Source organism: Hibiscus syriacus, unplaced genomic scaffold, assembly GCF_006381635.1.
Source record: "Hibiscus syriacus cultivar Baekdansim isolate YM2019G1 unplaced genomic scaffold, ASM638163v2 tig00110865_pilon, whole genome shotgun sequence".
NCBI lineage: Eukaryota > Viridiplantae > Streptophyta > Magnoliopsida > Malvales > Malvaceae > Hibiscus > Hibiscus syriacus.
Window position 1 is genome coordinate 2,606,197 of NW_024062894.1, and position 72,089 is coordinate 2,678,285.

The 72,089-nt window shown below is 35.2% G+C and overlaps 3 protein-coding genes and 2 long non-coding RNA genes across 5 annotated transcripts; 2 read left to right on the plus strand and 3 right to left on the minus strand.

The window, feature by feature from the left end:
• Nucleotides 1-27,943: 27,943 nt before the first annotated feature.
• On the minus strand, nucleotides 27,944-38,867 carry LOC120143989. Its single transcript, XR_005517996.1, has 3 exons — nucleotides 38,857-38,867; nucleotides 31,165-31,172; nucleotides 27,944-28,027 (listed from the first exon to the last, which is right to left on the minus strand). It is a non-coding gene; the product is annotated as an uncharacterized LOC120143989 (long non-coding RNA).
• On the minus strand, nucleotides 28,297-29,575 carry LOC120143988 (early nodulin-like protein 3). The gene is made up of 2 exons (XM_039158169.1): nucleotides 29,380-29,575; nucleotides 28,297-28,756 (listed from the first exon to the last, which is right to left on the minus strand). The coding sequence occupies exons 1-2, from the start codon at nucleotides 29,570-29,572 to the stop codon at nucleotides 28,323-28,325; spliced, it is 627 nt and encodes a 208-aa protein (XP_039014100.1). The 5' UTR covers nucleotides 29,573-29,575; the 3' UTR covers nucleotides 28,297-28,322.
• A 14,424-nt stretch (nucleotides 38,868-53,291) lies between the features above and the next one.
• LOC120143945 (2S albumin-like) lies at nucleotides 53,292-53,681 on the plus strand. Its single transcript, XM_039158132.1, has one exon. The coding sequence runs from the start codon at nucleotides 53,292-53,294 to the stop codon at nucleotides 53,679-53,681; it is 390 nt and encodes a 129-aa protein (XP_039014063.1).
• A 4,407-nt stretch (nucleotides 53,682-58,088) lies between these two features.
• On the plus strand, nucleotides 58,089-60,417 carry LOC120143993 ((+)-delta-cadinene synthase isozyme XC14-like). Its single transcript, XM_039158175.1, has 7 exons — nucleotides 58,089-58,285; nucleotides 58,387-58,648; nucleotides 58,735-59,107; nucleotides 59,195-59,413; nucleotides 59,500-59,638; nucleotides 59,711-59,959; nucleotides 60,043-60,417. Exons 1-7 carry the CDS (start codon nucleotides 58,151-58,153, stop codon nucleotides 60,334-60,336), a joined length of 1,671 nt encoding a protein of 556 aa, XP_039014106.1. The 5' UTR covers nucleotides 58,089-58,150; the 3' UTR covers nucleotides 60,337-60,417.
• Nucleotides 59,560-71,358, minus strand: LOC120143994. Its single transcript, XR_005517997.1, has 4 exons — nucleotides 71,345-71,358; nucleotides 69,969-69,971; nucleotides 63,704-63,718; nucleotides 59,560-59,683 (listed from the first exon to the last, which is right to left on the minus strand). It is a non-coding gene; the product is annotated as an uncharacterized LOC120143994 (long non-coding RNA).
• Nucleotides 71,359-72,089: the final 731 nt, after the last annotated feature.

The window sequence follows — 72,089 nt, forward strand, 5'->3', positions numbered from 1 at the left end:
AATGCTCAAGTAAATTGTGAAGTAGCCAAAGAAGGATATCTGGAGGAAGCCTTTAAAATAATGAAGGGATATGCACATAAAAATCATGTTAGACTGGTACCAAAAGCTTTTTATGGTAAGAGCATCCATAAAGGCAGTCACAAGGGAAAGAATTTTTATGAAGCTCGAGCCCATTTTTGGAAAGACGAAAACATGAAATTAAGCACAGAGGTCGAAGCCATGCTTGATGATTTTTGAAAAATCAGTCAAACCTTCAATGATGTTGGATTAGGAAATACTCCTGAAGAATGGATAACGGAAATCATTAAACTGAAGAGTGATGTTGAGTATTGGAAAAAACGACATGAGGATCAAACAAAGAAATTCTCCTAAGACTTTCAAATTGCTGAAGAAATATACAATGCAGCCATCATAAAATTTGGAAAAATTTCAAGCTGAAAACCATATATTGAAGAAGGATATATCCAACATGGAAACTTCATACTTGATTCATCAATGTGAGATTAATGCTGAATTAAAATCCATTAGAGCTCAGAACCACACATTAATGAAAATGGTGGATGATTATGGAGATCTGGTACAAGAACTTCTTGAACATAAAGGTTCTTTGATAAAGGAAAATGGAGAATATTGTCTGCAACATCAGGAAATGGAAGGTAAAGTTCAAGAAAAAGAAGATGACTTGAAGAAAGCTGCTGTTCAAGCAAGCAAGGTAGCCCACAAACTGGTGAACTTAGCTGGTTTTACAAGGGAACTGAAGCAAGATGATGATCTGATTCTGGAGCATAAATGGAAATTAACTTGGCTTTTTAAGGAAATAGAGAAATTAGGAGGGAAAGTTATCCCTTATATATAATGATCTTTTGGATATATTGAAAAGCCCTTTTTGTGTTCAATGGAAACTATTTTTTTAAGATAATTACTCTTGAATTACATCTTTTCATACATGCATTTTACATTTACAATCATGTTCTTCATAGCATGATAACATGTATCAATCATGAAAACATGAGAGTAATCAGTAAAAGATTTGAAATCAGGAGTTCTAAAAATCAAGGGCAGGTCTTAAAAAAGATTGAAAGTAATGAATGTAATATTAGCTCGAGTCGAAAGGGTTGAGAGAATCCAAGAACAAATTGTGGAAGTCCAACAAGAAATGCTTGAAGAAACAAGAAGATTCCAAGTTGAGTCTAGGGAACAAATGTCTAAGATAAGGAGTATGATGGTTACTTTGCTATATGGGGAGAAAATGTCAGAAGACCCTATTAAGCATGAAAAGATGAAAGCCTCAGGAAAAAGTCTGGACTTAAATGATATGATGACAAATGACCAAGAACCTGTTGTTGAATATAGAAATCCAACCCATTTTCATGAATCAGGAAATATGACAGATAGCATGGACATTGAAGTTGGGACAAAAAACAGAAATATGGAACAAGTCCCATTGAAAATGGATAAAAAAGGCAAAAAGGAAAAAATATGACACATTTCTTTCCAATTCTAATTTCGTATTCAGAGTTGTTACCCTTTCTCTTTGAAAGCAGTCTTGTAACACCTATCCCTCCTAGTACTTATTTGCATCCAAATTGGAAAAATATCGAAAATCAATGCAATTATCATTATGGATATTTTGGTCATTCTACTGAAAGTTGCATAATGTTGAAATTAAAAGTCCAAGACCTTATAGAAAAAGGGTTGTTATGTTTCAAAAATGGGAAACCTAAGCTCTTTAGAAAATCAAATCTGGTTGAAAAAGAAAAATTATCAAGTCATCGTCTCTCTCAAGATGATGGTCGAAAGTCAGACATTCAAAGCAAACATTTTCAGGAAATCAAAAGCAAAGGAACGATCATATCAAAGGAATCTCTACCCTATTTTCCTTCAATCTCATGTAGCAAGTTATATGACAAATTACATGAAGCCCAACTTATTGCCCCATATCTGGCTAAACCTTTGGTATCGCCTTACCCAAGATGGTATAATAAAAGGGTCTTTTGTGAGTATCCTGCTGGAATTCGAGGATACTCCATCAAAAACTGTGGCAACTTCAAACGACGAGTTCAAGATCTTCTGACTCATGGAATTATAGAAGTAAATGTCAATAGTCAATCCATTTTGATCAAACATATGGAAGTCAACTGCCGAAATAAAGTTGATAATGTTAAAACAAATGAAGGACAAGGCAAAGACAAGGGAGATGAAGTATGTATAGAAGATTTAATTCTCGATACTTCTATTAAACTAAAAGAAGATATAAAAATGAGAAATGAAAAAGCAAAAGGAAAGGTGATTCGAGACTGGCCTACAGGTTTAAAAAGAAGCATGGTTGATACAACCTTGGAAACACCCATATCAGATATTTTGAAGTCAAAAGAAGTGGGGGTAATTTAGTGAATACTACTCCAAGTACAACTGCAAGAAACATCCAGAACCAGGATGTAACTATTGCCACTAAAGAGATTTGTTCTGAAATTCAAACTAAGCCCAATTGCTAGTCAGGAAAGATGATGATGGGGTTTGATCAAGAGATAGCTCAGAAAAAAGCAAAAGTTTGTGTATCTAAAAGCTCATTCAAAGAAGCTACCCAAGAAATATGGGGTAAGTATTGACAGAGATCCTGGTTTGATAATACATCCAATATCCAAAGAATAATGGGGCAGTGGAAGCTGTTATCTACCACTACTGTACCTTTCATTTTGTAGCATCTTGTTTGAACATGTTTTTGTTCCTTTCTTTGTTACTTTTTTTAAATAAAAATGTGTTGCTTTTAAGATTATGAGCATTGAATCAATATTTCAATCTTGAAGTTCTTTGAATATCATTAGATTAAAAAATCTTTACAATTAAGAGTTATACATCTTTGACAAAAAGTATCAAGATTGAATACTAGAAAAAAGGACCCTAACCTTACCTAAGAGGAAATACATCCCCAAATACCACCCTTTCCACAAAAAATGAGAGAGCCTTCTCCAATGCAAGGAATTAGACAAAATACTTGATATTTATATTTAGAAGCATACAACGTGGGGCATCTTTTGTAACATTGCAAAACTGACTAGAGTGATTTTCTATTAAAGAGATTCGACGATGAAACTTTGATAAATCTGGTCTAAATTATTTCTCGGGACTTGAAATTTGGTAATGAGATTTTCTGAATTTCACCAAACACATAGACTAAACAGTTTCTCATAAAAAGTAAAAGTCATAAATGTAATTAGCCCAATGATGGCTAATGTCAATAAAGCTGAATTCAGCTAGCCAAAATGGAAAAAGAAAAAATTGTTGAAACAATGCCAATTATAGTCCATTTCACATATGCACAAAGAAATCTCATTATTAGACCGGTATTTTCACATTGCTTTGGGTAGAATCAAAGATTTAAGAGAATTAAAATAGAAGTATTTTAGAAGGTATAGTAACTGTTATACTAGATTGTGTCATTTTGTACGCATCCGGTTAAAGATACCAAGTCGAGAGAGTAAGGCATGTGACAATGTTCACAAAAGAGCGAGAGAAGAGTGACATCTTCACTAAGATGTAACTATAGAAAATAGAGAAGCCAGCCTGAAACTAACTTCTCAATCTTGATACTTGTCAAAGAACTATAACTCTGAAATAGTAAAAGTTGTTGATTCTTTTGATATTCTTTAAATTCGCACTTATATTTTGATTCTATTATAAACTTGTAAGGGACAATATTTTGCAAAACTCTTTAATTCTTTGATAAGAAAGGAGGAAGAACATTTTCAAATAGGATGGTCTCAAATGAAAAAGGCTCCTAAAGCAAGTTGATGAGTAAGGCCAGAATAATGAAATATTTCATATTCTTAAAAGCAAATGGCCTGAGAAACTAAAGTCTGGGGAATTGAACTTATAATATTCCTTTGTGACAACCTGTCAAGATAAATATGATCGCCTCATTTGAAAGAAATGTACATGTCTCAGAGCCTAACAAAAGGGCAAGAATGCAACCAGTCAAGAAGAAAGTGATCACCTCATTCATAAGAGGCACATACCTCAAACATTTCTATCATAAAGATTAATCTCTTCTTAAGCTATGACAACATGAAAAGAACCCCTCAAGTTACTTAAACAACTTTGCTATTTAGTAACATTAGAATGAGAGCATTCAAGATCAAGAGATTTGGCAAGAATAGAGCAACGAGTACCCATGAGGGGAGATTATCAAAGTTGGATCACAAATGGACATTAAGAGTGAAATTTATAACTTAGAACGTTGGGAAATCTTGAAGGCTCATATCAGCATGAAATAATGTTGGGACATTTTAATGTTGGGGCATGTTAAAGGCCCATTTTCGTAAAAAAAATAATCCGTGTGGGGTATGATGAAAGCCCATTTCTGACAAAATTGATCTAACCGGGTATTCTGAATGATTACATCAGTAGAATTTGTATTAGCAAAATACTGGGGCATGTTGGACCCTTATCATTCTAAAGAAAAATTATTCCCTTGAAATAAAAAGGTTTAAAGAATGAAAATGGTGAAACCATGAAAGTAGAGTTGGCCGTACATCATTGTTCTATCCACCATTTGATTACATTATCCCCACAGGATTCACAAGAAAGGATGAATGTGTTGTCAAATGTTTCCTGACGTAATGCTAACAAGTTAAATCATTCCATTTGTATTTTTACTAAAGTATCATTGTGATGTCATGCAAAAAGCACCGAACATCATTCCATGGTGGAGAGATCCCTGCAGAAGCCACATGAAAGGATGAATGTGTTGTCAAATGTTTTACGAACCAGTAATTATGGTGTTAAACCAATGTTGCGATCATGGGGCATTCTATCTGTTGATACAAGATGAATTTTTTTCTTCAAATTTCAAGAATCAGAAATGATGAAGATTTCTTTCCACAAAAGATGTTGGAACTCTAACAACAAGAAACTAGTGGAGCCAACTACGATTGAACGATGAGTTATGGTTTGAAAAACCTTGTTCGAGATTTGATTAGATGTAGAGACATGAAATGAATTAGGATAAATCCTTTTTTTGATATGTTTCAAGAGTCAAATAAGAACAGACGTGGATGATATCTTGATTAATCTCTGTTGAGTTTAGCATATTCATATCTATATTTTGTAAAGATAATATATTCTCTTTTCAAAGACGAAATCTTTATCAGATTTCTACACAAGTTTAGATAAGGACAACTAGTGTTATCAAGAGAAGTGGCGCAACAAGGTCATAATTCTGAGTATGGCAAGAGTCCCATAAATGAAACAGTTCTTCTAAAGGAAAAAGAAGATACAAAGATACAAGTTGATCAGATGCTATTCATTAATTCAAGCTTGATAGCGTAAATTACTATACTATTTAAAGATAGCCTTGAAAAAGAAGATGATCAAACTTTAGATACAGATAAAGATTGATGCATTCATTCATAAGAACATTATTTGCATTCATCATGCATTATATTGATACATTTGATTGCATTTGCATAAAGGCATTTCTCACATGAAAGTGCAGGGAAAAAATACCTTACGAGTATAAGGTAGAATTCAGATCCCAAGTATAGGAAACATGTTTGGAGAGGCAAACATATGAAGAATAGATGAACACAATCCATACAGAAGAAGCATTAATTTTGGGGTATGCCCAATCAATAAGTTGTTCGAAGAATAAGAAAACAAATTTCAAAGTCTCTCATTCAATGAAATATTTGAAAATATTTCAATCAAGATGATTCTTTCAACTCAAACCGAACTTCACGAAAGAGTAGTGAAGCAAAAGCAAGAACAAAAACAAAATCTGAACTCCACGGAAGAGTAGTGGAAGCAAATCTAACTTTAAATCTGATATTCACGAAAGAGTAGTGAAATTAGATTTTTGTCAAGTCAATCATTTTCAAACTTCACGGAAGAGTAGTGAAGCAAAAGGAGAGCAATATCAAAATTCACCCTCCACAAAAGAGTAGTGGAATGGATTTTTTAGCAAAGTATGAGAACTTCACGGAAAAGTAGTGAAGTAATCCAAGTTTCAATCTGAACTCCACAAAAGAGTAGTGGAACGGATTTTTCAGCAAAGTATGAAAACATCATGGAAGAGTAGTGGAGTAATCTAAGTTTGAGTATGAACTTCATGGAAGAGTAGTGGAACAGATTCTATTCAAGTCATTTCAAATGAAACTTTCATGAAAGAGTAATGAAGTCATGCAAATTTAGCCTTCACGGAAGAGTAGTGAATCAAATCATTTGCAAGTCATTCTCAGCCTTCACAAAAGATTAGTGAAGCATGAGAAAAATTAGATCAAAATTAGATCTCCACGAAAGAGTAGTGGAACGAATTCCTCAGCAAAACAAGAAGTTCACTCGACGAAAACTTGTCTTATTATCTTTGCTTTATTCTTGTTTACACAAAAATAAGAAAAGAGGGGCAGCTGTCGACGATCGTTTTCATATGAGTGATGACAATTTTATATACGTTATTATATATAATAATAATATATTATAATTATTATTATTTATATAGCTCTAAGGCTCATTTATAAGTTTGGAGGCCCAATTGATAACTTGGGAGCCCGATTACAAGTTTAACCCAAGCCAAACCCAAGCCTGATCCAAATTCAAACCCAAACCCATCCAGACCCAGATCCAACAGGCCCACGAGAAGACCCAAACCAGCAGTTAAGGTTTCTATCCACTGTTACAGCATTGCACAGCTCTCCACCGTCCGATCAAGATGAAGATCGACACTCCAGATTGCTCCAGATGATTCCAGAAACTCTAGGGTATCATTGCAACCCTAGGTTCTATTATGGCCACCGCCTCTGATGCTCTAACCGAAGACTGTCACGATGGCCGCCGCCTTTCCAGAGCCATCTTTAAGGTTCCATAAGGTAAACGAGGACCGCACAACACATTAAGGTAGGGTGAGTCACCACCGTAGGTCCAGTGACTCATCGGATCTCACCATCATTACATCGATCTTTAGAGGCTTTATAAACCCCAGCCCTATAAGCAAGAACACACAATAGCAGCAAGCAAGAGAGGTAGATACAAACAACAACAATAACGAGAAAAAGAAAGCACTACGAGCAACAGAGAGCAAATACCCACACAACAGCCAAGCAAGTAACGAAAGGAAAAGAGAAAAGAGTGAGAAACTTACCCAATCGTCGAAGAACCAACGTGAAATTGAAGGTAAAACCTTCGATTTTTTTAGATCTAGGACGATCTGAGGGTTTTTAGGTAAAAAGGAAGTCAGATTTGAATAGAGGGGGTTAGATATACGTTTAGGGAAAGTTTGGTGTATTCCGACCACCGTGGGTGGTGAACGACGATGGTAGAATACGGCGAAATAGGCTGGTCGGCCGGTGGTAGCCATTCCTCAGGCGAGGGAATTTAGAGAGAAGAGAGAGCTTCTCTCTCATTTGAGAGGGAAATAAAACGAGGAAATGAGATAGAGATATCTCTTTGGGCCGATTTTAGGGCTTAAATACCCTCTCTCGAACGATATCGTTTTAGGGGAGGGTATCTTTGTAATTTTTGCATGGTTAAACTACACGCGTGGTCCCCTTGATTTGTAAGCCTTTCAATTTGGTCACGAAAATAGGTTCATTCACATTTTAATTTGGGATTTTAATTTTATTTATTTATGGTTTAGTCCTTATTATATTAATACATATATTTTAGGTAAAATTATATATTTAGTCCTTAAATATTAATAAATTATATTTTAATCCCGTATTAATTTAGGTTAAATTATATAATTAGTACATAATTATAGTATTATTTCGAATTGGGTAAATTAATTTTAATATTTCATATATTAATCATTAATTATTAGTATAATTAATTAATATTAGTATTTTTACTCTAGGATTATTATTATAACATTAACGTAATTTATCTAGTTTTAATATTAAATATTATAATAATATTAATAATATTAATATTAAATATTTAGTATTTATATTAAATTAAAATAAAAAACAAATTTATGAATTACTGCAAAGATATTTAATTAATAAATACTGGTACCAATTTTGGGCGTTGTGGGAATGCTAATTCTTTCCCATACGTAACAAACTTCGAACTGATTTTTCTGGTAAAGCAGACCCGAATTGTATTATTTTAATATTATTCTTAGTAATTGTTATTAAAATAATATGACATTTTGGTGACCAATCTCACCATATAAAAAGATAGTGGCGACTCTACAATTTGGTGTTTTATTTGATTCATGGAGGATAAACACTTACATTTTCGAGACCTTGTTACACTGTCTGGGGTGTACTATTTTCACTTTTCGTCACCAGGGCAAAGAAACGTCTCGACACATCGTATTCATTGATGTCATTGTTCGATTCAATATCCTTAGTAGAAGGTGGACTAGAAGAAGAAGTGGAAGTAGATGAATTACCTTGGGTATCTTCTATTACAATGCTTATAGTATCGTATTCATCGATGTCATTGTCTGATTCAGTATCCGTGGTAGAAGGTAGAGTAGAAGAAGAAGTAGAAGTAGATGAATTACCTTGGTAAATATATAAAGTACCTTGTTAACTAGATGAAGTACCTTGGTAAATAGGTGAAATACCTTGCTAAATGTCTCTGAAACGATATTTCCTTTGAAGTTATCATTTGATTGTCATTGCTTTCTTCAGTGTATCTTTAAGGCTTTCATAACCATGTAAGTTAAGAAGATTAAAGATGTTTGGATGTAATTCGGTGACAAATCTATTCATCGTATATCCTTCTGCTTAATGTATGTCTGGACGATTCATTAAGGATGTCATCTCCTTGTAGCAGTATTCCACGAAACTCTTTCCTAGTCGAAGTCGATGGAGTCTTTGCTTTACTTCTATTGTGTAGTGTGTCTGTAAGAAGCAGTTTCTCATGACATTCTTCAGTTCGACCCATGATGTAATATCTTGGATCCAATTATCATGTATTGCTTTTCTAGTATGTATCCACTGAGTGTGTGCATAGCCCACAAATTCCATAGTGACAAGGGGTACATGCTCTGTGATTGGACAATCATGGTAGGAAAACATGAGATAAATATTTCATTCCCAATCGATGTAACTGTCTAGATTGTAGTCTCCTTTGAATGGTGGAATTGTGAACTTTTGTTTAGTGAATAGTTTCAGCATTTGAAACAGGGGTTGTGTACGCTTGGGAACCATGAACTTGTTTAGTTTGTTGTCTTGTCTCGGGTTGTCAGCCTGTGGCAGTTGAACCTGTTGTTATCGTATGGACATGTTTAGGTTATCCATTCATTGTTGAATTCCCTGTAGTAAGTTGGACTATTGATTTGCAACATTCAACAGCGTTGCTAAAATATTGTTCAAAGCTTCTTCTCCCATCCTGAAATCACAACACTCAAAAGAAATATTTTAAAGTGAAAGAAAAAAGAAAACAAGAAACCTCACAATTCACTCCAAGGAAGTAACACAATGAGAGGCAAGAAAGCATATTTTGTATTCTTTAAAACTTTCATCTCCAAAAAGCTTTACAATGTTCGTATCGAAGTTCAATCACTAGCAAAGGAAGAAAACATTACTTAAAGGTTCTTAGAGGCCAAAGAAAGTTAAAACTCCAAGAGAACGATAATGCAATGAAGAACAAGTATGCAAACTATTGAATCCTACTAACACAAGGAAGATAATGTGTTAGATGATGTAGAGGAACAATAAAAGGTAAAACAAAAGAACATAAAACAATAAGAGTCAGAGAAAAGTTGGAAAAATTAAACCCGAAAAAAACCCTAATTAGTTGGATCAACTTTAGTAATGTCGTTAAGGAGGTTTGTAATCTCAAAAAATTCTGAAACTTTTTTTGGATGTATTAAAATGAATTTAGTTGCAATTTGGAAATTTGCATCACCAAAATGTTTCAACAAAATTCTGAAAAAATTCGTCAATGACAAGTCCCCAAATCTACCGATCAATAGGATCAATTTATGCAATGCTTATGAAGGGGTTTTTCGATTTTAAAAATTCTGAAATTTTTTGTGAGCGTCCTCCAATGAATATAATTTCAAAATAGAAAATTTTAGTACCAAATTCCTTCTAGAATATTATACAAAAATTCGTCAAGGACGAGTGCTCAAATATGTCGAACAATCTTGAATGATAGATCAGAGGGGTCTAATGATGTCCGATTGACTTGGATTTTGGACTGGATTTTTGTTTTAAGATGAGGCATGCATTTGTAAAAAATCAGTCCCAAGTTCCTTCATTTTTTTCTATATATATATTTAATTTTTTTTTGGATTTTTTGTGCCTTTTTCTCTTTTTTTATTTTATTTTTGATGTAAAACAATAAACTAACGAGAATGAAATGAAACTAAATTGAAATAACTTGAAAAGAACCTAAAAACGATGAACTTGTCTCAACTAGCTTCTTTGGGGTATTTTGATGATACATGCATCACAAGGCTCACATCAAAGAAAGATGGACTAACGGTTCTAACTGATCCACACGACCAAGCATTAGAAAAGAAGAACAACAGAGTAATAGAATTACGACTACATTTTGAATGAGATCTTAATGTTATTTGGTTAACATGTCTTCTAGAGTTACGTCCAACTGTCTCTTAGCGTTTCAAATGTTCTTGAACCACTTTAATTCGATATCGCGAACTCAAGATATGTTCTTTTTAGTGAAGATAATGCATGAAGAAAATCCTATATGGGTGTAATACATGATTTTATAAATATTACAAATTCTCAATATTTTTATTGATTATTTGTAATATAATTTAATATAGGATGATACATTATCTTTTAGGATTAGATTTATCATTTTATTAAGAATTAAGATAAATTAAAACAATTATATTTAGTTTATTTCTATTAGGATACCTTTATTTATTACATAGTCAGGTTACAACAAGGATTCCTCCTCACCTATATAAAGGAGGCTCCTCCCACCATTGTAAACATCACCATATTTTCTTTGAATAATAATAAAATGTTAGAACATTTTTGCAAGAGCTGATTGCCTTGTGCATTTGAATAATCTTTTCCTTTAAGTTCTTCCAAGTTTTTGAGAGAGAGATATTCACACTATGGTTTGTCTTCTTATTTCGATTAGGAGGGCTGGTTAGAGCCGTACTGCCGAGTTTTCCTTTTAATTGTGACTAAGAGGGTTCAGTAAGACATATCCATCTATTTTCTATCTCCATAAACCATCATCTGCTTTCTCCATATTCTCTCAAACTGTCATCTCAAAAACCCCAGGGTTTGCTTTATCCTCATACCTACCGAGGGTAAGATTTCAATTCACTTTTTATGAAGAACCAACAGTTAGAATTCTAATCCATCTTCTTCGTTGTAATAAATTTTCCATTATCTTTCTAACAAGCATATACTCATCCAAATCCAATCACAAATCATCCTTGTTGCCACTTATAAGGGAGATACACTTTAATTCTTCATTGCAATTCTATATCATTTAATTATCCTTGTTTTTACTTGTGTTATTCTTTTATTATCTTAACCTTTTATTTTCGTATTAATTCCAGTAGCCCTAAATCTATCAAAAACCTAATTTTTTGCCACCCATATCTCCCTCACATCCTCTCATTCTTGGATCGAGTCTAGAGCTTTCTAAGTTTGATTCTTCAACGAAGAGCAATGATCATCCTTTGTTGCTGCTTATTTATCAATTGGTATCTGATATGGGATGATTCTTGGAGATAATGAGGCATTTTTTATTGTTCTTGAAAGCATACAACACAAAGGTACCCCAACAGAGCTAGTTGAGACAAGTTTATCGTTTCAGGTTCTTTTTCAAATTGTTTCAGTTTTGTTTCAATTCCTTCTTGTTAGTTTTTCAGTTTTTAATCAAAAATAAAAGAAAAAAAGAAAAAATAAAATAAAATAAGAAGGCACAAAAAATTGAAAAAGCTAAAAAAATTAAAAAAAATTCAGATAACGCAAACGAAGGAATTTGAGACTAATTCTTTTTACACGTACTTAAATCATCCTAAGAGAAATATCCAATTCAAATTTAGACCAATAGGACTTTATTTGATCCCTCTGATCCATCATTCAAATCTATGCAATAGACTTGAGTACTGGTTCTTGTTGAATTTTTCTACAATTTTCTAGAAAGAATTTAGTGTGTTTCCATATTCAATCTACATTCATTGGAAATACATCAATTTTTTTTAGAATTTTTAGAAATCAAATACCCCATAAAAACCGGTAATTAAATGGATCATGAGTTTGATTGGCAAATTTGAGTAGAGTTCATTGACAAATTTTCCGAGAGTTTTCCAGAAGGAATTTGGTTCTGAAAATTTCCATATTTGAACTAAATTCACTAAGGGATATACAAAAACAATCAGCAATTTTGGAGATCGGTAAACCCCCAAAACTATTGCTCAAGTTGATCTAGAGAATTAGGTTTTTTCGGGTTTAGTTTCCAACTTTTTCTTTAACTCTTATTGATTTAGGTTTTTTTGTTTGACCTTTTTTTGTTCCTATACATCATCTAACATATTATCTTCCTTTTGTTAGTAGGATTAAAGAGTTTGCATATTCTTCTTTCTTCCATTCTCGTTCTTTTGGAGTCTTAACTTTCTCTAGCCTCTTAGAACCGTAAGTAACGTTTTCTTCCTTTGCTAGTGATTGAACTCCGACACGAACATTGGAAATATTTTTGGAGAATAAAATTTTAAAGAGTACAAAATCGAATTTCTTACCTCTCATTGTGTTACTTCCTTAGAGTGACTTGTGAGGTTTCTTTTTTTCTTTTTTTCTTTTCACTTTAATTTTTTCTTTTCACTTTAATTTTTTTTCTTTTGAATGTTGTGATTTCAGGATGGGAGAAAAAGCTTCTTTGAACAACACCTTAGCAATACTGTTGAATATTGCAAATCAATAGTCCACCTTACTGTAGGGAATTCAACAATGATTTGATGAATTTCCGACTAATCTCTCCACAAGAAGATAACAAAACGCCAATGATCAATTGAGATTTCACAAGCCGGATCTTTTTGCTAAACCAAAGTTCACAATTCAAAGGAGATTACGATCCAAACGGCTACATAGATTGGGAGAGCAAAGTTGACAGCATGTTCTCTCACTACAATTGTCCCAGAGAAAAACAAGTACCATTGATCACCTCATAATTCCAAGGCTATGCTCTCACTTGGTGGAAGCAAACACAAAATGCGATACAAGGTTTTCGAATTCCAAAATCATGTCTTGGATATATCTTAAACGAGTATTGATGATGAGTGTTTAAAATCGTTAATCTTTACTTGTTAATTCTTTGATTTTATGGAATTATTGCTGCTGAATTGGTTATGTTATACTTGTTTTTGTACAGGTCCTTACTTTTCAGAATTAGTGATAAAACGGGCAAATTCTGCATTTTTTTATTATTTGGTCAGGGCTAGAGACATGGGCACGACTCTGGGCATGACACTGTTTGACGTGGCAGTTTCTAGAAGGTCCAGTCAGCGGCGGTTTCTAGAAGACTTCATCCGCACGCCTTCTGGAAGGTTGACGAGTAGAGTTGCATTAGGAGACTAGTTTAAGTTTGAATTTAAATTTAAAAACAATTATCTTTTGTATTATTTTATTATTTTCTTTGCTTATCCTTTAGACTTTAAGAGGATATAAATACCCACTTGGGGTAAGCCTAAAATCATCACTCAAATTACATTTTTCCTTTCTCTCTAGTTTTATTTAAGTTTTCTCTTTTTACTTTTCAAGTTTTTCCCTTTTTTCTTTTATTTTCAAGCTTTGTTTTCAAAATGCTATGTATGACTTTTGTCATGCTTAGCTAAACTTTTCAAAAGCCGAGAGATGTCTCGATGATTCAATTCCAATGGGAGAATTGAAACGGTCCCTTAATATCTTCGGAATATCTCTCTCAATCTCTGCGCTTATTTTTCAAAATCAAAACAGTTTTCAAAATCAAGGATTGACTTTGGTCAAGAGGTTGTTGCGATTAAATGTGTGGGAGGAAGATTCGGCTTATAGAAAGTAATTCGACTTCCTGGGAACACATTTGGCGAGATAGTTTTGCCAAGTAGGAATTGAGATCAGAATTGACGGTTATAGAAGCAACAATCCGAGTCGGACGCTACGAACTTAAACGGTAATTGATCTACGACTATTGATGTCGTTAGAATCAATTATCGAAGCTGGAATCAAAGATTGCCTTGGGTGTTCGGTATAGAAGATAGAGTCACAGGGATATCCCTTGTAGACAAAGTAACCGACGTGAATCCCGAAGAGAAAATCTTATTCGACGATCATAAGGAAATTGAGTCAAAGCGAAGCTTGAGGCTACTTTTACCGAATTTATTCACAATCTTCATCTTCTTATTTTTACTTGAATTACTTTTATTTATTTAATCTCTTTTAATATTTTAATATCTTTTTATGAAAATTCCCCCCATTTTTACTGTTTCACGCCTGACATAAATAAATCAGACAGAAATTTATAATTTTCTAAGTCCCTTTGGAATCAACCCTTACTTCTCTTTAATACGTATTTCCTTTATTTATTGATTGAGAATAAGTAATTTATTTTGACACCGAAACGACAGTTGTCAAATTGGCGCCGTTGCCGGGGACTTCGCCAAAGTTACTAATTTTTGTTTGCTTTTGATTTATGACCAGGACTAATCCGGTCACATTAGTGGAGTACGACCCAGAGATCGAAGCTAAAGCTAGGAGACTCCACGCACAGAAACTTCGGGAAAGAATGAGACAACAATCAAATCTAGAAGAAGAATCAAATTCAGGTAATACAAATCCGATGGCTGAACTTACTATTCGGGAGTTAGCCGCGGCACCTACTGAACAAGTGCCTTTGAGCATTGATTTTCCCCAAGGCGACATACCAGTTGAAAATCGGCCCTATTCATCTCCTCCCTACATTCCGCGGATTGCCAAACGAGGATCCACACAAACATCTCAAGGAATTCCACATGGTCTGCTCCAGCATGACTCCACAGGGAGTAACCGATGACCAAATAAAACTTAGAGTTTTTCCTTTTTCTTTAGCCGATTTAGCTAAAGAGTGGTTATTTTATCTTCCTCCTAATTCTATCACTACATGGGCTAATATGACTCATCTATTTCTTGACAGGTTTTTCACTGCGACAAAAGTAAGTGAACTATGAAGAAGAATACTTGGAATCAAGCAGCTTGATAGAGAGTCACTTTACAACTACTGGGAGCGGTTTAAGAAGTTATGTTCTAGTTGCCCACAACATGGGTTAACTGAACAAACACTCCTTCAACACTTTTATGAAGGATTATCTCCCCTGGAAATGAGGATGATCGACGCTGCCAGCGGTGGAGCCTTAGTGAATATGACTCCCACCGAGGCAAGACACTTAATATCGACGATGGCTGTAAACTCCCAACAGTTTTGTGCAAATAATGAACCTTCTCGAAGGGTTTATGAGATAAGTTCATCTTCCTTAGAAAATAAAATAGACAAGTTAACTGAAGTCGTAAACTCTCTTGTTGCAGGAAAGATAGGAAAAAACCAATCATGTGGAATATGTGCATTACCTGATCATCCGACAGACGGTTGTCCACTGATTCAAGATGACGCAGCATCTCAAGTCAATGCAATCGGGGATTTTTCGGGACCTCCCCAAAGAGCTTATAATCCCTGCGACAATACATACAACCTAGGATGGATGGATCATCCGAATTTCAACTATGTTCAGAACTCAAGACCAAATCAAGGCTGTCAAGCGAGACCACCTCCACCACAACAACAACCGCAAAAGAAATCACTAGAGTCGATTGTCGAGAGATTAGCACTATCCCAGGAAAAATTCTAGAATCATACTGAAGCCCACTTACTACAAGAGATAGACAAGCAGATGAGCCAACTGGCTCAAACCATAGGTCGCTTGGAATCACGATGTAAACTTTCATCTCAAACTGAAGTAAACCAGATGGGGAACGTCAGCGCCATCACTCTTTAGAGCGGTACAGTAGTGGCACAACCTGTTCCATCAAACGAAGTAACCCAAAAGGAGAAAAAGACTGATGATTCAGAGTCCCAGAAAGAGAATAACGAAGAACAAATAGAAAACCCGACGCCATCCCCCTACGACATGCCACCGTCTTTTCCATCAAGGTTAGTTAAAAAGGATAAAAAAGCTGAGGAAAAGGAAATATTAGACGTACTTCGGAAAGTGGAAGTTAACATACCTCTCTTTGAGGTTATTCGGAAGGTTCCAAGGTATGCCCGGTTTTTAAAGGATCTCTGCACGACCAAAAGAAAGCTTATCGGAGTCGAGAAAGTGAACTTAGGAGTGAACGTCTCAGCCGTTTCCCAACGAAAGTTACCACATAAATTAAAGGACCAAGGTATGTTCGCAATCCCATGTAAAATTGGTAAGGTTGAGATAAAATGAGAAATGTGTGATCTTGGTGCATCAATTAATGTAATACCTCTATCTGTTTATAAAATGGTTACTAATGATCCTTTGAAGGATACAAAGATTTCGATACAACTTGCTGACAGGTCGGTGATTTATCCAGAAGGACTTTTAGAGAATGTATTGGTGGAGGTAAGCGACTTGATATTTCCCGCCGATTTTTATATAATCGACATGGAGAATGATCTTACGAGCACATCATCTGATATCCTTTTGGGGCGCCCTTTCCTAAGCACTGTAAATACAAAAATTAACGTGAGAAGTGGAATTTTAACTATGAAATTTGACAGTGAGGTTGTTAAATTTGACATATATAAGGCAATGCGATATCCTGATAAAGTGGAAAGTTTAAATTCTGTCAATTTAATTGATCCTTTGGCTGATGAATTTTTAAGGACTAATTTTTCCTTTGATATATGCAGGGAGCTGGAGGATCATGATGAAAACATGAGTTCCGATCATACCGAGTTGAATTTAATTTCTTCTAAGCCTAAAGTCTTGCCTTCTGTTTTGCAGGCACCCAAATTTGAACTAAAACCATTGCCTGATCATTTGAAATACGCCTTCCTCGGAGAAAATAACACTCTACCAGTAATCATTTCATAAAAGTTATCCGATGAGGAGGAAAAGGACTTAATCACTGTTTTGCACCAATACAAGGAGGCCATAGGATGAACCATCGCTGATATAAAAGGGTGTAGTCTATCCACTTGCATGCATAAAATTAAAACCGAAGAAGGCACAAAAGCAACACGTGAAGGTCAACGCCGACTAAATCCACCAATGATGGAAGTGGTAAAAAAGGAGATACAAAAACTCCTAGATGCAGATATTATTTATCCAATTTCAGATAGCAAATGGGTAAGTCCGATACATGTAGTTCCTAAAAAAACAGGAGTTACTGTGGTCGAAAATTCTGACGGAGATCTTGTACCAACACGAGTTCAGAATGGATGGAGAGTCTGTATCAATTACAGGAAGTTGAATTCTTTAACTCGAAAAGATCATTTTCTCTTCCATTCATAGATCAGATGATAGAACGATTAGCCGATAAATCTCACTATTGTTGTCTTGATCGATTTTCAGGTTTCTTCCAGATTCCAGTAGCACTAGAAGATCAAGAAAAGACGACGTTTACATGTCCCTTCGGCACCTTCGCTTACCGACGCATGCCTTTCGGACTCTGCAATGCACCTGTCATATTCCAAAGGTGTATGATTAGTATTGTTTCTAATTTTATTGAGAAAGGTATTGAAGTCTTCATGCAGACTTCACTATTTACGGTAATTCATTTGATGAGTGTCTATTAAACTTGAAAATGTGTTGCGTCGATGTCTAGAATTTAACCTTGTTTTGAATTATGAAAAGTGTCACTTTATGGTTGATAAAGGTTTAATTCTATGACATATTATTTAATCTAAAGGAATTGCGGTAGACAAGGTAAAAACCGATATAATATGTTCACTTCCTTACCCCACTACGGTGAGGGAATTTCGTTCTTTCCTTGGTCATGCATATTTTTACCGTAGATTCATTAAGGACTTCTCTAAGGTGGCGCAACCATTGTGCGAGCTCTTACAGAAGGATAAAATCTTCAATTTCGACCAACAATGCCAAGAATCATTCGACATATTAAAGGAAATGTTGGTTTCGGCACCCATAGTCCAACCACCAAATTGGGACTTTCCCTTCAAAGTTATGTGTGATGCTTCGGATGGAAGTGTTGGAGCTGTGCTCGGGCAAAAGATCGGGAAAGAGCCTCACATTATTCCTTATGCGTCTGGTACCTTAGATTCCGCACAACGGAATTATTCGACTACCGAAAAAGAATTATTCGCTATTATTTTTGCATTAGATAAATTTAGATCATATCTTCTTGGCACTAAATTTGTTATTTTCTCTGATCTTGCAGCCTTGAAGTACTTGCTCAGTAAAAAAGAGGCGAAACCACGACTAATCCGTTGGATCTTACTCCTCCAAGAATTCGATTTGGAAATCAAGGATAAGAAAGGATGTGAGAACTTAGTGGCTGGTCACTTAAGCCGGCTTCCAATCACTACAGTTGATCTTCCCATTCGTGAAGAATTCCCGGAGGAAATCTTGATGAAGGCCCAGAAGTTAATACATTGGTTTGCAGATATAGTTAATTACTTAGCTACAAGTAAATTGCCATCTGATTTAACGAGAGTCGAAGTAAACCGCATCAAGAGAGAATCTCGCTTCTTCTTTTGGGATGACCCGTATCTCTGGAAGAATTGTTCAGACCAGGTAATTCGACAGTGTGTTCCCGAAAGTGAGGTAAGCTCAATTTTGAATTTTTGTCATTCATATTCGTGTGGTGGACACTTTGGACAGAAGTTAACCGCTCATAAAATTTTGGAATGCGGATTCTTTTGGCCTCATATTTTCTGTGATGGTTACTTGTTTTGCAAATCTTGTGATAATTGTCAACGTGTAGGTAATTTGAGTCGAAGAAATGAAATGCCCCTTATACATATATGCGAAATATTTGATGTTTGGGGACTTGATTATATGGGTCCATTTGTTTCTTTTTTGGCAACTGTTATATAATCCTTGCGGTTAATTATGTTTCGAAGTGGGTAGAAGCTAAAGCCACTCGAAACAACGATGCTAAAACTACTGTTCAATTTCTAAAGAATTGTATTTTTTCCAGGTTTGGCACACCGAGAGCGATAATAAGCGACCGCGGCACACACACTTCATCAACCGGGTGATTGATGTGCTTATGAAAAAGCATGGAGTGAATCATAGAATTGCCACAGCTTATCATCCGCAAACGAACGGACAAGTGGAAGTTTCAAACCGAGAAATAAAGATGATTCTTGAGAAAATAGTTAAGCCAAATCGCAAGGATTGGAGCTTGAAATTAATTGACGCTTTGTGGGCTTATCGGACCGCATATAAAGGACCTATGGGCATGTCACCATATCGCCTTGTGTTCGGTAAGCCGTGCCATTTACCTGTCGAGCTAGAACACAAGGCATATTGGGCCGTAAAATAGTGCAATATGGAATTAGAAGCGGTTGGCGAAACACGAAAGCTACATATACAAGAGCTTGAGGAAATCCGGAGAGATGCTTACGACAACGCCAAGATATATAAGGACAAAACTAAAGAATTTCATGATCGAAAGATTGTTTCTAAATCTTTTTCTATCGGACAAAAAGTTATTCTTTTTAACTCAAAATTGAAACTTTTTGCAGGTAAACTTCGATTAAAATGGAACGGACCTTATACGGTAACTGGAATATTTCCTCATAGTGCAGTTAAAATTAAAGACAATTCGGGCACTCGGTTTAAAGTAAATGGACACAGGATTAAACCGTATTATGCGAATAGCGAAGTTTGCTTGGTTGAAGATCTCAACTTAGAAGAACCTGTAGTCTGAACCAGGTCGTCGAGCTAAAGACGTTAAAGAAAAGCACTTCATGGGAGGCAACCCATTGTTTTTAATTCCATTACATTTTTTTTCTTTTCGATCGAGCATGTTTTATTATATTTTATTTTTATTTGCAGGAATCGAATTTTTTTATTCAAACTTGAACGATGAAGATTTACGAAATTATGATTCGAACAGTGCTAATTTTGGAGACTACTGAGCAGTGAACAGTCGAACAAAGCAGAAAAAAATAATGCCCTAGCCATGCGCACCGTTTAATTAAACGGCTCACGTTAGCAAAACCGACATGAAATCCGGGGAGTACTCTATTCCTTCTCTTGCACTTTAGTTTTCGTTTTGAGGCAAAAAGCTTTAAGTGAGGGGGAGTAGAGTGTAGGATTGAATTTCACCTTGCTTATCTTTATGTTTAGATGCTAGTATGTGTTGATTGGATTTGTCAAAAATTTCATTGAATTTTTTTGTCTTGTTGAATATTTTTTGGAATGCTATGCTTGTTTAGGAACACATAATTGTTTAGGTTAGGATGTTCTTGATAGTGAATAGTATGAATTGTGATAAGTTGGTGTTTTTGTGATATTCCATGCTTTTATTGGTTGAAATGTGATTAGCTCAATGCATGAAATAATTTGGTGAGATTTGAGCTTTTACGAGCATATCATTTTCGCTCTCATTTTGTTGGATTGAGTGTATCGAATTTGACATTTGTATTCTAGAACCTACATGTTAAATACTGTCGAGATTACACATGAACATGATGCTTAAAGATGATTTGGGCACCTTAGGATTAACCATCCCGTTTCCCCACTAAATTGCCTACCCATATATTTTCCCCTTAGTTAACCACTTTTGAGCCTATTCCCATTTCTTTGTTTTCACCATATTCATAAACCCGAGCCTTTTTATTTTATCCCTCTTTTCTACCTTTTTCAGGGCAAGTGAATAATTTTACCGTTGTACTCTCCATCGAAAAAAATGTTGAATGAAAGAAAGAAGAAAAAAAAAGTAGTTCAAAAAAAGAAAAAAGAAAAAAAAAAGCTGTTCGAAAGAAAAAGAGAGAAAAAAAAAAGACATGAAAGAAAAAAATGGAAAACAAAACAACAAAAGTGTGAAAAAAATGCATTTCGACAAGAAATTTGTTGTTTGATATGTCGTCTTTTTATCTTGTTGTGCTTAATGTTTTGATGGAGTTGAGATTATTATTTATTAGTTCCTTGCCTTGAAATTTTAGCCATATTTTTAGCCTTTTCCCCACCTTTACCTAAGCCCCATTACAACCAAATAAAAGACCCTTTGATTTATGCATTTTGTTCTTATTAGTAGTGGAGATTTGATTTACTTGTAGGCTTATGGTAATACCATGTCAATTCTGACATTGAGAGTTTCTTTACCCCAAACATATCGAGTGATTTGAGTGAATCCCGATAAGGTGTTGAGTTATGAGCATTGAGATTAATGAATAAATGATATTACAATTGCACTTTACTTGCTCCAATTGATGATGTTCAATTGATTGATTTCTTGACTTGAATAGTTATTGTGGTCTCTACCTTGCTTCCCTGAATTTGAAACTTAACAAAAGAACGTTTAATGAATTTTTTGACTGATTTGGTTATATCATACTTGAGGACAAGCATGAGATAAGTGAGGGGGAATTTGATGAGTGTTTAAAATCGTTAATCTTTCCTTGTTAATTTTTCGATTTTGTGGAATTATTGTTGCTGAATTGGTCATGTTATACTTATTTTTGTACATGTCCTTACATTCCAGAATTAGTGATAAAACGGGTGAATTCTGCATTTTTTTTATTATTTGGTCATGGCTGGAGACATGGGCACGACTCTGGGCATGACGCGATCTGATGTGGCAGTTTCTAAAAGGTCCAGTCAGCGACGGTTTCTAGAAGACTTCATCCGCACGCCTTCTAGAAGATTGACGAGTAGAGTTTCATTAGGAGACTAGTTTAAGTTTGAATTTAAATTTAAAAACAATTATCTTTTGTATTATTTTATTATTTTCTTTGCTTATCCTTTAGGCTTTAAGAGTCTATAAATACCCACTTGGGGTAAGCCTAAAATCATCACTCAAATTACATTCTTCTTTTCTCTCTAGTTTTATTTAAGTTTTCTCTTTTTACTTTTCAAGTTTTTCCCTTTTTTTCTTTTATTTTCAAGCTTTGTTTTCAAAATGCTATGTATGACTTTTGTCATACTTAGCTAAACTTTTCAAAAGCCGAGAGCTGTCGCGATGATTCAATTCCAACGGAAGAATTGAAACGGTTCCTTAATATCTTCAGAATATCTCTCTCAATCTCTGCGCTTATTTTTCAAAATCAAAACATTTTTCAAAATCAAAGATTGACTTTGGTCAAGAGGTTGTTGCGATTAAATGTGTGGGAGGAAGATTCGGCTTATAGAAAGCAATTCGACTTCTTGGGAACACACTTGGCGAGATAGTTTCGCCAAGAGGGAATTGAGATCGGAATTGACGGTTATAGAAGCAACAATCCGAGTCGAACGCTACGAACTTAAACGGTAACTGATCTACGACAATTGATTTCATTAGAATCAATTATCGAAGCCGGAATCAAAGATTGCCTTGGGTGTTCGGTATACAAGATAGAGTCACGGGGATATCCCTTGTAGATAAAGTAATCGACGTGAATCCCGAAGAGAAAATCTTATTCGATAATCATAAGGAAATTGAATCAAAGCGAAGCTTGAGGCTACTTTTACCGAATTTATTCACAATATTCATCTTCTTATTTTTACTTTAATTACTTTTATTTATTTAATCGCTTTTATTATTTTAATATATTTTTACCAAAATTCCCCCTATTTTTACTGTTTCACGCCTGGCATAAATAAATCAGACAGAAATTTATAATTTTCTAAGTCCCTGTGGAATTGACCATTACTTCTCTTTACTGCATATTTCCTTTATTTATTTATTGAGAATAAGGAATTTATTTTGACAACGAAACGACAGTTGTCAATTGAGAAAACATTTTATCCCGACAGACTACATTCGTGAAGTTAAGTAACGACTTCACCAACTTCAAAAGATAGAAGATCAGTAGAATACTACTACAAGGAGATGATATCCTGAATGAGTTGTGCATACATGCATGAAGCAGAAGAATATACGGTGAATAGATTTGTCACCGGCCTGCATCCAAACATCAATAATCTACAAGGAGACTACTACAAGGAGATGATATCCTAAATGAGTTGTGCATACATGCATGAAGCAGAAGAATAGCCTTGAAGATACACTAAAGAAAACAATGACAATCGAATCACAACTTCAGAGGAAGTATCGTTTCAGAGACACTTACCAAGGCACTTCACCTATTTACCAAGGTACTTCACCTACTTACCAAGGTACTTCATCTACTTACCAAGGTAATTCATCTACTTCCACTTCTTCTTCTACTCCACCTTTTACCACGTATACTGAATCAGATAATGACATCGATAAATATGATGCTAGTTGCATTGTAATAGAAGATACCGAAGGTAATTAATCTACTTCCACTTTTTCTTTTACTCCACCTTCTACCAAAGATACTAAATTGGATGATGACATCGATGAATATAATGCTAGTAGCATTGTAATAGAAGATATCAATATTCCGTCACTTAGCCTTACACCATTGGAATCAGATAATATACTTGAAAGTCATGTGATGAAATTTTGTGAGGAGGGTAGGAAAAGACAAATAGAGAAAGACACTAAAAAAGAGGAAAAAACAAAAGAGGCCACAACCTATAAAAGCCAAGAAAATGACCAATAGGAGGTGAGTGAACCTAATTGTAAGAAGAAAAGAGTGACTAAAAAAATCCATGTGTGAGCACAAAAGAATTACAAGAGAACATTCTTCACAAAAAACCTTGCATCCTTGTTCTCTTTAGGGAATCAATTGTTTCGATTTTTAACTTAACAAGGATTTTGCTAGTGTGTTTATTTCTCTCTCACAGGATTTTTGAGAAGTGTCAGGAGATTTATATGACGGAGTACCACTGGAAAGAGGGAAACAACACTATATTGATCTAATTCAAGGTTCTATCATACCACATCAAACAATTAATCTCGGAGGAACCAAAGATCTAGATTTACTACAAAAAGCCTACATCTAGGAAAGCCTTAATCATTGTTACATCTCACTGAAAAAAAAAGAGTTAAACCACACCAAAGGTAAATATGTTGTTTATTTTGATGATATTCTTATCTATTCACCTTCTCTTGATTTTCATCTCTCTCACTTATGTTATGTTCTTGGTGATCTCCGACGAGAATACTTTTATGTTAACATGGACAAGTACTTGTTTTGCAAGCTTATCTTTGTAGGCTTTATAATAAGTGCATAGAGAATCCATATCGATGTTGAAAAGGTAAAGGAAATTTAATAATTGCCCAATTAATATTCCATACCCGAGGTAAGATCTTTTCATGGTTTAACAAGTTTCTACCATCGCTTTGTTAATGATTTCTCTACTTTTGCCATACCTTTGACGGAAATCACCAAAAGGTCGGTTGAATTCAAATGGAGACCGCAACAACAAGAAGTATTCAAACTTTTTACAGATATAGACATAGGTGCAGTTCTAATACAGGAAAAACAACCTATCACTTACTTTAGCGAGAAGTTAAAAGTGAAACAACTAAATTACTCCATCTATGAGAAGGAACTTCTCACATTAGTTCGAGCACTCGAAGTGTGGCAACACTACCTTTTTTCTAAAGAGTTTTCATACACACAGACCATTACTCCATAAAGTGGTTAAAAGGCAAGGCAAGTTAAACAACCTACATACTCAATGGGTTAAATTCATTGAATCTTTTCCTTACCTCATTAAGTATAAACAAGGGAAAGATAAAATTTTAACTGATGCATTAAGGTGTATTCTTGCATCTCAAATGCATACAACTATTCCGAGAATGGAACATATCAAAGATGCAAATCATGATGACTTAGATATTTCTGATATATATACATTCTTTTAAAAGTGCTTTTAATGAGTTTTATCTTGTAGATGAGTTTCCGTTTCAACCAAATAGGTTATGCAGTCCATATAGCTCCTTACAAGAATTCTAAACTTATGAACCACACTTAGGATACTTCATGGATTACTTTCATGAACCGCTTGACACACTCTTTCTCGCCATACAAGAGTAAAACCATGGAAATGACATATGAGGCAATCACAAAGAAAACCAATAGTGGTCGATGCCATGTTCAATTTCAACTGAAACACCAAATTTCAAGATTTGTGTTCGAAAGAGGATTTCAAGATAATAAGAATTTGATTCCAATTATGAAGAAACCTCTACTAAAGCGCATAACAATACATCAAATTGGTACGGGTAAGTATTTCACAAGTTGTCATTCCCACATATCTAATTCTATTTCTCTTGAATTTTCAGATTTGTGGATAAATCCTTTTAAGGAGAGGGGGAATGATATAAGTACCAAAGTCCATAATGATTACACATGCTTCTTTGGACAATTGTTTCTACTTGAACCTATTAGAAGAACAAAGTCTAGAAGATTCAAAGCAAATATACTCGGAAAGAATAATGTGAATGAATTTTTAGAAGTCTCTAATATTTCTCCCTTTGATGTTTCAGATTTGAGGTCAAATCCTTTTGAATAGAGGGAGGATGATACATGTAGCAGACTTACGACTGCTTTTTGAATGGAATCCTGATGTTATTTGGTAAACATGTCTTCTGAAGTTACAATCGTATTTCTTTTATCTTTCCAAAGGTTCTTAAATAATCTCAATCCGATATCGAGAACTCAAGATATGTCTTTTTTTTAGTGAAGATAGCATGTGCAGAAAATCTTATACAGGATCAATACGGGATTTCATAAATATTACGAATTTTAATATTTTTTATTAATTATTTGTAATATAATTTAATATAGGATGATACATTATATTTTAGGATTAAATTTTTATAATTTTATTAGGAATTAAGATAAAAGTTAAAACAATTACCTTTAGTTTATTGCTATTAGGACACCTTTATTTATTACATAGTTAGGTTACAACAAGGATTCCTCCTCATCTATATAAAGGAGGCTCCTCCCACAATTGTAAACATCATCATCTTTTCTTTGAATAATAATACAATGTGAGAAATTTTTTGCAGGAGCTAATTGCCTTGTGTCTTCGAAGCATATTTTCCTTTAAGTTATTCCAAGTTCTTGAGAGAGAGATCTTCACACTCTGGTTTGCCTTCTCATTGCGATTAGGAGGACTGGTTAGAGTCATATTGTCGAGTTTTCCTTTTCATTTTGACTAGGAGGGTTCGGTAGGACATATCCATATATTTTTCATCTCCACAAACCATCATCTTCTTCCTCCATCTTCACGTCAATTTCCATCTCAAAACTCTAGGGTTTGTGTTATCCTTATACCTACCAGGCATAAAATTTCAATTCACTTTTTACAAAGATCCGACCGTCAGAATTCTGATTCCTCTTCTTTGTTGCAATCCTTATTCCATTATCTTTTCAATGAGCATCTACTCATCCAAATCCAATCAAAAATCATCCTTGCCACCACCTATAAGGGAGATAAGCTTTAATTCTCCATTACTATTCTTTATCTTTTAATTATCCTTGTTTTTACTTGTCTTATTCTTTTATTGTCTTAACCTTCTCTTTTTTTTCACAATTCCAACAACCCTAAATCTATCCAAAACCTAATTTGTTGCCACCCACATCTCACTCTCTTCCTCTCATTTTTTGATCGAGTCTAGAGCTTTCTAGGTTTGATTATGTTCCACAGGAGAACTAGAGGCCGGCTTTAGAGGATAAATCCAATCTGACTAAACTACCAGAACCATTGACTGGAGGATGCAGAATTGAAGGATACGTGCGTGTAAAGAAGTTAGCACGTACGATATTTAGACTGACCTTCAGATTTATTTACTAGTAATTAATTTGTTCAATCATTTATGTTTATCGTTGAGATAAATGAGTCGTAGAAATGTAGTTATATCCTATGTTATTCAGACTCTGGTGTGAGTGTTGGATATGGTATGTGTTTGACATGGGTATCGTTAGATTTTTCTAACCTTTTTCATGTATTTGGAGGATCTTTGGAGATTAACCCCATATCCTTTTGACAAAATTAAGAGTTGGAGCAACATAGGTTATATGATACCTTTGATCTTAAAGTTTGCCAATTAAGAACTGTTATTCTTCATATACCTTACCGTATCGACTTGCACTTTGCAGGTTCCCGGCAACCTTATCATCTCTGCTCGTTCACGCGTCCATTCTTTTGATTCTTCTAAAATGAACATGTCTCATGTCATAAGCCATCTTTCGTTTGGTAAAACAATTTCGCCTTGGTTACTGAGTGATGCAAAGCGATTAATACCTCATCTTGGTAGAAGCCATGACAGGTTGAATGGTCAGTCATTTATTAATAACCGGGATTTAGATGCAAATTTTACTGTAAGTTCTTTTATGCGATCCTTTCTGTTCAATTTCTCGTTTCATCCCTTACGTGGATTTTGTTGTCCATGGACATTTATATGCATCTTTTCAAAGTAATCGAGTAAGATATGTGTCGATCATAGTCGAGAATAAAGAATATTCTGTTCTAAGAAATGATTGTAACTAATTCCCGATAATTTGTGATGCGAGTACCGTCTATGCTAATTACCTTGCATTTTCCAGATAGAGCATTACCTTCAAATAGTCAAAACGGAGGTGGTCACAAGAAAATCTTCTCGGCAACATACGCTAATGCAGGAATATGAGTACACCGCACACAGTAGTCTAGCACAGAGCATATACATACCTGTTGTGAAATTTTATTTCTAAGTTATCTCCAATGCAGGTTATTCTCTGCTTAATTATTTTTCATAAGTTTTTACATTCTCCTTGTTTTTCATTAGTTCAATGGATTTTCGTTTTGTACTCGGGTTTTGATAACGGTAGACCCGAAATCGTTTTCTCACTTCCTCACGAATGTGTGTGCTATAATAGGAGGTGTTTTCACAGTTAGTATCATACTGCCTTGTCTTTGTTTTTCTTTTTCCTTTCAAAATCAGGCATTGATAAAACCGTATAATTGTTGTTGTTTCAACTGCTGCAGGTAGCTGGGATTATGGATTCAATATTCCACAATACAATTAGGCTGATGAAAAAGGTAGAATTAGGCAAAAATGTTTGATAGAGAAAACTAGGAAATGTTAATTCTATGAAGAACTCTAATTAGTGAGGGCTTATATAACCCTTTTTACATGTAAAAACGAAAGCCGATAAATTTATTTCTCAACCCACACAATATAAATTATAATAATCCACTTATTTATGTGTTAACAAACAAGCACACCAGATATTATACAATTTATTCCTTTTGGTTTCTAACAATAAATTATCAAGAAAACAAACACCAGCCAAGGAAAATCAAACAAATTCAAGAAAAAAAGTAATAACAAAGGAAGCATTCCACTTCATGAATGGATTTCTCCCTCTTACAACCCTAAAGCAAGAGTTGAAGCCACAAACATAGCCCCCATAGTGGAACCAGTAACACTCATCAACCACAAAGATGTTGCATCATTTTTTGTTGGATTAGAGTCTTCACCCGGTGCCGGTGTCGGGTTATTCTCGGCACTTCCAACTGGAGGAGACTCACTAGAAGGCGGCGGAGATGGCGGCTCGGTTGAACCTGATGGAGGAGGAGACGAACGGTTGATTCGATCGGCCATGACAACCACAATCAACTTCTCGTTCTTTACACAGTTGTCTTTGTTTCCGCTGATGAAATAGTGAGGACCTGAATGATCCAATGAGAAAACAGTGTGGCCATCGGTATATTTGGCGGTTGGTGATTCTGTATTGCAGTTTTCGTAGGCCTCCGTCGTCACATTTAGCACGGAATCATCGTTTGGTGCGTAGCTAAACACTGTCATACACGTCCATAACATCAAAAACAAAGTTATATATACATACATTTATATGAATTAATATTGAAAACACTGCTGATAAAAATAAAATCTATAAATAGTATTCAAACAACGTAAAATATGTTTTTAAGCATTTTTAAAAAAAATTAAAAGTAAATAATAATACACTTAGTATCATCTAAACATTATTTATGAAATGAACCTTAGTGGTAAATTAATGTGAAATGACAATATTTTTTAAAACAAATCCTATTTTATAATCATCCCATACTACTAAAAAATCACTATTTATGAAATTAATTTTTCACTTATAATGTATTAAATTATAATCCTATGTACATATACATATGTTTCTATAATAATTAAATTATAATAATATATTTGTATGTTTCTATGATAATGGATAGTGATGGGGTAGGATTACACTCTGAAAAGATCGAATTGTTTAATTTGGAACTGAGAGTAAGTTTAATATAATTAACGTTTAAAGTGAGGACTTAAATGCTATTAAACCAAAAGCTTTTCTAGATTTTTCTAATTTTATTTTACTCGCGTTTAAATATGTTTTAGGTACTACTACTTTTGGAAACCATGATGAATCCAGGTAGTATATTAAACTTACCAAGTGAATCTCCAATCTGAAATCTGTTCTTTTCAGCCCATTGATTGTAGTTTTCAGCATTGGAGCCATTGTGAAGACCCCAATTCACTTGGAATTCTCTTGCATAACCCTTTTTAATCATCATCTGCATGAAACAAAAGAGCCCCAATCCTAAAAACACTTCGCTTTGATATCTGAAAATGGAGTTAGCCATTGAAAACCAGGATTCCCAAAATAACTGAAAAAGTTGAACTGAAACTTTGAATTGCAACAGTTAATGCCAGGACCAGGGTTCTTGTAGGCCACTTGCATGGAGGAGTTTAGGGTTAATTGCACTAGGTGTCCTCGATTTATGACTCATTTTAAATTATTCTTCAAATTTCAAAACATTTTAATCAGACCCTAAAAGTATTTGTATCATATTAATCAAGTCCTTTCGTTCAGGGATAGAACGGAAAGCGGGGCTGAGGGCAATCGTCTCGCTGAAAATTTCATAGTATCATATATTTTAGATATTGTCTTTGTATTTTGTATTGATAATCTGTTTTCACAACTCTAAAATTTTATAAGTTCTCTCCCCTCTAAAATCTTAAAAATCCACGAACCCTAATATAGAATCATGTGTTTTTCCTTGCTTCTGTTAACCTAATTGTGAGATTGGACGTTAAAAGCTAGCTCAAATATAAATGGATTATATTTCAAATACTAGTTTGAGGATGTCTAGTAAAATTAACCCAAAACGGTGGCATATAAGCTTTCGTTTCTTTCCAATATTCTATCTTCTTTTTGTTTTTTTGGATTTCTTGGTTTATGGTGCAAAGTATAAATCTTCAACTTCTTAAAGTTTATTTGAATTTATGCTTTGCTTGATCATAAACTAGAATATTCATGTCTTTCCTTTGGGTTAAAATTCTGTATACAATTATTTTACATTCACATATAAAAAAAAGCGATTGCGAATATACTTATTGCTATTGTAATTATCTACGGTAGATATGAACAATCGACTAGACAAAAGTCAAAAACAGAATATAACAGTATATGATTTTGTACGAGACTATCAACACTTTAATCAAATAATAACTTTTAAATACTAAATACTACATAAACATCTTTAAATAATTTAATATTGTTGTATTAAAAAATATAGAATTGATTGTCTTATAATCTTTGTTGGTGAAACTAATGAGTTACGACCAATTCATCTCTTTTGTTTTGAGTAAAATACCACAGTCGTAATTAAATAGTCATAAATCGATATAAAAGTTCTCTTTTTTTTTTAAGAAGAAAGATGGGTGTGGGGATATTAGATATTTATCTACTCTCTTGGTCTTGATCGTAAAGTTTTATAGTGATCATTAATATTGATGTCACACATAAGACTATGACCGCTGTCTACATGCTAAAAGGATAAATATGTCCGTTTGATATAATTGACTGTTGATTGATTCTGACGAGTCACATGATACCTGCTAGAGTTCATATGAAAAGGTTTTGGGTGCGTCATTTTTGGAGTAGTTTTTTGGGGGTCTCCACGATCTTTCAGTGCGGGAAAAATTTCCAAAGATAGTGGTAACATGCTTATCGATTGGTGGATAGTAACATGCTTATCGATTGGTGGATACTGCTCTTTCGGATTGCAAGATCAATTGGAACGAGGCCGAAAATCTATTGTTGAGTAGCGATTTATTTATTTTTTGACCAGCGAGGTGAGTCAATTTCATTAATAGAAAAATCCGTTGCACCCAAACTTCAGCCTCATTAAAAACTCCCCTACGCCTAGTTGGGGGAAAAGAGAGTCGAAACGATTGGGGCTTAAAGACAGTCTCGCAACTCCTGCCGGAAAAACCAAAAAAAAAAAAACACTACACAACATAAAGCAGAAACCAAAACTACACATCAGCCAACCATGAATTGAATTCAACACAGTAAAGCAAAGGAAGATGGCCGAGATTTCGAAGCCTGAACGCTACTCACTCCCAGCTCGCTTTGAACAATACTTGTCCACCCAGACCTGCCTTAGCAAGATAATCTGCCATATTGTCTAGAGGCATGCACGAAAAAGACCTTACCAATTTGAGTAATCAGCATTTCAATCTCTTCAAAAGTAACCCCCATTTCCATGGACGGAGAAACGTAGAAGACACCCAATTCAAGGCAACTTTCGAACCTGATTCTATAACAAACTCAACCTTTCTAAACCAAGAAGACTCCCTGAATAACTCCAAAGCTGTTCTTATTGCTTCCAATTCTGCGAAGTCGACATCCATGCACGAAACAGGCCCGAAAAACATTGCAACCACTAACCCTTTTTCGTTCCTCTACACCCCCACACCCAGTCACCTCTTCTGAAACAGCCCCGTCTACATTGAATTTCACTTGCCCCAACTTCGGTGGATTTCAAACACCGTAGATTTAATAACGCCTAGACAAAAATCAACACTGACCATACGGTTGTTCCACCATAATTTATCGTCAATAGCATAAAAATTTGATAACACTGTGTACCAAATTAAAGCTCTCATTTTCACAAAGAACACTAGCTCTTTAAAATTTGTGGCCTTCTCCTGAAAAATGAATTCATTCCTTGGTAACCACAAACTCCAAATGCCCGCTGCAACACATATAAACCAAGCAACCTTTCTAAGACCCGACCACTGAACATGAAAACAAAATTGAAATAACTCATCAACAGTTTGCAAAACCCTCCAACTTACTTTTCACCATCTACAAACAGCCTTCCAAAAGACTACAAAACTTGGGGGGAACCTTCAAGCTCCATATATTTCCCAAGTTGAAAGCAGGAAAATCACCCGCTGAACTTACAAGTAAATCCGAGAGCTTTTTAACCGAGAAGTACCCTGCCTTATCGTGCTGCCAAATTGAATGATAATCTACACTCGATTTTAATCTTATTCCCTCGATGCAATTCCTGATTTCCTGGACAACTGTAACTTCCCGATCCAATAGAATTCTCTCAAGCATTGTTTCCCAATTCGGCATAAACCACTCCCCTGAAACAATAACTTCCTTCAAAGCCCTCATCTTTCTTCACACCGGACGATAAAGGCGAGGGAATTTCGATCTCAAGGAGACATCACCCCACCAAACATCTTCCCAAAATAACATTGATTTACAATTCCCTACCAGGCAGCGAAAAGAATTGCCGTTCATCGACTTGTTCACTTCCACATTTTCCAAAGTCTTTAATATTCCTTTCCACGTACTCGAGGCATTTTTTATCGAAGAATAATTTAACTTCCATGGTAACTCGTCTAGCAATGCCATTTCGCTAGCAATGCCTTATTTTTTGCCTTTAAGTCAATGATCCCAGCCCCTCCGCACTTCTTTTGGTTTACATAGCCTCCCCCAATTGACTCTTGCCATCTTCCTTGAATTTCCACTAGAACCCCAAAGAAAGTCTCTTCTAATCTGGTCTACCTGAAACAATATTGCTTCGGGATAACAAATATTGACATATAATATAGTGGGAGCGTATACAATACCGAGTAAATTAGAATCACCCTTCCGATAAAGGACAACGTTGTACTTTTCCTTCCGTCTGTTTTGACTTGCATCTATCAATTACTGGCTCCCAAGTTGAATATTTTCTCGGAATTGCGCCTAGGGGAATCCCCAAATACTTAAAGGGCAGCTTGCTCACCCAACAATCACAAGCTGCGGCTAGCTCTTCTAACATGGAGACATTAACCCCCACGCTTGCCAAACAGGATTTCTTGAAGTTAATACTTAATCCGGAGATCACTTTGAAGCACCTCAATACTCTCTTAATATTCACAAAGTAACGAAATTCAGGTCGAAGAAAAATTATGGTGTCGTCCGCGAACTAAAGATGTGATATAGACAAACTAGGGGCCACATTAACAATTCCTTCGATAAGCCCTTTTCCTACCGCAATGTCTAGAAGCAAATGAAGAGCTTCTGTCACCATAATGAAGAGAAAAGGGGAGAGTGGGTCGCCTTGCCTAAACCCTTTCGACATTTTGAATTCCTTTGTAGGGGATCCATTTACCAAAACTGAGATTTTTGCCGTCGAGATGCATTCCCAAATCCAACCTCGCTACTTGCTGCCAAAACCCATTCTTTGCTGTACCAAGTCTAAGAATTCCCAACATACGCAGTCATATGCTTTTGAGAAGTCCAATTTTAACATCACCCCACCTCTCCCTTGTCGATCTTTCTTCAAGGAGTGAATTATTTCATTCGCCACTAGATTCCCATTGAAAATCTGCCTACCCTTCATGAAGGCACATTGGGTCTCGCTAATTAATTTACCCACTACTCCTCTTAGTCTTCTCGATAGTACCTTTACTGTAATCTTGTGTAGGGAGCTCACCAAGCTTATTGGCCTGTAATCCGTGACATCTGCAGGGCTTACCACTTTCGGGATCAGCACTATGAACGAAGAATTTACACTTTTGCCCAATCTACCGAATCTATAAACTCCTCCACTGACTTAATTAAATCATTTTTCAAAAACTCCCAACATTTTTTAAAGAACAAGATGTTGAATCTGTCGGGTCCAGGAGCTTTTGACTCATCACAGTTCCACACTGCATCCTTGATTTCTTCCTCAGTAAACGACACCTCCAACACCTCTGACTCGGCCTGTGTTAGATGCTTAAAGTCCAACTCAAGAACTGCCTTCCACTCTTTCTTTTTCTGCCGAAGTGCTTACTAAAATGATTGAAAACTTTTACTTTTAATTTAATCGGATCTGCCGCTCTATCCTCCCCCCAAATTTGATCCCAGAATCTGCCTTTTTTTGCTTTGAAATTTGATAGCTTTGTGAAAAAAAGACAGTTTGCGTCCCCATTCTTAATCCAATTCATCATTGACTTTTGGCGCCAAACATCCACCTTTGCATTTAAACAGTCCCAGTACTTTTCTTTTTGCACAATCTACTAACTCATCACGCTCTTCATCATTTAATCCATCACAATCTCCTTTCTCTTCTTTCTCATTAATTCTTGCTTCCAGCCTTTGATTTTCTGAGTCAACATTCCAAAATTCATTCTTGTTCCAAATTTTCAAGCTCATTTTACTCTTCTCAACTTCGAACTCAAATCGTGCTCAGACGAGCCTTTATCCTCAATAGCCTCTTTGATTATTTCTGGGCATCTCTTTTGATCTAGCCATGTATTCATGAACTTAAAAGGTCTCAGACCCAGTCCACATTCTCTTTAACCAATATAATCGGTAAATGATCTAAAACCGTCATCAGAAGTCCCCATAGAATTACGTCACCATTCTCTGACATCCAATCTGCTTCCACAAATACTCTGTCTAGCTTACTTCTCCTATTTCCCGGGCCATACCAAGTAAACTTTCTTCCTGGTAACATCTCTAAGAACTTGCACCTCTCGATAAAAGAATTAAATTCTTCAATACCTGCTTGTCTAAAAATACCACCACTTCTTTCAGAACAATTGCAGATCACGTTAAAGTCTCCACCCATGAACCAATTACTGACAGATGCACCTCTAAGAACTTCAGTTTCATCCCACAAAATTCTTTGCTCAACAGGATCACACGAGGCATAAACATTAACTAGAGAGCACATTGAATTATCATCTACACTTCTCCCTCTTACTCGCTTAATGGGATCGACATATTATTCTGGAAATCAATTTGTTTCTCCCATGAGCCCTTATCTGTGGGCTCCACCACTTCCTGCCCATTAAGAATTTCATCAACTTCCTCCGAAGATGGGTTGGTATTGATTTCTGAATTTTGAAGCCAATGTAACACAGGTCTTCACCAACCCTGCCAGACCAGCTGTACAATGTTGGCCCAACTAATATTATATCATCCTTTTTCTTTTCCAGAAGGTTGACCAACCAAGTTACCTACCCTACCCAGCTTCCCCATCTCCACGCCTTCAACAGTCTCCTCGATACCCGAGTTTTGATTAAGATGAGGTTCGACCCATCATTGCTGATTTTAAGCCCTAAGTTTCCTCTCATATGTTTCTTTCCACTTCATTTTCAACCAACCGATATCCGTCGATAAGAATGTTCCCCATGCATCGTAAACTAGCTTCACCATCTTCCAAACGACTGTTGGATTCTTTTTGAGTCATCGGAGCATTTCTCCGACTTGAAAAAAAAAAGAGCTTTCCGATTGAAGCGATGAATCTTCCCCCTTTGGAGACTCCTTTTCCTTTAAGCTAGAGCCTCGGATCGTGGTTTTCAATTCTTCAGTACGAACCACGAATAATTCTCTTCCTACCTCCATCGATATCAACTCGTCAATTCTTTCCAATTGGTTTGTGGCTACTAATATTGAAACTTTTTCACAATCGATATCCTGAAAAGCATTTTCTCCCAATGACAGGAAATCCCCCCAAATTTTTGCTAGCGTCTTAAGAGTGGAGTGGTTTTAACAGTGCAGAGGGAACCCTGTCAACTGAATCCAAATAATCCTCTTCGATGCGAGAAAAACCTCCATCCATGGTTGGATTTCAATGAAGATATCATTAAGATAGGACCACTTATGATGCTCCGGTAAGCTATATAACTCTGAATCTTTGATCTCCAACAGAAAATATCTCCCATGAGCAAAAAGCCTCGACCCATGGTTGGATTTCAATGAAGATATCCTTAAGATAGGACCACTTATGATTTTCCAGTAAGCTATATACCTCTGAATCTTTGATCTCCAACAGAAAATTTCTCCCTCCTATGAATTTCACTCTTATCTCACCAAAACCACGTACTCTTAACCAGTCTTCGACTTGGTTAGATGAGCAGACCGTCGCCATCTATCCTACTAGGCATGTTCTTAACTTTTGTAGGGCTTCCTCTTCCACAAAACCTTGCACCGTTATTAGATTCCTACCGGTTTTCTTGTCGGACTCATCACTGCTCCAATCCTTTCCCCTATTTTTTCTCCTACTTTCCCTTTACCAACCAAATTACCTCCCTCGTTATTCTTCACTTGATAGCCTCTTTGATTGACCTTTCTACCATTGTTTTGAGCTGGATAGGGATTGCCATTCTTCCATTGATGGTATTTTTCTATGAACTTTGCTTTCTTGACAGCTAATCGAAAACCATTGATACTAAAACCATCAAGCCTCTGCATTGCTCTGCTTGCATATGCGTTGTTTGAAAATCGTACAAAATCAAACCGCTTTCCAAATTTATCCAACTTTCTTGCGTTGTAAGAATCCACCACCTCGCCATGTCTTCCAAGTAGCTGCCTTAGACCGCCCCAATGATATTTCAAATGGATATTTTGGACGATCTTGACAGCTAATCGAAAACCATTGATACTAAAACCATCGAGCCTCTGTATTGCTCAGCTTGCATCCGAGTTGTTTGAAAATCGCACAAAACCAAATCCCTTTCCAAATTTATCCAACTTTCTTGCGATGTAAAAATCCGCCACCTTACCATGTCTTCTGAGTAGCGATTTATTGTGAGATAACTGTTGGAAAATTATGAATTAATTGAATAAAATTGTTGATATTTATGATAAATGGTGTCACTCGGTAAAAATACTTATTAATAATAAGTTATTTTACTTGGTTTAAAGTTGCATCAATTCAATTATGCCTATTAGTTTTTCAACTAATCCCTTCATCAAATGATATTAGCTCTTCGTGAAAAGGCCATAACCTTTTGATTAATTTCATCTCCTCTATAAATAGACTAGTTGAGGCAAAAATCTTAGAGACAGAAGTTACATCATGCATGGTTAAAATGTTGGAATAGGAAAACACTTAGAAAATTCCTTCCAAATTAGTTATTTCCGGTGATATAGAAATGTAAGATTGTGTTCGACTGATCACTACAGTTGTGTTTTCTGATGTGATCATTTGATGTTGTGTCATAGGAGACCGACGTCCAACATTACTCAAAGCACCGACGAGAGGATAAATATGTCTTAAGGAAACTGTTCAGACATGCCTCAACAAAACTTTCTCTTCCATTTATCTAACTCCTATCATCCTCGATTTTATGTCTACATATGAGTAACAAATCTTATTCCTCTATTTTAATTTTTTATTTATTTTGCTTTGTTCGGTTATATAATAAATATTTGTTTATTATTATTATTATTATTATTATTATATTATGTCTCAAATTAACCATTTTGTCTAACAATCTTAAGACATATCATTTATTCTTTTAATGTAAGTCAAACATACCATGGATAACGAACGAACTAGTGGGGAAGTGTGGTTCGTGATAATTTTTTTTTTCAATATGCAATTCAAAATTGGTGGGGACTGTTTAATTTTATGTTTTTATTGGTCAAATCTTCATATGGTGCATTGGTGCATGTCACGTAAGGATGGAATTGATGTCAGGTACCCTTGAATATTATTTATTTACTCTTTTGAAAAATTTTAATTTGCATGGTATAATAAATTGCAGATCACTTAATTTGTGTCTCTCCTATACGAGACCTTTGATCTCATTGTTATCGTAACAATGAACTACATATTACTTACCTTTGAAATCATCAAAGAATAAAATTTTCAATTTGCAAAACTAGAAAATGGAAAAGTGAAACTTTGGTGCTATAGAACAAGACATCAAAATTAATGATATACACGTAATTGTGTTAGACTTTATATTTTTGTTTGGGTTTTTAATTTTATTAAATTCCGGCATTTAATAGTTTCAATAAAATGGTATTGGTTGTGAAATTCAGTTTCAGGTATTAATTTTACTAAATTCCCGCCGTTTAACAGAAATTACTCGTTGTGATTAATATGATACCTAAACAAAAATGTGATCTTGTGAACAAAAGATTTTTTTTCCAGGATTTTAATTATGCCATCCAAAATAATTTATTCAATTTATTTTTTATAATTGAAATCATTTAGAAGTAACAACATTGTTGTTTAACAAAACGAATGGTAAAATAAATTGAATTAATGTTCAATTTATTGTTGAAATTATTACGGATTCTAGTTTCGTGTTTTAAATGAAACATTAGATAATCTGATCAATTCACTTAAATCGTGATATGAAATGATTTTTCTAGACTTCAAATAAAATTCAACGATATTGATGACTGTGATTCACAATGAGAAGCATGTTAAATTCTATGGATAGAATTTCAAAACATGGAAACGATGGATGTTACATTTGACCATGTTGAATATGATCATATATGTGCATGATGATCTTCTTATTATTAGAGAGGATGTGGTAAATGTTATTATTGTAGTTAATGTTGTTAAAGCTTGGAATCATTCTATGTTGGAATCACATCTTGAATGGATTATCGGATACATTATATGAACTATATAATATCTATAAGATGACTAAAAAATTATGGATGGTATTGTGCCATGAATTAAGAGAATTATCTTAAATGAAATAACCAACGTCGTTCTATAATATTATAGGTTGTCATAGAACATGGGGGAGTTATTTTATCAGTTAATTCCTTTTAAATAAAGTGTTCTATAACCCATGGCATATTTCTAAGAACTTAAGGTATATGAGTACATTGCACAAATGTTGTCACCATAGCTCGTATAAATTGCACCAAAGTGCCGCGTAGAAATGTCCCGAAGGATCACATATTAGTGTCCCGAAGGACAATATAGAAATGTCCCCAAGGACCACGTAGAATTGTCCCGAAGGACCGCCTAGAACCCTCGACTCTTGGCATGCAAATTATACCCTCAACAGTCATATCATATGATATAGGCTTTACCATTTATACCATTTCATATAGCTTATCACATAGGCATGTATTCACATTTACCATTTTCACATAGCTTATATATTGTTCTCATGTATCCAAATAGATCATGTAACACATAGGATAACATATAACACATAATTCATGTATAGCAATACATGTGACATATAGATATATGCATGTACTCATGTACACATAGAAACCATATCAATAATATACTTGTAATCATGAAATCATGCAATCAAATATTGGAAATAGAATCATACAAGTCTTATTTCCATATAATCATATTTCATAGTAGTATGTACTCACCTTAGCCTCACTAGTCAGAGCAACACACTTATAACTCTTTATTGATCTTAGTCTTAGAATTGTCCTGAACTTGCCTTCGATCGTTATCTACACAATAATACAATTGGTATAAATATCGAAATTCATATCACTATAATCCATTCTTACTAACATAAGCTAAACAAAGCACTTGAATTCACAATTTCCATATGAATAGTATCAGTATCCAAGGTACAGTACCGATACTTCCTTACTGTGGTATCGATACTTCCTTACTGTGGTATCGATACTATACTTCAGTATCGATACCCTTTTTACATACTGGAATTTTACCCTAAAAATGGTGCTGATACTTAAACATTGGTATTGATACCCATGGTATCGATGCTCTATGAAGGATTTATCAAAGTTTGCGTTATGGTATCGATATTGTTCATCCAGTATCGATACCTACACTTAAATATCACCTATTTTTGTTTTGGAGTATCGATATTGTTCATCCTGTATCGATACCCTGTACCCATAATTTACTCCTAACAACCTGAAAATTTACTAACACTTTGCTAAATTCTTTTAAACCTTTAAACTCAACTATACTCACCCAAACCAACGTATTTCACTTTAGTACTCCTAAACATCCAAATTCTCAATAACATACTTGAAATAAAAAAATCATACCAACTTTTCAACTTTATTATAAATCCTTTTTAACCTCTTGAATCTCTTATTCTAACTAATGACAAGTCAAATTTCATTTGAAAATTCATTTACTAACTCTTTCTCAACAATTCACTCAAAAACCCTTATTCTTAATCATTCATAACTTCTTCATCTTATAGTTTTAAGCAACCTTAAGCTTTCCTAACAGTTCATGATTCAAAACCAACTTAAAAATGAAAGGAAACATTAACTTGAGACCAACTTACTTTACCAATGGAGTCACGGGAAGAGAAGGAGATCACTAAACCAAAATCTCCAGATTTTTCTTTACCCTTTCTTTCCTCTTTCCACGTGGATACATATAGCACCAAAATGAATTTTTTTAAGAGAAAATAACCTCAGTGACCAAAAATGCCTTATAATATACGATTTTAACCAACTTTTTTTGGATTTGCCAAAATGACCAACAAAATCGCAATGCGAAATAAAAATCACAACGCGATCTCCAGAATCGCAAATCAGTTCCCAGAATCGCAACGCGATTAAGAAGAATCGCAATGCGATAGTACAAATTCACATTGCGATTTTCTATAATCGCAACGCGAATATGAAAATCGCAACGCGAATATGAAAATCGCAACACGAACATATAAATCGCAACGCGATTCTGACTATCGCATCGAGTATCCGTAAAATCGCAACGCGTATCCGTAAATCGCAACGACAATACGTAAAATCGCAACGCGTATCCGTAAATCGCAACGAGAATACGTAAATCGCAACGCGCATCTATAAATCGCAACGACAATACGTAAATCGCAATGCGTATCCGTAAATCGCAATGCGAATACGTAAATCGCAATGCGAATACGTAAATCGCAATGCGAATACATAAATCGCAATGCGAATCTGTAAATCACAACGAGATTCTGACTATCGCAATACTGAATTTCAAATTCGCAACTCGATTTCTGAATTCGCAACAGGTATTAATTTCGCAACACAAATGTTTTGGGTATATAACTACGCAGCAGCAGCAACTCATAACCTAAATCCCTAAATCGCAGCTCATTCCAGCTCCATCTATCACTCTCTCTGGCGACATCCGTTCCTATATCCAACGACATCCTTCCCCATCCGGCAACAGGTTTTAGTTTCGCAGCTCGTTTGTTTAGTAAATTAATTTACAATAATGAAATCATCTAATGTTGATCATGTTTGGATAGATTTGTGTTTTGGAGGGTTATGGGAGAATGTTCATGGTGTTTTACAATATATGCCTTTACCCATGAATCTTCAACTAAAACTGTCATTAAAAAAAGTTAATTTATGAAACTCTAATGTTACGTGTTGCAAATAAATTGAATTTGGAGCCCCTAAGTGGATTTAGGCTATCTTATCAGAGAAATGGTAAAGTTTATTTGTTAACCGAAAATGAAGATGTTGAACGATTCATTGCTTATATTAGTGTTTCAAGTGATGATGTTACATTGTATGTTGTTGAACCTAGAAGTAGTGAAGTTGGGTCAGTAGCGGGTAGTAATCAACTAAGTTTTTCAACCTCAGTTTATGGTGCTCAAAATTTAATGGTTCCACCACAATTTCATCACCAAGAAAATATTGTTTCACCACATTTCCAATACTAAACACAATCTCAAAACCCACAACCTTTCCCTAATCCAAATCCCAATAAACTTTCAGTACCAAATTCTGGTTTTCGTATTGACCAGTTAGACGATGATGAGCCAACAGAAAAAATTGTGAGTACTAGTCAGTATTCGAAATTTGATCTTGGTCAATACCCGGACTTTGATCTTGGTCAATACTCGGATTTTGATGATTTTTCAGAAGAAGAAACAGACCTTGCGTATAATGATTTTGATATTGGTCAATACCCGAATGTTGATGATGAAACAGCCGTTGTTGAGGAAGATGTTGTTGATGATAATGAGGAGGAAGTTACGACTGTAAATGAACATGTTGAACATCCATTCTGTAATTCATATAACACTGAAGAAGAAAAAGAAGAAGAAGAAATCCCCAAAGAAAAGTCCCCGAAGAAAATACCACGAGAGTATAACTGGAATATGCCAGAATTACTTCAGATACCGGAAGAAGAGTTGGTAAAGTAGCAGTTGATTGTTACACAAAAATTATTCGTATCAAGAAAGATGATTGTTTTGATACAAAGGAAGACTTGAAGATAGCTTTGTATACGAAATGTGTGGAAGATGGCTATCAACTAAAAGTTAACAAATCAAGCAAAGATCGTTTCGAAACAAGGTGTATGATTGACAAAAACTGTATGTGGCGTATGATTGCAAAGAGGATAAAAGATTGCGAAATGTTTCAAGTTAGGACTTTTATTGATAAACATACATGTTCAAGAACCCAAGTTTTTCCTCACCATAGACAGGCAAACAAAAAGGTGTTGGGTGGTTTTCTGGCTGAGTTAATGTTTTTGAATGGTAGGGTATATCGGGGACATGAAATTATGACTGACATGAATGTTAGGTTCAAGATTAGTATCTCATATTCTCAAGCTTGGAGAGCCAAATGTTATACCTTGGAATTGTTGAGGGGGTCGCCAGAAGCATCGTTTGCCCAATTGCCGGCTTATTGTCACAATTTAAAGCTGAAAAATCCTGGGTCGGTAACTCATATCAAAACAGATAGAGATGGACGCTTTGAGTTGTTGTTTATCGCCATTGGTGCTGCGGTTAGTAAATCAATATAATTTTGTTGACTCATTTTTGTTAGTTACATGCATTTCACATTTAAATGATTATATTTCTTGTGTATATGATTTTGTAGATTCGTTCGTTTATTAATTGCATGCGCCCAGTTATTATAGTTGACGGAACACATTTAAAAGGTCGATACCTTGGAGTAAACTTATTAACAGTAGCCATGGATGCTAACAATGGGATACTTCCAATAGCTTACGGGGTTGGCAAATCTGAAACCTCTGATTCATGGGCATGGTTTATGGGGCATCTTAGGGATTGCATAGGTCCTATTAGCAATCTGACAATCATATTCGATAGGGCAAACTCAATTGAAAACGCTGTTAGAAGGTGTTTCCCAGATGCTTTTCATGGACTTTGTGGTGTTCATTTGTATAGAAATCTAAAATCAAGGTCTGCTGGTATAAAAAATCACAAATGGACATACTGGAAGGCTGTAAAAGCTTATCGGGAAGTGGATTTTAATAAGCATATAAACTATTTAAGACGTGTTTTGCCTCAGTGTACTCAAACACTAGAAGATGTTGGGTTTGAAAGATGGTCAAGAGTACATCAACTTGGAGCAAGATATGGTTTCATGACGTCTAATAGTGCAGAATCAATCAACGCTCTAAGTCGTCATTCCCGGAAATTACCCATTACTATGTTAATGGAGTTTTTTCGAGCCTCTATTCAACAGTGGTACTACAAGAAAAGAAACCATGCATGTATTATTTCTTTAAATTCGTAACTTATCATATATTTTACTAAGTATTATTTATTTAAATTTACAGGAACATTGGAACATCGTGTTACACCATGGACAGAAAAAAAGATAACGAAACGTGTTGTGAAGTCAACATCATGGAGAGTTGAACCATGTTCAAACACTTTGTTTGAAGTACTGGATAATAACTTAAATGGGCTTGTCGATCTAAATGCAAAGACGTGTAGTTGTATGAAATGGAAAACATCTGGTTATCCGTGTGGCCATGTTATAAAAGTTTCTCTTCATCTAAACCAAGATGATTCAAGCGCATACGCTATGGATTGCTACACTACAGAAGTATATCGACAGACTTATGGCGAGATTGTCTACCCTATTCTACATCCTTCTGAGTGAGACATACCAGGTGACTTACAAACAGTTTTTCCACTAGCCATGGACAGAAGGCTACATGGCCGACCAAAAAGTCACGATCGTATACCGTCTAAGGGTGAAGAGAATAAGAGATCGACATGTAGTCGGTGCAAGGAAAGTGGTCATACAAGGTTGACATGTGGATCACCAGTGCCATCACAATCATCTTTTCCTCTACCAAAATATGGATCCTCATCAAAATCCAAAGCTCATATGGTGTCAAGAAAAAGGCAATCAAAATTGCAATCATCTTTAAAATCCCAATCACAACCGGCTTTACCTTTTGGGACTGTTAACTTAGGTGATTTTTAAATGCAAACGTTGTATTATGTGGATTTTATGTGTGAACTTTTAACATTTTCAGTTAGGCATATATTAGCAACTTGAGTTTGAAAATTGCTATGATCTGTTCAGTTGTTATCACTTATTAGGCATTCATTTGACTATCGCAACACGGAAATGACGTTCGCAATCATCTTAATGTCTATCGCAACGCGGAAATTACTATCGCAACGAGAGAATTGCAATGTGAAATGAAAATCGTAACGTGAAAATCGCAACGCGGAAATGACTATCGCAATGCGAAATGAAAATCACAACGAGAGAATCGCAATGCGAAATGGAAATCGCAACGAGGGAATCGCAATGCGAAATGAAAATCGCAACGCGAATTTAGTTTCGCGTTGCGATTTTTTCGTTGCGATTTTAATTTCGCATTGCGATTCTCTCGCTGCGATTTTCATTTTGCATTGCGATAGTCATTTTTGCCTTCAACATAATGCAGATTGAAATCAACAAAATCAACCATTACATTTCAATCAATTAAACAAGCACAAATAAGAATTATGTTCACATCAATTAAACAAATCAACTTTTACAAATCATCTTTTACAAATCAATTAAACAATAAAAAAATAAGAAATAATTCTTATTTCCTCATCTACTATTGAATCAACTTTTGCAGCCATACATCATTTTCACGCATCTCACTTCTGAGATTAACCTGCAGAAACCAAACATTTGCTCAAACAACACTTTCTGCACATCTAAAACCTACAAACAACAAATTATTGAATTATAGGTACTTAACCAAACATTTTCAAACCAAAAGCCTATAAACTTACTAATTGTTTATGGACACTTTCATAACGCGGATGCAGGCAGGCAGCGTCTCGCATATATCGCTCTAGCCATAAAATGACGAAACCACAAGCCTACTGCACCTCTATCTCTATCGGTGGGAGGTAGAAAATATGTACTTCCTGTCGTCAAACGCTCCAAGCACATGCATACGAGAGGACCACAATCCCCTCTGGCTTCCTTCGTTTGTTGTGGTGCGGTCTCGTCTCTGCTAACTGTAATATTGAGCTTCTTTGGCTTCTTGTTTCCAGAACGAGTCCAATAATTTATCGCATCCAAGAATTTAGCCAAATGAGAGCTCAATCCCTTAATAATATCTCTTAAATCAGCCAATGATATGTAATTTATCATGCTGTCATATACTATTGCCTTAAGGGATGAGAGCTGAAGCTCGACGAGAAGCCAATGTTTACTTTCCAAAACAGGGATAAACACCTGCAATCATAAGTAATAATTCATTCATTTGCGCACTTATTTATGAATACCTTTAAACTCAATCTAAAATAAATACTAACCTTATCGACCTCCCACCATGCAGGATAAAGTTTAGCTTGTCCATTGCCCAACGCAAATGATTCATCTCGTTGATTCTTCAAGTGAACGGCGTTAAAAGACGTCGGCATAATTGTATATCGTGTATTTCTTTTATTTTTCTTAAGTTTCCTAATTATTAGAAGACGTGACACCCACGCATCGATATGCTGTTTTACAAAATAAGACATATATCAGTGACTTGCATAAATTTAAAAAAAAAATAATCAAATTGAAATATAAGAAAAATATAAGACTTACTCCTCCATCGAAATAGCCATTGTCTTCGACCCCTAATAATACGCCCCACCTCAAGCAATAAATAGATATCATCGTTGAGCTTGCATATGTCAGTGAAACACCCCTGGCTCCGCTCATGTAGATAAAAATCAACTGCGGTCTTAGCCCAAAGGGTGTTATCCAGAATTGTGTCTGGTAGTTGTCTCCTCTCCACTTCAGATACCGGAATGGTACTGGCTGGTAACTCATACGAGAGCCAACTCTCATCCATCATGTCCGGCACGTCAGAGGGTTTCTCAAGAATCTTACATATAACGCCATGTGAATTGGGCCCTTGATTGGTGGGAGGGACCTCTTCAACGATGAAAGTGGCCTCTTGAACGGTGTGAGGGGACTCTCGAGGAATGATAGGGGCCTCTTCAACGATAGGAGTGGACTCTTGAGGGATGACAGGCGAGTCGGGCTTCTTCTTGCGATGTCTTCGCACTATTAGGGTGTACGGAGACTTAATAGCACGTGCACGTCGTCTGATGCGTGAACTCCTTCGTGCAAGAAAAACCCGATGTAAAAGCATCCACCTTATTGGGCCGCTAAATAATTAAATACAAAAATCAGTAAATAAACAGACATGATATTTAAACAGTGAAAACAAAGACAAATATGTTTCAAACTTGCATTGTATTCACCCAAGTCATTATTCTATCATAGTTCACAAAATGCATCAGATAACAAAGACAAATATGTTTCAAACTTGCAACACTGTCAAGTTAGTATTTGTCTTTGTCTATTGGTTGAAGCAATGCAATTCATTCAAGTTTTAATTTGCAGAATAAGAATAGTTTCTGGAACTTAAAATCGTAACGTGAAAAATGACTATCGCAACGCGAAATGAAAATCGCAACGAGAGAATCGCAACGCGAAATGAAAATCGCAACGCGAAATGAGAATCGCAACGAGAGAATCGCAATGCGAAATGAAAATCGCAACGCGATTATAGTTTCGCGTTGCGATTTTGGTTTCGCGTTACGATTTTCATTTCGAGTTGCGATTCTCTCGTTGCGATTTTCATTTCGCGTTGCGATTCTCTCGTTGCGATTCATTTCGCGTTGCGATAGTCATTTTTCACGTTGCAATTTTAAGTTTCGTGTTGCGAAAGTAAACTATTTCTTCTTCAGCAAATTGAAACTTGAATGGATTGCATTACTTCAACCAAAAGACAAAACAAAGACAAATACTAACTTCAGAGTATTAAAGAATACACAGTTTAGCAGAATTGACAGCAACCGAACAAATTTACTTTCAACCAAAAGACAAAACAAAGACAAATACTAACTTCATAGTGTTAAAGAATACACAGTTTAGCAGAATTGGCAGCAACCGAACAAATTTACTTTTAACCAAAAGACAAAACAAAGACAAATACTAACTTCACAGTGTTAAAGAATACACAGTTTAGCAGAATTGGCAGCAACCGAACAAATTTACTTTCAACCAAAAGAAAAAACAAAGACAAATACTAACTTCACAGTGTTAAAGAATACACAGTTTAGCAGAATTGACAGCAACCGAATAAATTTACTTCAACTAAAAGACAAAACAAAAGACAAATACTAACTTCACAGTGTTAAAGAATAAACAGTTTAGCAGTATTGGCAGCAACCGAATAAATTTACTAAGCAATCTAAGTGAAATGGTTAATCTAAGTGAAATTACGAGTAAATTTATCATCAAGTTAAATATGGAAAATCTTAAACTTACCTCGTTGCGTAGAGTATGAACCTCATTCTGCAACGATACTACCATCTCACGTAGAGCGGTAACCTCACCACGTAAAGTAGACACCTCCACACGCCATGCACCATCGTTATCACGTAGAGTATCGATCTCCTCACGCAAGGCATTGACCTCATCACGTAACTCCCTTGACTCATCCCGTGGAGGTGGAGAACAGGGAGATAGAAGTCGTGGCATCTTTGCCGGTCGCCTATCATGAGGTGATGGTGGAGAAGAGGCTCGATGATGTGACGGGATAGGTGATGCTCTCGTTGTAGAGGTGTATAGTCGGGTCGATCAGGTGATGGCTCTGGGTGAGGTGATGGCTCTCGAAGTGGAGGAAGTGGAGGCTGCTCATCATTCGTGCCATCAAAAAAACGCTGACTAGCTTGCCACCAATCAGTGGCAAGCTCAGCCTCCGTGGGTGTCAGTCTCTGTAATGGAGTGTTGGCCTCCTAAAAATATAAAAACTCAAACAAAGTTAAACGTCTACTATTAATAACTTGTTTATATATGATAGTATTTGTGTTAACTTACATTATTTATTGTCGCATATGGTATTAAGTCTTCCCAATCTAACAGACGTTTCCTCTTCCAGGAAATAGCCCTAGGAATATCATTTGAAGTTTTTAATGCATATGTCCGCATGCTGGGGAAAGCCTCGAATATCCAAATCTACAAACAATATAATAACAAACATTAGTAATTGTTAAATAATTAATTATAATTTTGAAAACATTATATAGAAATTCTTACCTTAAAGGCCCAAACAAAGTCTGACAAAGTGTATTTCGACCCATTGGCACGCAAACTTTTGCAGTCATCAAAGGCAGACGACAACTTAGTCCAGGTAGCTTTCCATATATACGAACCCCGCGAAAATAGATTCCATGCATTTAGGTCCTCTACTAATAATATTAGCTCCTGAGGAATAGGTTGTCTGGCCTCTCTGCCTAAAAAGCCGGCATACAAAAGTACTAGAAGGCATACTCGGATAACATCGACGTCATTCATCCGAGTAAAACCATCTTTCTTATTAAACAATTTCTTCAGGTCTTCGACGTGTAAGTTCGGCTTCTCTATTGACTCATCAGGAAAAACCCAGGATAACCATGATGGGCGAGTGATATGACGAGTGTACCAGCCTACATCATCGTGTTCGAATCGTAGACCAGTGATTAAGCAGAACTTCTTCTGCCCAAAACAAGTATACGCCGGTGGAAAATGAAACCATATCTCTTCCTCACCACGTTGTATAATGTCGGGTAGATCGCTAGTCATGGTCTGAAGCCACAAATGGGTCAAATTAGCATCTCCACCCGGATGATGTACTCTCAGCCATGGCCCGAAGCAGGTTTCCTCAAATAATTTTCTTTGTGCAGGTGAAAGCTTCGAAGCAATTGTAGTGGCTAGGCTAACTTTATTCCTTAATGTCAATGAAGCCGAAAAAAATTTCTACAAAAACAATAAACATACCAAGTTAGATATACCAAAAACTACACTGTGAAGATATACAAAAAACAATAAACATAAAGAGTAGTAGTTTATTCTTGAAACTAAAATTTGCAACACTGTTTTATCTTTTGGTTGAAATGAAAATCGCAACGAGAGAATGAAAATCGCAACGCGGAAATGACTATCGCAACGAGAGAATCGCAACGCGAAATTAAAATCGCAACGAGAGAATCGCAACGCGAAATGAAAATTGCAATGCGATTTAGGTTTCGCGTTGCGATTATCTCGTTGCGATTTTCATTTCGCGTTGCGATTCTCTCGTTGCGATTTTCATTTCTCGCGTTGCGATAGTCATTTTCGTGTTGCGATTTTCATTTTCATGTTGCGATTTTAAGTTCAGAAACTATTCTTCTGCAAATTGAAACTTTAATGGATTGCATTACTTCAACCAAAAGACAAAACAAATACAAATATTAACTTCACAGGGTTAAAGACTAAACAGTTTAGCAGTATTGGCAACAATCGAATGAATTTAATAAGAAATCTAAGTGAAATGGTTAATCTATTATTGAAATTACCAGTAAACTTATCATCAATTTCAATATGAAAAACCTAAAATAATGCAAAAATTTCAAAATAAAAATAATTAAAAAAACTAACCCTCGGAGGTTGATTTTCTATTTCTGAATGATTGTGAGGGATTTATGACCGTGAATGGTTGTGAAGGATTTCGCCGTAGAGAGTGAGAGATAGAGATGGGACTGAGTTGTGATTTTTTTTAGGTTTTAGGTTATGAGTTGCGATTACGGGATATACTGTGGACGGTTCAGTGTTCCGATAATTAATATTCGTGTTTGGAATTTGAAAATAAAATACGCGTAGCGATTATAATGGCGCTTTAAAAATCACGTTGCGATTTACGGATACGCGTTACGATTTTACGTATTGTCGTTGCGATTTACGGATACGTATTGCGATTTACATATTCTCGTTGTGATTTACAGATACGCGTTGCGATTTACGTATTATCGTTGCGATTTACGGATACGCGTTGCGATTTTACGGATACTCGTTGCGATAGTCAGAATCGCGTTGCGATTTATATGTTCGCGTTGCGATTTTCATATTCGTGTTGCGATTATGGAAAATCGCAATGCGAATTTGTACTATCGCATTGCGATTCTTCATAATCGCGTTACGATTCTGGGAACTGATTTGCGATTCTGGAGATCGCGTTGCGATTTTTATTTCGCATTGCAATTTTGTTGGTCATTTTGGCAAATCCAAAAAAAGTTGGTTAAAATCGTATATTATAAGGCATTTTTGGTCACTGAGGTTATTTTCTCTTTTTTTAATTCATTTACTTATCAAATGACCATTATACCCTTCCATCCTTCTTTCTTTGATATTCAACCCTACACAAAATATATCAATTAAGTCCTTAAACTTTTCAATTTATCTAATTTGATCATAAAATCCTAAAATCTTACAATTTGGTCACTAACCCGGTGTTTGGGATGTTACAAGGGTGTCTTACAAAAGTTATGGCTACAAATAATTTTGAACCATACTCTTCAATGGCTAAAGTATGTGTCCAAAATATACATATATTGTGATAACCAAGAAACAATTGGTAGAGCGCATAATGCAATATATAATGGTAAGTCGAGACACATGCATCATCGACATAATACCATCAGACAACTGATGTCAACAGGAGTTATCTCTATTGATTTTGTAAGATCAAAAGATAACATTTCAGATCCGCTAACCAAAGGTTTAAATTGAGATCAAGTTGATAAAACATCAAAAGGAATGAGACTAAAGCCCATGAATATTTAAGGCTCTATATGAAGGAAAACCCAACTTATTTGACTGGAGATCCCAAGATCTAAGTTCAATGGGACAACCTACTTGCATAGACCTTGTGTGGTCATTGTGGCCGTTTTTTATCCCAAGTCCATTCCTATAATGAAAACAGTGACTAAAACATGGAAAAGATTAAGCAATGCTTTTAATGATCACTATGTGTTTAGGTGAGCAGAACAACATAAGTCACCTATGTGAGAGTGAAGTGAAGCAACTTCAAGGAGACTATTGGGGCACAGTTCTCTAAGAACTTGCAAAACCAGGAGATGTCCACGGCTATATGGACATAACCATGAGAACCAAATTCTTGTCAGGGAGATATTTGTGTGAGGTATGTCATCGCTTACACAAATGGCAGGTCAGTTCAAGGACATCACGTCTACTAGACAACCAATAAGGTAAACATATATTCACAAGGGAAGGTTCAAAAGGGGACACCTACCTATCCTATGCAAATATCAAACGTAGAATCTATCACCATATCGAGCCAATTGGAAATAATCAATTTCATTCATGTGGGAGATTGTTGGAAAATTATGAATTAATTGAATAAAATTGATGCTCTTTATGATAAATGGTGTCACTTGGTGAAAATACTTATTAATAATAAGTTATATCACTTGGTTTAAAGTTGCATCAATTCAATTATACCTATTAGCTTTACAACTAATCCCTTCATCAAATGGTCTTAACTCCTCGTAAAAGGGACATAACCTTTTGATTAATTTCCTCTCCTCTATAAATAGACAAGTTACATAATGCAAGGTTAAAATGTTGGAATAGGAAAAACTTAGAAATTTGCTTCCAAATTTATTCTTTCCGGTGATAGAGAAAGGCAAGATTGTGTTCGACTGATTACTACGATTGTACTTACTGTTGTGATTGTTTGTTATTGTATCCTGGGAGACCGATGTCTAATGTTACTCAAAGCATCGAGTAGAGGCCGAATATGTCTTAAGGAAACTATTCATACAAGCCTCAACAAAACTTTCTCTTCCATTTATCTGACTCCGCTCATCCTCGATTTCATGTCTACATATGAGTAACCAATCTCATTCCTCTATTTTAAATCTTTATTTATTTTACTTCGTTCGATTATATAATAAATATTTGTTTATTATTATTATTATTATATGTCTAACTTTGAGTTTAAGTTAGAGATTCCTATCGTGCTATGTTGTCAGAATGATAGTAGCAAAGTTTTTTTTAACGAGATTCACGAGTGGTTTTACCTTTAATTGTTTGCTTTTGAGGCTGATTTTCATCTCCGGACTCATGATTTTGTAGGAGATAGCGTAAGATCAATGGGATGGAATTTTATGGTGGTTCTCATCGGCTATTTTATTTTTTGTCAGTAAAGAGATTGGGTGTTTTCAAATGACTGCGTCTCGAAACCTTTTTACCTTGAATAGTGTTGCACATAATACTTACCCCAGGTTATTGAGTCTCATGCAGAGATGTGCAGTGTATTTTGAGGTTGGTAAGCCCATTGTCGGTTGGAATGATATACAAGTTCAAATTAGACTTGGATCCCTCAAAATTGTCTATGGGTTTTGGGTTTTCCCTTTGATGGAGTAAACCAAATCAGATCCATGATCTTATTAGCAAACGATGAGGAAAATCAACTTGCTATTCTGAAGAAGGGCAAGTAGATGGACGTCCCAGAGATTTTTTTTTTTCGGCACAACAAATATAAATTTATTAATATTAGTAAAATTGGCCAAAGATAAAAAAAAGTTACCGATCAGTGCTTCAGTGAAGCATGAACACAAAATCAAACACCGAATTACATCCTAAAATGAAAATAAAAATACGTGTAAAACATCATAAACGCTCGACCTTAGTATACTAACTTAAAACCAACATCGCTTACAGCAAACCGATAAACAAAACAGTCAGTCCACCGCAACCTAAGCAATAACCGGTCAAAATAAATATAAGACACCATGAACGTACAATAGCATATTGACCTAGACACAACATTGCTAACTTCAAAACGTTAACCAATTCAGTCCGATTCAACCGCTGCTGATCACGAACCCCTAGTAGTATTAGTCACTTTGAAGACATCTCCTATTTCATACGACACGATCCACCATTGTTTCTTTGCAAATAATCACGCCAATTTGCATGAGACTACATGAATTGTCTCTAGAGGAATAACCCCAATGGTTAACGTTTTGTGTGAAATGGACTGGCGCTATTTGGATGCTTCTCGGAGCGAGGGAAATATGATAGTTTTACAACAAAACAAATCTAGTTTTAACCCCATTTGCATGCAAAAAACTACGTGTTGAAACCTTATATTACACGTAAACGCCATGCAAAGGTCGAAATCCACTATATAACCCTTGATCCGCCACCCCATTTCTCACCATCAAAGCTAATCAATACCCCTGAAATCAACAACCATTACCATGACAAAGCTCGCTCTCCTCGTAGCAACCTTGGCTCTGGCTTTATTCATGGTCAATGCTTCCATATACCGCCAGCAACACTCTTGTCAACAGCAGATAAGGGAGGAAGACAACCTGAGGTACTGTCAGAGATACATAGAAGAGGAGTCGAGCAACCGGTACAACAGGGCGGACCGACACTTGGACTCTTGCTGCCAGCAGCTGGAGAACCTCCAGGGGGATTGCCGCTGCGATGGCCTGGAACAGGCGGTGAGGCAGCAACTCAAGGAAGGAGAATGGGAGAGAGAAGATGTTCATGAGCTGTACAAGGTGGCCGAGAAGATTTTGCAGAGGTGTGATAACGTGGAGGAGCCTAGGAGGTGTGATTTGCCTTCTCGAAGGTGGTTTTAGAGATAAAAGGTCTACAAGACCCTAAAAAAATGCTAGCACAATAAACTGTAAGGCATGCATATATAAATTGCGTGCTTTTCATCAGTAGTGGTGGTGGTTTTGGGACTAGTTTGTAGTATATTACATAAATAAAGCACATTATCATGTGCACTGTGCTTGCTTAAATCCAAAGTGCAGCTCTGACTTTCATTGGCTGATAAGAACATCATCAGCATTAGCTTATATTGAGTTGAAAATTAAAGATATAATAATAAGTCGAATCGAATCCAAATATTAGAGAATTGGATGAAAACAAACAAAGTCGGAAAATCTAAAATATCGAATAAAACCAGAAAAACTCTATTTTTTTTATCTTTTTTATTCAAAGAGACGTAAGATCTTTCTAACAAAAGAGAATAAAACTTAGGCTTTTTAATATGTATTTCTTATCGCTTTCAGTTGAAGGAAAAAAATAGGGGGTATGGAGATGAATCTTAAATATTTAGAGAATAAAATTTAGGGAATTATCTTAAATATTTAAATCCTAATCAAATATAAAATTTAAATCCAAAATCTATCATAAACTGAATTATATAATCAAGAATATAAACTAAATTATTTGATAGGTTGAAATCTTTGAATCTTCATTTTGAGACATTCTAAAAATATATGTTTTTTTGTTATCGTAAAAACTCTCTGATCCTATCAAAGTAATACAAATTAATCTATTTATTGGTGTATAAAATGAATATTAAGTCAATCTATTAAGTATTTATAATTATGTCATTCATCAAATTATAAATATAACTTATGATATCTATAATTTAATTTCATCACACTTTAATACTTACGACACTTAAAACATAATTGGTTACTTAATTTTATGTCATACTTTATAATAATATTATATATATATATATATGCGCGCGCACACAATTATAGATTTTAATATTGATTTTAATCAATATTACGCTAAAATGTTTACTTGGATATAAACTTAATAAAATATGATTTTTTGTTATGTATCTTTATGCATTTCTAAATTGATGTTAAATTATTATGTTATTTATGTGTATTTATTATATATTGTGTTCCCGACTACTTCATTGAGCATTCGAAACTTATTACGTTCGAGTTGTATTGTTATGTCACAACTCCCAAGTCTATCTTAACCATTTTGAATGTAGATGTTTTTTTTAAACTCATAATTAGTGGTGGCATGTTTAAAAATGAGTTTGTGTTTTGGTTAACAATGTGTTGTAATGTTTATATCTTATTTTGATACATTAGTTAGCTATGTAAAATAATGAATGCTCACATATACTTTAAAGCTCTAAAAGACTCTTAATTGTTGTTAATCTTTATCTAGTATATTTCTTGTTGATGTTGAGTTACTTCGAGACTTTATTTATATCTTTTTCATGAATTCTAACTATTATGAGCCGTTAGATATACAAAATAATTATTGTCTATAATAAATTTTAACATTTGTAACATGAAGAGATTGGACCAATGGTATAACGATTGGACTTGTCACCCGATATGAAACATAATCATAGTGTGTTTCATGTGTCAATATTAAAGAGATATCACTTAGATCCTTCACACATCATTCTAATAGTACCAATCTAGGTGAGTCTCGATTTGTCATATAAGGAAAAGCGAATGAGAACTCACTTGATGAGTTAAAGGAGCTCAGGAATAAGAGAAATGCATTAGTAAAGTTTTTTTTTTGTTTTGTTTTGGATGAAACAATTTGTGGAGGAAGCTACTTGGGAGTTAGAAGAGTTTATACGACTTTAATATCCACATTTGTTCGAACTGGATAAATTCAGAGGGTGAAATTTTTATTAGAAGATGAGAATTGTGATGATCAACTCTTTGAGTCAACATATGATAGTTGAATTGAGATAGGCCAACTTAGGAGCATTATTGAACCTTTAAGGCATGCTGGGTCTCATTTGTGCGAGTATTGAGTCATATGGACCTACGAAAATAGAGGATTTTTAAGGAGGCTAAAGGTTGAGGAACTAATTGAGTAACTAATCCATTAAGAAAAATTAAGATGATTTTTCCCTTGATTGTGTGAGGCCAACCGTGGGTTATATGGGAGGGAAAAGAAAGCTTTTCACCACCCTTCCTTTTTCACCTACCCTTCATTTTTCACCTATTCCCTTTGTCTTCTTCTCTTCTTTTCCCTTTTTACCGAAGGCTTTATATTAACATTATTAGTGAAAATCTCAGCTCAATCAAGATAAAAAGTATTTCAACAAATTCATAGGCTTCAAAATAAGATCAATATTATTCACTTTCTAAGACATGAGCAAGAGGAGAGTTTTACGAGGATTTTAGCTTTTGGGATAGTTAAGAGAGATTTAGAACATGTTATTATTTTTAAATTCTTCATTAATAATTATCTAATCATTTTGAATAATTAAAAACCTCTTTGCATGTTAGAGAAAGAGAACTCTGAAGAGCTAGAGACAAGAGGAAAGTTAGAGAAAGTTTATTAATGGACTTGCATTGATGTTTTTGAACAAATAGTGTATTACTAATATTTTGTTATATCATAATACTCATAAATGCGATTTCTTGTGTGTAGTTTATCACATATTGAACATGATTGAGTGGGGTGTATGATTAATGGCGTAGATGATGAATTAGTTTTTAAACACATATTCTATATGAAAAAGAGATTGTTCCTTCAACTATGTACCAGATACCACTATGAATGATCACATTACTAGCTTTAATCAGCTAGTGACTAATCTGATGAATATGGACGTGACTTTTGAAGACGAAGATTTGACTCTGATGTTGATGGGATCACTTCCTGATGAGTTTGAGTATCTTGAAACTACTCTACTTCATGGGAAAGTTGATGTGTCTCTCAGTGAAGTAACTGTTGCCTTGTATAGTTATAAATTGAGAAAGAAAGACAAACAAGAAAACACAAGTGTCGAAGCACAAGCTCTTGTTGTTAGAGGTCGTTCGAAGAGTCAGAATAAAGGAAGGAGAGGGAGATCGAAGTCAAAGTCCAGATTGAGCAAAGATGAATGTGCCTTTTGTCGAGAAAAAGGGCACTGGAAGAAAGAATGTCTCAGGATAAAGAAGATTATTTTCAAGTATTAATTCTAAAATTAATAATTTTATAAAACTTGTGACATCACATGTTTAACAACATATTATTTTGAATGTTATTTAGTATTAATCCTTCATCACTCATAATCATAAATTCAAATTTATTTTTATTTCCGTAGGCTAAAATTATTGTTTTAACAAGTTTCATTTGACAATAAAATTATATTAAAATGATAAAATATTTTTAAGTGATCCAAACATATCTTAATAAAAAAAAGATCGATAACGATTTTTTTTTATTTTCTTCAAAATTGATCGAAAGATGTTAAGATAGATTGAACCATATGTATTTTAATTTTCAATCCTATCGAAATAGTTAATTAAGATGGTCGGATACATTTGAAACTCCACAGATAAAATGAATACTGAATTCTTTAATATCAATGCCATTGGCAAAACCACGCATGCTCGTTATAATATTCAGAAAAAGTTAATTATAAATAGACGCCTTTGGTGGAATTTGCTTAATTTGCCTTTGAAATTTTTTATAAGAATGTTCAAACGATGGCTTTAAAATATAAATTTCTAGCACGACTACGGAATTTACAATTCAAAGAGTCGTTGGAATGGTTAATTTTGAAAGATATTTTCCTTGCTTTTACTTTTCTTCCCACGAATTTGGGTGGAAATTCGTCACTACGTTCGACTAAATTGTAATTTCTTACGATTCAAAAGGACTCTTCAACACTCTTAGTCTAGGGGAATTTCTCCATATAATCTTATTGTCTTATTTTTAAATCTTATGATGGACCCGAATCTACAACGCACTCAATTTTAACAACAAAATAATTCGTGTCAATTTAAATGATTTTGTATAATTATATAATATATATATATTCTTCATTTTTTTTCATATGTGATATACTTATGTCGTACAAAGTCGAGTAAGTCAACTCAAACTTGAAATCAATCCTCTAATTAAACATATGTTTTTCTCTCTATTCTCCCACAAAAGCTTGTCCCGAAGGATAAGAGCCCGATCAGCGAGAAAAGGACCAAAATAATACATGCATAAAAGCCTAAGGATGAATAGATGGTATTAACTTTGTAACAAATTTCTAAACATTGTCAGATAATATTTTACAGGCATCAACTTTGAAGATAAAAGAAACAAACAAAAGAATAATCAATGTAACACATTTTAATATATTACATTTCAATGGACCCTACATGTTTTATTCTATAATTCTCTTGACTTTAAGTTGTCGTTTTAGACTTAAAAGAAGCAACATCTTTAACTATAAATACATGCCACAATTGCACTATGAACCTCACACAAAACCTGTGCTAACTTTCCAGAGTGAGGGGAAAAAAAACAAAGCGAATTAACCTTTGAATCAGTTTTAGAAATGGCTTCACAGGTTTCTGAAATTCCTTCTTCATCACCACTTACTTCCATTCCTTCCGACAAGGATGAAATCCGCCCCAAGGCCGACTTTCAGCCTAGCATTTGGGGTGACCTCTTCCTCAATTGTCCTGATCAGGTATATTTGTAAAAATAGACGGTTCAGATTAATTTTTTATTTATTTTTTGATAAATATCTTTTCATTTTAACACGAATAAATTTTTCATTGTTGTGAGCAGGAAACTGATGTTGAAACTAAACATCGACACGAAGAACTTAAAGAAGTAGTGAGCAAGATGATTGTGGCACCGATGGCTAATTCAAGTCAGAAGTTGACCTTCATTGATGCAGTCCAAAGATTGGGTGTGAGTTACCATTTCACGAAGGAGATTGAAGATGAACTAGAGAAGATCTTTCGTGACAAGAACGTCAACAACGATCTCTACACCACATCTCTTCGATTTCGATTACTTCGAGAGCACGGATTCAAAGTTTCATGCGGTAATTAATGGATCAACAACTTTAGTTTGTAGATATAGTATGTAATGTTTGATAGCGGTATTCAATTTGGGGTGATTTGATTGCAGATGTATTCAACAAGTTCAAAGATGAGCAAGGGAATTTTGAATCGTTCGTGATGAACGATATTCGAGGACTGCTCGAACTCTACGAAGCTTCATATTTGAGGGTTCATGGGGAAGATATATTGGATGATGCAATTTCTTTCGCCAGCAACCATTTAGGCCTTGCCGTCATGGCATTAGACTATCCTCTGTCAGAACAGGTTTCTCATGCTTTAAAACAATCCATCCGAAGAGGCTTGCCAAGGGTTGAGGCGAGGCACTATCTTTCAATATACCAAGATATTGAATCTCATAACAAGGACTTGTTGGAGTTTGCAAAGATTGATTTCAACATGTTACAACTTTTGCATAGGAAAGAGCTAAGTGAGATTTGTAGGTAAGTTTTTTTAATCTATTTTCACCCATTTTTTCCCTTTTCCCCCCAATTTGTAGGTCAGTTTTTTACAAGGTGAAATTGTTTTAGGTGGTGGAAGGATTTGGACTTTCAACGACAGCTACCATATGCAAGAGATAGAGTGGTTGAAGGCTATTTTTGGATTATGGGAGTCTACTTTGAACCCCAATACTCACTTGGTAGAAAAATGCTGACAAAAGTCATAGCAATGGCATCTATTGTGGATGATACGTATGACTCATATGCTACATATGATGAGCTAGTTCCCTATACAAATGCAATTGAGAGGTTCAATTTCTTTAGTTCTATATTAAATTCCACTTACGTAAATATTATGTGAAATGATGGAACATAACCTTGAAATTGGATTTCAGGTGGGATATCAAATGCATAGATCAACTCCCAGAATACATGAAAGTAAGTTACAAGGCACTCTTAGATGTTTATGAAGAAATGGAACAACTGATGGCTGAACATGGAAGACAATACCGTGTCGAATATGCAAGAAACGCAGTATGTATATATATTGTCAAACATTTATTTTATACTACAAGTGAACTTTCAGTGACAATTTTGCTGCCCCAGATGATACGACTTGCTCAATCTTACCTTGTGGAGGCCAGATGGACTCTTCAAAACTACAAACCATCATTCGAGGAGTTTAAGGCCAATGCATTGCCAACCTGTGGTTATGCCATGCTTGCTATTACAGCTTTTGTTGGAATGGGAGATATCGTCACCACAGAGACCTTCCAATGGGCAGCCAATGACCCTAAGATCATCCAAGCCTCCACAATTATTTGCAGGTTCATGGATGATGTTGCTGAACACAAGGTCGGTACAAATATTTTTGATATGTAGTGACGGATATTAGGCCATATTAGTGACGGATTAATTTTTGTTTTGTTCGAGTGCAGTTCAAGCACAGGAGAGAAGACGATTGCTCGGCGATCGAGTGTTACATGGAAGAATACGGTGTGACAGCACAAGAGGCATATGATGTATTTAACAAGCATGTGGAGAATTCATGGAAGGATGTGAATCAAGAGTTTATTAAGCCGACGGAGATGCCGACGGAGGTTTTGAATCGTAGTTTAAACCTTGCAAGGGTGATGGATGTGCTTTACAGGGAAGGAGATGGCTATACATTTGTTGGCAAAGCTGCCAAGGGTGGAATTACTTCATTGCTCATTGAACCAATCCCATTTTAAATCAATAATTTTCCCCTTTAAGTGGGTTCCTTGTGGAATAATTATTAAGTTTTTATTAATAATGTTTTATAATATATATATATATATATATATATATATGTGTGTGTGTGTGTGTGTGTTAGAGTTTATCCTCTAACAATATCTGCATAGTATTGTACACAAATATAAAAGAAAGTCCAAATCGGCTTTATTTGTACTTTTCCTTGTGTTAGCCCAATAAGGAAAGTATTTGCAACTTTTTTCATTGTGAAAATTGCTCTTTTCTACATCTCATTTTATTTATGTGTGTATTTATTGTATGGAAGAGTCTATAGGAACACAAATACTTTCTTTGTGCCCATCAATAACATTTTGACACGTGTTGTTAAGGTAGAACTCATTCAATCTTGTTAAAATTTATTATTTTTCTATTTTATTTTATCTTTCAAAATTTCTCTACAGTCTCGTCGTCCATGTTAGCGAAACAAAATATAAACAATGGGTTTTTAAGATTGTTTTCGTGTTGTGAACAGGGAGTTTCCTTGTGGCTCCTGTTAGCTTTTGTTTTGTCTTGTATTAGGGTTATTTTGATTAGTTTTTTTATGTTTATAGTGTGTTGTTAGCTATTTTTTTGGTAGCATTCATTCAGGTTTCGTTTTGTTTGGATGAGAGGTTATTATGTTAAACTGATTCAGTTGAACTGAATATAGTTTCGAGCACTCTTTTTTTCTTTCGCTTTCCGTCGACTCAATTTATTTATTTCGATTAAATTAAAAGAGATTTTAATGAGACTTATGTTTTATTTTAAAAAGATAAATTTTAAATAAACTAATCATATCCTAATAAAGATTAACGATGATTCTCTCAAATCACATATTAATGTTCATTCGAAACGGAAAAATTAAATAGGATTAACACCCATTTTCAAAAGACGTTTTGACAATAATTCAAAGATGGTAGTATAATAAAATGATATTTTAATCCAAATAGGCTGTCGTCATACTTTTCTTATATTAAAGGGTAAATTACATATTTAGTCATTTGATTATCATTTTGGTTTTGTTTTGTTCATTCAATTATTACTTTTTTTTTTAAAATCATACCCAACGTTACATTTTGGTTCCGATTTAGTCACCCGCCATTAAAAATAAACATAATTGTTGACGTGGAATTTTTTATTTTTTCAATGATGACATGCATTACCTTATTTTAGGGGTATGCAAAAATATTCGATCTGAATACCTAACATTCCGTTTTGATCACCCATCATTAAAAAATTAATGATGATGCTGACATTAGATATGATTTTTTTTGGTGAAATAAGGACATAAAACATTCTAGCTATTAACTCCTAAACATTCTAGCTATTAACTCCTAAATATTCTAGCTATTAACAGCCACCGAGGATGTTGAGAAACTTTGACCCCCAAAATCATCACTGTGGGCTATCTTCGACATAAAATCAACCACTCTATTATTTGTTCGATCAACCAAAGAAAACGAGACTAGCCATTTTCTGTTTAGCAGCTCCTGGATGTGTTGTAAAATGGTTGGTGAAACTGGTTTCGGCACAACTTGGTTTAATTCTAGAAGACTTCTCTATTATCGACTTCGAGTATAACGCGACGCGCTCCCATATTCCAGGCATGTTTTAAACCATCCAAGACCCCCCATAATTCCACTACAAATATTGAACAGATTCCGACAACTCTAGTGAAGCCTGAAATCCATTCTCCGAAGTTGTTCCGAATTGTTCCCCCCACATGTCGCATAACCTTGGATGTTTCGTGCTCCATCTGTGTTTATCTTCAGCCATTCTTCCGGAAGGGCCTCCCATTTAGAGTATCCGGTCTCCTCAACATCCTAGTATTGTTTGCATTTGCTCCAGCTGACATAGCTTTGCCACTCTCGGTTTGGAGTCTCTTACTTTGTTCAAGGATAGAAGTAGATCCCAGTTTCTCAACATCGAATATACATTGGTTTCGATGGTTCCATATGTTCCAAAGAACTACTCCAAACATCAGGTCCCATTCTTGATCTTCAATCGCAAAGTATCCATGTTTTGTGAGATTAACCAGTGACCATGTTCTTATATTCATTGTTAAGAACTCAGACATCTTGTCGGGACGATTCAATCTCTTCCATGTCTCCATCGTTTTCAGACATAGACGAAAGAGATGGTCGACGATTTCATCGTTTGGGTCACATACACCGCATTTTTAGTTATTCGTATGTCGCCTCACACGTTCACAATTAGTGAGGAGTCTCTCACCAGCCAATAGCCATAGAAATACTTCTACCCTCGGTACACCTCGGAATTTAGCAATGCTGCTCCACGGCTGTACCTGTTTCACCTCCAGTTTTAATCTCATAGGCGGATTTGACTGTAAATAATCGGTTAGGGGTCCATTTCCACCCTGGATAATCTATGGCTTGAACATGTACTGGAGTCATCGTGGCTATCAATCGGTGCTTTATTTCCTGAGGGAGTATGTTATCAACCATAATCCATTTATGTTCTCCATGTTCATCAATCATTTATGAAACTGTTAGAGCCGGTAGAGCCTTAGCTACTGCTCGGTTTACCACATGATTCTTTAGTGGACCCACATCACTAAGACAAGGGTCTCTCCAAAAATCAATAGACGAGCCATCGCCTTCTGTCTAAACAAGGCTCGAACGAATGTCATTCCTCACTAGACTAACCCCTTTCCATAGCCTTGAGCAATTGCGTCTCGTAATGTTGTTCGGGACGCTTCCTTCCCATTTATATTTGGTGCGTAAAACTTGCGCCCATAATTGATTAGGCCTGGTTACAAGATTGAAGGCGATTTTCACAAGGAATGCATCATTTTGCTTCTCCAGATTTTTTACACCAAGGCCACCCTCCGAAATTGAACATACAGTCTTCCATGGAACCAAGCTTATCCCGTGTCGTATCTATGTTTTGACCCAAAGAAATCCCCTTATTATCCTTTCGATCTCGGCACAAGTACCTTTCGGAAGAGGCGTAGACGGCATGGCATAAAACGGAATGGTCAATAGTACGGATTTTACCAGTGTAATTTTACCGGCCAAGGATAAGTTCTTTGCCGTCCATCCAGTAAGTCGATCCCGAACTTTTTGAATCAAGTATTGATATGTGGCATTTGTAACGTGGCTATGTAATAGAGGTACTCCGAGATATTTCCCAAAGTCTCTTACCTCCTGAAATCCACAAAATATTGATCGTGGCTGGACATTGTTGTCCTATATTCTTGGAATGCAAAATGATTTGCAAGGTTAACTTTCTGAAAAGAAACAATGCCAAATGTATCCATAATTTTTTTTATTATCTCCACTTTGTTCGTCGATGCATCCGCAAATAGTATCATATCATCCGTAAAACAAAGATGCGAGATAGCTGGTCCTTTCCGGGCTAGTCTTACTGGTTTCCAAGCCTTAGCTGCCGCACTCCTCTGTATAGCTTGGCCAAGTCGTTCCATACACATAACAAATAGGTATGGGGATAATGGATCCCCTTGTCGGATTCCTCTCGTGCGCTTGAAGGGTGCATACTTTAGTGGATTGGCGAGGGTCGAACGGTACTGTTAATCTTTTTGTGCACATTTTATTGGATTTAATCACGTATTTACTCGTCCAACTATTACCAATTATAAATTTAATATTTTTATTGAAATATTTTTATTTCCAATTATAAGTTTAATATTTTTATTAAAATAATATATAACTTTACTAGTTAAGTTTTGGTCGTAATATTAATAAACTTTTTATTATTTTTATTATAAATTTAATATTATTTCATTTATTTAAATTATTTTATATTATTTTTATTATAAATCTAAAATTATTTCCTTTATTTTAATTGTTTTATATTATTTTTATTATAAATCTAATATTTTATTACAAGTAAAATAAGTAAATCAATCTGGTATTTCTTCGCGCCAAAGTGTGCACAGAAGGATCAACAGTATTCACCATATTGACAAATCAGCGAGTGAGAAGAAAACAGCGGCGCAGGCAAAGAGGATATCTGACACTGACAGAGGCGAAGGCAGCAATATCAGAATCATTTTGGCGAATGATACCATAACAGAAATCAAAGAAATAAGCTTTGTAAAGAAGAAATCGAAAGCACAAGAATTGTAAGTTGGAGATTTTGACTAAGAACCAAATTCATCGACTATTCAGAATAATACTTTTAATAACATCGCAGCCTTTAATGGGCCATCACATTACATATTTATAAGGCCCGAATATTGCTAACAAATTTAGCAACATACTGATAACCACCCTAACAACCTACCAGCTAGCTAAACTACACAGCCATAACATAGTTATAAACCCCGTTACGGTTGCTTCCGCAGAAAGAAATTTTTTAAAATTGAAGCTCTTGAAATCCTATCTTCGAAGCAAGTTGACTCAAGATAGATTGAACGGATTAGTAATTCTAAGCATCAAAAGTTAATTTTTACAAAGTTTCGATTATCGTAAAATAATAGAGGTTTTTGCTTAAAAAAATGCACGAAGACATTGTTTTAGGTGATATTTGTAGCCTTGTAGGTTTTGGTTTGTATTAATATTGATATTGTTTGACTATAATTTCTATACATTTTTGTTTTAAAAAAAATTATTTATGTTTTGTCTATTATACGACACAAGTATAGGGGCATAAAATTATTATCCCGCACAGGGCATTAAAACTCATTGGACCGACCCTGGTTATATGCTTCCCAGTGAGTAAATCATTTAAATAATTATGGTCCTCATGAAACTGATTCATCCTTCAAGTTCACATGATTTAATCGGACAAACTTCTAGGTAAAGGATCTCTGAGTAATATGAGGGTGGTAATAAGTGCATGTATAACCATCTAGCCTTGACACTCTCTCGACCATAATACCATGTATATGGGTTTTCAGCCAATGTGAGATCAACCAAGTTATTGTTGTTGATAAAATCCGCGAAATCTAACAAAATTGTATAATCGACAACAACCCCAAATTTCTCATCAATAGATTATACAGAAAGTATCTCCTATCTGATGGATTGTTGGGCGCATATACATTGATAAGACCACATTTGAATCTTAAATTGATAAGGCACTCGATTAATATGATAGCTCAATCGATCACAATCTTTCTCTCTAACGGAAGAAACTAGGATATTATAGTGAAATAAGACCATCAGAAGTACCAATGGAAGGAGAAAAAGTCATATTCCTATTTCTTCCTCCGCACAACCGCTTTAGGAGGAAAGGCTTATTGGTTTGAAGTTTTTATTCTTTGATGAACACAACTCTGGCTCTGCTTGATAAAATAACTTGATGAACGGCCCTTACCTTTTTCATTTTTCCCAAATCTCTCACATTCCAATACATGAAGCTAAAATTCATCATAATTAAATAGCATAAGAAAACTCAAAACTAGAAAATGAATCAACAACAACAACAAAACCCTATTCCCATATGTAATGGGGTAAGGGGGAGGTAGGGTAGTAGGCTGCCCCCAACGTCAGATTGAGAGCAACTTCCGTGGAAGACCTCCAACAGTCATAAAATTAAAAATAAAGATAAAATACAATGCATGTATAAATAAATAAATAAATAAATACATAGTTGAACATTCATCATAATGCAATCTTCATATGCGAATCTATAATGGGAAGTAATCCCTGCAAATAAATCCTGCGTAAAAATCTCTGCAATAGACAGAAACGTAAGACTCGAAAAAATTTAAAAAGAGGAAACATGAAGAGAAGGATACATAAAAGTCAACGATAGCAAGCTACGAGAAGGAATAAAGTTAAAAGGGTTAAAACCTAAACAAAGGCAACACTACTCCGCTATCCTAGTTCTAAGCCTTCATAAATTCCATTGACAGAAACGTATAAAAAGTAGAAGTCATGTAAATTACTACAAAGGCATTAAAAGAAGACAGAGATGATACACCCTATGGATGTGACCCGCTCTACTCGGCTACCCTGGTCTTAAGTCTCCATACTTTCCTATCAGAGGTCATGTCCTCGGTAAGGGTTAAATCCTTCAAATCAGATCTCAAGCAGTCTTCCCACTTCCGCCTTGGTCGTCCTCTCCTTCTGGCACCGTCGACTGTAATTGACTCTACCCTCCTGACCGCATCCGACGGTTGTCACCTAAGAACATGCCCAAACCACCATAGTCTTCCCTCCCTCAATTTTTCGGATACAAGCACCACCCTCAAGGACATCCTAATAGCAGAGTTTGGTTTCATGTCCCACAGAGTCCTACCACATGCCCATCAAAGCATTCTCATTTCTATGGCCTCCATCCTCCTTATGTGATCCTTCTTGGTTGTCTAACATTCTGATCCATACAGCAGCGCTGGTCTTATTGCCATTCTATAAAATTTTTCCTTAAGTTTTAAAGGCACCTTCTTGTCACACAAAACTCCAGTAGTAGCCCTCCACTTTAGCCATCCCGCCTTAATACGGTGTGTAACGTCATCATCCACACCCATATCTTTATGTATCATAGACCCTAGGTACTTGAAACAATCCTTTGATGGGAGAACGTGTCCTTCAATGCATACTTCTACATCTTCATCATTTTGGTTCCCACTGAAGTTTGAACATAAATACCATGCCTTTTCAATATTGATCATTAGACATTTTTCTTCCAAAGTAGTATTCCAGGTAGCCAGTCTACTATTCAGCTCAGTTTTTGTTTCAGCAACTAGGACAATGTCGTCAGGGAAAAGAATACACCATGGAACCCCATCTGGTGTCGCACAAAAGATGTCATCCAATATCAAGGCGAAGATGTAAGGGCTAAGAGCTGACCCCTGGTGGAGTCCGATTTCTACCGGGAAAGCCTCGGTGTCGCCAACTATAGTCCTGACGTATGTAGTAGATCTACAATACATATCACGAATCGCCCGGATATAAGTAGTTGGGATCCGTCTTGATTCTAAGGTCTTCCAGATCGTATCGCGGGGAACTCTATCATACGCTTTCTCAAGGTCAATGAACGCCATGTGAAGATTTCTATTTTCCCCCTATATTTCTCCATAAGTCGTCGAAGTAGATGAATTGCCTTCGTAGTAGACCTGCTTGACATAAAGCCAAATTGGTTTTCCAAAACCCTAGTAACCTGTCTCAACCTAGCCTCTATCACCCTTTCCCATAGCTTCATGGTATGGCTGAGTAGTTTAATACTTCTGTAGTTGCCACAACGTTGGGGATCTCCTTTATTCTTATAGATTGATATTACCGTAGACTCTCTCCACTCCTCTGGCATCTTGGCAGTCTCTAAAATAATATTAAATATGTTGGTCAACCACATAACTCCCTCTTCTCCTAGGACTAACCACACAGTGATAGGAATTTGATCTGGACCAACAACTTTGTCCCTCCCCATCTTTCTAAGAGCTATTTTGACTTCCTCAAACCCAATCCTACTTGTAGGGCAGTCATTGGTCGTAGTATGATGGTCGGCTGACCCATCAACGATACTATCTCTACAGGGAGAGGCACCGTCATTAAATAAGCCAAAGAAATAACTACCCCAAACCCTCTTAATATCATGATCTTTCACTAAAAGAACACCGTTGTTGTCCTAAATAAACCTAATGCTACCTAGATCCTTTTTCCTATTCTCCCTGGATTTTTCTAGCCTGAAGATGCCATTTTGTCCTTCCTTGTTGTCTAATCTCTTGTACATTTCCTCATATGCCTTATCTTTTGATTTAGCCACCGTTTTCTTGGCTTCCCGCTTTGTCTCCTTGTATCTTTTTTTATCTCTCGATCTTTCTTCGTCGTCATTGCATTGTAGATACTCCTTGAAGCAAGTTTGCTTTGTTTTCACCTTAATTTGGACTTCGTCATTCCACCACCATGATTCTTTATGCTCATTGACCTTCCCTGTCGACAATCCAAGAGTGTTTTTGGCCACCTCTCTAATGGAATTTTCTATATTTTTCCATAACATATCTGCATTATTTGAGTTTGTAGTTCCAAAACCTGTATTAGACAAAACCTTACTCCTAAAGTCATCAGTTGTCCCTCCATGTAAGTTCTTCCAAATGATCATAGGTTTACCAAGTTTAGCCCTCCTATGAGTGCTCCGCCCGTGACTTACGCGGAACACCAAAACCAACAATATGTGTTGTGATGCACATGTCTCTTCAGGGAACACCTTACAGTCAATGAATATAAAAAAATAATGCTCGTCTCCCTCATCTAACTCCGAAAAATGATTAACAATAACATATTTGGAGCATCAAAATTGAAACCCAAAGACACACCAATATGGAAGATAGCGACTACCTTCTTGGCATTTCTGAACATAATATTAGAGGATAAAGGGGATGGCTCAGATGATTGGGAATTAGACCCAAAAGGACATCGACATTTTTTCTTGCTTTTAGATTTCTTCGATGGAGCCCTTACCTTTTCTTTCCATTTGGAATAATTAATCAACCAATTGAACCTATCTATATAAGTTCTTAGGCCTTCGTTTTTTAGATCACTATGGATAATAGACCCTGCGTTTTTACCTTGAGAAGAGATTGCATCAACCACATCTTGCAATGGCTCAACATGAACATTAATCAACCCTGATCTAATTAGAATATCATGATCTGGATGGTTACACGTTCTTTGGCTGCACTCTGCTGGACTAGAGACTAGCGCAACCTTAGACTCAGAGAAATTATTCAAAGCTCCCTTATCAGAGTTAATGGGCACATAAAAAAAATCCAACATCACTAGACTCAGATATTGAAGGAGAATGGCAACACACCAAAAAAGGATATGGGGCAAGATTATCCACGTGACAATTTGTTTGATTGATTTCATCCTCAGGCTGGCCACCGCCACCAAGATTCTTGGATTCTGAGAATTCTACTTGCATATCATCATTACGAACATCACATTCTAAGGCTTTTTTATCACTCTTCTGTATCATCTCAAACGAAAATTCACCATCAATAAAAAGTCGATCACCATCATTTTCCTCCGTTCTAAGCTAAATCTTAAGAACACGCCTATTAATGGCAACTGATAAACTTTCTGGGATTATAAACACCTTTTGGATAGAGACTAGGATCTTAGCATAGTCAAATCTACTTATATTGAAAGTTTCCTCATCAATCTTCGACACAACACCCTATCTATTCCCCACACTCGTGAAGAATCTCTCGTGCCATACATGGATAGGCACGTCCTCAAGGACAACCCATACTTTGACACTCCTTTTAGCATCATAGCCTTCTAGAAGATCCGTCGAATCAACATTAACATATTAATGGAAAACACCTGGATTGAAAGTATAATTTATTTTCTATTATTATCCTTATACATCAACCAAAAAGAAGGAAAATCATATTCATTCATCCTTTATGGATTCCGGTAAATTCAAGTCTTAATATAAACTTTGGTAACCCATGCTTCTTTAGTCTTGATTGTGATGTTTGGAGCATCCGAGAAGTTGATAAAGGATTTTTAGAAGACGTTAAGTTTGTCGGATGTAAAATCTTGCCTCAAATGCTTGAAGAGAGTCTTGTTCTTCTTAAAAGTTTTTAGATGGAGTAACTACGTTTTGTAAATTGTATGAGTGTTGTCAATAGTTAAGAAATATTTTAGGTTTTGACCAGATACTGCCTTCAAATCACCACAAACTATTAAAGAAAGTTTATCAGTTGTAAAATTAGGCCTGAAGATGGCTCGAGTTTGGACTTTGATGGTGATGATCGAGGGCAAAATCAACCCAATACGGCATGTGGATTAATTATTTAGCTCAATACGACACAAAGTAATTTATTTAACGATCTACGACATTTGCTACAGTGACTTGGAACTCGTCACGTCGAGGTGATGAGTTCTAATAAAAATATTTTTAATTCAAACTTTTTATTTTGATGTGGTAAAATTTAATAAAAAATATATTTGATCAGAACTCGTCACCTCGACGTGACGAGTTTGAATAACAAAATATTATTTTGATAAACTCATCACCTTGACGAGTTTCTTGAACACTATAATAAATACCGAACTAATTTTTTTTGCCTGGTAACCGTATGAAAAAAAACCATGATCGAGAGAAAGTTGAGAATTGATAGTTGGGTCTGATTTGGACTTTTTTGGGAGTTGGTTTTAATGGATCATTTTGGACTTTATTTTAAGAGAGCTTTCGTTCTGGGCATGATGAATGAGCCCAAAACAAAATTAATCTTCACACCTCTATTATGCTCAAATTTGAGATTTAGTCCCTTTATATTTATTTAATATTATTAGATTTTTTTTATTTTTTATTATTGTTAGTTAATTCAAGTATTAAATAATAGTAACTGTTTTCGTTAAATTGATAATGTTATTTTTTTGTTGTAAAATTATAATTTTTTGAATAAAGGATATATATGTCAGCATGATGAGTTAGGATTGTAGTTTCTAAAAACGTCCACGTCAACATTTTAATTAAAATCATTTACCATGTTAATTATTTAAATTAACTAATAATATTATATAAATATAGAGAAAAATCCTATCTAATTAAGGTATAGGGAGTAAATCTAAAACATAAGCATAGTAAAGAGATCAAAACAATAATTTGACCCTAATATGATTATAGTCAACCCTAAAACTTCACCTTCTATAGTTCAGACAATATAATAAACACTTTCAAACTGGACTTTTCGTAAACTGATGCATATGAAAGGACACTCAAACCGCCAAATTAAGGGAGGGGTCAACCACAGATTTTCATCTTCAAAAGAATAAGACATGAACACATATATTAATGGGGATGGCCTACAATAATTAATATTTTCCAACCATAGTAGGTGATTGGTTGGTGGAACTATTTGAAAACTAAATTAAGTATTATTTGAAATAAATTACACTTAAACTTGTCAATTTAATTAAATTTAAAAATTCTATTTGATTAATTGAAATTTAAATATAATTGTGTTTGATTGACTATAAAATCTAATAATTTAAAATAATCCGAATGAAATGTTAAATTTAAAATGATTGATTCAAAAACTCATCTGACTCTGACTCAAATAATTTAAATTAAGATTTATTAAATCTGGTATAACCTAAACTTAAAATTATTCAAATGCACTAAAACATATTTATCCAAACTTAACATAAGTTGTAAATTTTGATGATAATTCGCATTATAAGTTTTACGAAATTGAAGTAGGCAAAAGCAGTGGGGGGGGGGGGTTCAAATCCTCACGAAAAAGAGAAAAAAAAAAGATCCCAAGAGGAGTGCAAAGCCAAAAACAATGAGAAAATAAAAGTGTAAAAATGCTTAATGTACCCTACAGGTAGGTGCTTGTTGGTCTATTTAATAACACAGAAACATTAACTATTTCTCCCCCACCCACTTTCCCTAGTAAAATAATGCTAAGTTTATGGTGAAATATAAAAAAAAGTCATTATGATACACAATTAGCTAAAATAATATTAAATTATTTTCAACATTTAATTAAATAAAACTTTATATTAACCAGTTGGTCTAGTGGGCATTAGTCCCTTAAGCAAAGTCAAGGGTTTGAATCTTGGTGATTGTGAATGGAGCAAATTGGTTGGGAGGGTCACCATTTCCTCTGCAATACTCAATATGAATTAATCGATCGTAGATCGGTAGTACACGATCCTAACTCATAACAGAACAGAGTTACTACAGGATTAATATTATGTACCGAGCATAAAAAAGGTTTACAGAACCATACAAGTGATCACGAAAACACAAGGGCGACTGAATTGAGAGGAGGTAGGTCAAGCAAACG

Excerpts from the sequence above, each read along its gene's own strand:
- LOC120143945 (XM_039158132.1), top strand. The coding sequence starts at position 53,292 with ATGACAAAGCTCGCTCTCCTCGTAGCAACCTTGGCTCTGGCTTTATTC.
- LOC120143988 (XM_039158169.1), bottom strand. The coding sequence starts at position 29,572 with ATGGCTAACTCCATTTTCAGATATCAAAGCGAAGTGTTTTTAGGATTG. Across the intron at positions 28,757-29,379 it reads TCAGATTGGAGATTCACTTG|TGTTTAGCTACGCACCAAAC; the intron begins GTAAGTTTAATA and ends CGTGTATGACAG.
- LOC120143993 (XM_039158175.1), top strand. The coding sequence starts at position 58,151 with ATGGCTTCACAGGTTTCTGAAATTCCTTCTTCATCACCACTTACTTCC. Across the intron at positions 58,286-58,386 it reads TCCTCAATTGTCCTGATCAG|GAAACTGATGTTGAAACTAA; the intron begins GTATATTTGTAA and ends TGTTGTGAGCAG. Across the intron at positions 59,639-59,710 it reads TCGAATATGCAAGAAACGCA|ATGATACGACTTGCTCAATC; the intron begins GTATGTATATAT and ends TTGCTGCCCCAG.